Raw genomic sequence first — 72,089 nt, 5'->3', positions numbered from 1 at the left:
TTTGAATCGAGTCGAGCTCAAAGATACTCAAACTTTACTCGGCTCTTTTACACCCCTAGTTCTGGGAGGGTTTAAATACCAGATTTTAGTTTCTTTGTTCATTTACCATGTGAAAAGGTCCTTTTTTTTAATATAAAAAAATACATATAAACTTATTTATATTAAGGTTTATATCATTTGGCTCACAACCAAGATATAGATTTATACGCTCACATAACATCAAATATATATCCAAACTTCAAACTACGAAATATTAAGCTATAAACAATGCCTTATAGCTTATTAGATAGTTTGAAACCCAATCCAAGAACATCATATAGATAGAAATTTATGAATTACTAGGTAGTTTAAGACCAACTGAGTAGGACAATAAATAATGTGAAATATAATAAATATGTGAATATTAAAATTATATATTTCTTTTTTGGTATTTGCAAGCCTTTTCCATTTTCTGCCAATATTTGAATTCTAATTTATCTATATCATTTACAAAATTATCTATATACTTCAATTCCCCCGCCCCCCTCGGATTGATATATTGAGATCAAGGCGAGGCTTCTTGGAAGCTGGCATGGGAACAACGGTATTGCACCTAGGACATCTAGGGTTATGTTTCATTACCATCACATACGATAAGCATCCGGGGCAGCCGGCTGCAACCGGCGATGCGAACAACCTCTCTTGTTCACCGACACCGTACTGTGAATCTTTGATCGAAGATGATGATGAAGAACAAGGAGGAGACAAGGATGACTTCCACAACGACGACGAAGACGGTCGCTTTTTGATTGGATTCTTCTCTGCCCTTTCGAGCGCGAATTTTATTTTGTCGAGTGTACACACACTTTGATAATCGGTAGGGGATGGTGGGACTAGTTTCAGTTCTAAGTTGGTCTCGTCGAGAAGGTTTAACAAAGGTTTAGAGGGCGACGGTGGGATGTTCAAATCTTGAAGCTTTGACACTGTTTGATTGTTTTGGTGTTTGGTTCCATCCGATGATTGTGAAGAATTTGATGAATTGCATCTTTGCAAGTACACCTTGCCTGACTGCAGCCATTAGAAGTTAATTACTGGATCATACTTTATATAGCAAAAAAATTAAGGAAATCGTTTCATTACTTGTGAGATAGATACCTTCAAGTCTAGGCGCTTTTCCCATCCATCAGGGACTTGAAGGTCAAGGTCAAGTTCTTCTGATTGATCAGTTTCCATATCGATCAAGGCGGAGCCACCGCCTCCGCCTCCGACTCTGAGAAAGTCTATGGTGATCAAAGCCGTTGATTTTGCTCCACCCGATTCGTTTCTCGCCGTTCGATCATCCTTGTGCCCGCTTAAAACTCTATGTAAAGAGCTAACATCGGCAGCCATAGCCAAAGAGGGCTTCTTGAGGAGGAAATGAGTGGTTTTCTTTTGTTCTTCCCTTGTTTATATAACAATGACTATAGAGATGTACGAGTCATTTATAAGTGTTGAATATTATAGTTGCTTTTTAAATATAAAAAAAATTAATAAAATGAAAGTAGTATTAATGTTGAATTAATTAAACTTCAAATAAATTAACTCAATGCTTGAATTTGTTATGATTAGTTGTTTCATTTATTGTTTTGCATTTTTTTTTATGTTAGGAGGGAGAGTGAGAAACTCAATAAAAATGGGGAAGGCTTGCAAATAAATGGACACTTTAATTGCTTCGAAATACAAGTAGACTACTATTAGAGGTAGATTTCTACACGTGTGAGTCGGTTCAGCCTAGAGTAGGATAGTGATTATGATTTTATATTGAATTTAATTTAGTGTATGATAACATATTTTGTTTACTCTGTATATATTAAATGGATGCCATCAATATCATTATAAAGGAAGAGTGTTTAATAAATTATTCGTAAATTGTTTTTTGTTTATTAAGTTAAAAAATGTTCATTAATAAAATTTTAATGTTTATTTAATAAACGAACGAAAACAAATATATTTTTATTCGGTTCGTTTATATTCACAAAGAAACTCGTTTATTGACTCGTTTATGGATTAGTTTATTCAATTTTTTCCTTTTATTTTTTATATTTAAAAGAAGTTCATTTATTTTTTATAAGGTAAAATTTGAAGTTCAAACTGTGAAATCGTAAGTAATTTAAGGACTAGTGATGTAATTTTATCATTTTCTTTAGCTTGAAATGAAAGGGTGAAAAATATAACGTTGGTTGTCGCACATTAAATAAACGTTAAACGAATATGTTGACGAACAGTTTCAGAACTACCAAGGGACCCAAAAAAAACCAGCAAATTCTTTTACATTTAATTTATGTATAAAATTTAAATATTTATTGGATAATTATGAAATTGCCCTCTAATTTTAGAAAATTTATAATTTGTCCCCTCAAGTTCAAATCCTGGCTCTGTCCCTGTTGGCGAAAGATAAATAAATATATTCATAATCATTTAATGAATATGTTTGTGAACGTTAAACGAACATATTAACGAACGTTAAACAAATAAATAAGAACACTTTAAAAAATAAATGAACGAAATTTGTTTTGAGTTTTTTTTGAATTAATCACTGGTATCTGATCTATTAATTAACTAATCCAGATCGAGTACTGCAGAAGCGAGGGCGACCCTCCCAACCCCATTTGTTCTATTCGCAAATATCAGGATTCGAACCCTTGACCTTGCTTAAAGGACATAGTACCTCATCTCACTAGACCATGTTGGTCTTATTAATTACGTAACTATAACAACATTATCAGATGTGTTGATTAACTAAAAGGTCAAAAATGAATTATGTATTAAATGTGCTATATTAGTTTTTTATGTTTTAGTTTTTATCATACCATCTTACAAAAAGAAAATATACTTCCAACAAACTGAAAGGAAAACCATGCATTAATCTTAGAGATGGGCATGGGTCGGGTTGGATTTTCAGTCCACCCGACCCGACTCAAAAATTATAAATACTCCAACCGATGCAAATTTGACTCGGAAAAGATACACTTTCGACCCTATATGAACTTAACTTGGTTTTTTGAGATAAAATCCAAATTCGATCCGACCCGAAATAATATATTTATTAGAAAATATTATTATTATTCAATAAAAATAGAGATTTAATTGAAAGAAAATAATATATAGAGGTAAAATTATAACTTTTTAGGTGGGGTATTTTTACCCTAAACTCGAACCCGACCCGAACATAACCTTTAAGAAAACCCGACCCGACTCGAACTCGATTTTTTTTAAATCAGACCCGATATGATCAAATAAGAACCCGTCAGGTTCGAGCCTTATTCCCATCCCTAATTAATATGCTCTTATTAGTAATTTTTTGTTGCAATTTCTACTCATTTATTTTAATGATTCGGTGAGTTAATACGAAATTCAATGCTCGTGTAGTTGCTTTGGTAGATCATTAAATTTTTAACTTCAACGCGTTTTATTTATTTGTGAAATAAATGTAAGTTTGAAAAATAAAAATCATTTACAAATTTAGCGAGGAGAAAATTCCCAAAGCATAAAGTTGGTCATCGATTGATGTATTTCGCTTCTTGAAGAGATAAAAGTAAGACCGTTTATGTCACTCCTACTTCTGCCTTAAATTTCATAAATTTTACTAATGGGTTAAGGTTAGCAATAAAACGCCATTATTGTGTTAGATATTAATTTTCTAAAATTCAATTTATGAGTTTTTTTTGTTGGGTTAACTAATTAAAATGTCACTAACCTTTAAGCACTTTCTCGTTTATATCAGTAATATTTTAATTTTGTCAATTTTTGCATTAACGTTTACGTTTAAAAGTAATTATGCCACTCTGTCGTTAATGGTTTGACGTGACAAAGACATGTCAACAACATGTCGAGACGTCGCTGACGTGGATGCCTCATCTAAATGATGTCATTTTGACGTTTATGTTTTAGTGCTCAAAAGACCCAAAATGACATCGTTTTGCTTGAATCCTAATTTTCCTAGGGATTAAACTCAAATTTTCCCATTAATTTTTTCTCTTCTTCCTCCTCATCTTATCTGCATCGCCTTTTTCATGGTTTTTCTTGGCAACCAAACAAATGGTTACCAGAAATTCAAAACATTGAAGGCACACTTTACTGAAAAACAAGAATGTAAGAAAGTAGGAAAATAATACTTTTTCTTCTCAGATTTATGATGAACGAGAATAACAGCACCGAAAGCACCAAGGCTAATCTTCTCCATGATCTCGTAATGATCCATCCGAGACTCCATTGCTTTTTACCTCTTTACTCGATCTCTTCTTCTTTCAAAGCAACATTACGAACAAAAATAGCAACTGAGAAGGGGGGACGAAAATCAATTCACTTTCATCTTAAAAAAACAATTTCTGCTGATCTCAAAACCATTGCCGAATACTTAGCTTCAATTCCAATGCTGCGAATACGTTTCAATAACCAACCGAACAATGTTAATAATCATTTTTCAAAGCCATCGAAATCTTCGTCTGCGTTCCTCTCCTCTTTCATTGCGGTTGATCTTAACATTTTTCTCTTTCACTTCACTCAGTTGCAGGAAAGAATATTTTTTTTTTATTTTTTTGAAAAAAAGTAGTTACGAATTTGTAGAGAGAAATTGAGGTGGTTAAAATATACATCAGGTCCTTCCGTTTGATTGCAAAGAAAACCATGGAAAAGGAGGTGCAGATGAAGAAGAGGATGAAAAAGAGAAAATAGTAATAGGAAAATTTAAGTTTAGTCCCTAAGAAAATTAGGGTTATAATAAAACTATGTCATTTTGGATCTTTTGAGTACTAAAACAGAAACATTAAAACGACATCGTTTAGATGAGTCATCCACGTCAGCATCGTCACGACATGTCGTTGTCATGCCATTGTCCCGTTAAACCATTAACGGCAAAATGACATAATTGCACTTAAACTAATTTTAAAAATTAGTGCTAAAACTAGTAAAATTGCAACGTTGGTTGTATAAACGAGTTCAGTGCTTAAAAGTTAGTGGTATTTAAAGTAGTTAACTAGGGAATATAAAGGTGGTTTATCTAAACAAAAAGATATTACTTTTAGGTATAGTACATAAATAGTCCATTGACTATAGAATATTGTTTTATTAAGTCTTCTGACTATTAAAAACTATAAATGGTCCTCCGACTATAGGAAGTTTCTTTGTTGAGTCCCTTGACTATTAAAAGTTACAAATTGATCACCTAACTATTCATTATGACCGTTAAATTTTTTAACGGAAAAGGACGAGTCTAGAACATAATGAATAGTCGAGTGAGCATTTTTTTAACTTTTAATTATTCAAGGACTCAATAAAGCAATTCCCTATGATTGAGGGATTATTTTATAATTTTTAATGGTCAAGGGACTCAATAAAATAATATCATAAAGTTGGGGACTATTTGTATACTTTACTCTTATTTTTACTAGTTTTTTAATAATCTAAGTTGATTACAAAATAATATATGTTTTAAATAATCTCAACAATTTAACAATGAACGCTCAATTATCTTGTTGTAGTCGTTGGTGCTCGAACTCGTGACCTCTAAGAACAATATCGATTCTTTTAATCACTGAAGTAAGTTAGTTCGTACCTTATTTTTATTAGTTCGGTGTGATTATAAGACATGAACGATATGTTTGAGAGTACGGATAGTGAGCACTAATCCCAATACACTCACCATATTGAGCAGTTATATTCCGAGGTCCTTCTTGAATCAGACCAAAAAATTGATAGTGAATAAGACTTTTCAAATGCCCTGAAAAATAATGTTCTTAATTGCGTCATGCAGTTTTCTGTGTAACTATATATTGAACCTAAGCTACAGTCATCTAATGTTTCACCAGAAATTCTGAGTCTCATTCACTCTCAAATTTATTACAAAATGAATTCCACAAGTTAACTCCATTTCTGAAATTAATGCCAATATATCTCTATATTTATATAATGAAAATTCGTAGATATCTTGATCACTTTTAATCCTTTGTCACTTCCCATGCATTTTAATTACCAGTCGATTGGTGTGTAAAATTTTGTCAAAAATAATCCATAAGTGTTGAGTGTAGATACGCAATTGTAAGGCATATTAGATTTTTTTTAAACAAGACTAAAATTAAATTTAAATAAATAGTATTAGACGAAGGAGATAATCATAAACTTTAAATATGGATTATAAAAATAAACTTTCTCAAAAAAACTTGGGTACTATTTATTCACACACCTATTATTTCATTTATATTTTGATCACTCTTTCTTTTTTTCAAATTCATACATAATATTATATTTTGTTTTGTTTCCTCCATTGTTAAAAAATTAACTGTAAGAACACAAAAGTTTCGAGTTTTTCCCTTGAAAAAGGATTAAACGCCTAACCACTAGGCTCACCATGTTAATTGTGTTATTTTCACTAGAAATTATATTTAATATAAGAATAAAATCGAAGAAAATTTTAAATGCAGGGAACGCATCAAGAGGTCTTACTGGTTAAAGAAATTGTTACTCTCTCTTGAGGTTCTGAGTTCGTATGTGTGACCTCAGTAATTTTTGTAAGGTGTGCATGCGTTAATTTCAAATGTGGGGAACCCATCAAGAGGTCCTAGTAATTAAAGAGATTCTTACTTTCCCCTAAGGTATCGAGTGTGTTGCCTCAGTGGTTTCTACAGGGAGTGTGTACGTTAATTTCAAATTGGGAAACCTATCAAGAGGTCCTACTTGCTAAAGTGATAGTTACTTCACCTTGAGGTATCGGGTTTGAGTGTACGTGTGGCCTCAATGATTTCTAAGGGTGTGTGCGCGTTAATTTCAAATGTGGGAAACCCATCAAGAGGTCTTAGTGATTTAAGAGATTGTTACTTTCTCTTGAGGTCCTGGGTTCGTGCGTATGTGCGTGTTGTAATGTCCTAATCCAGTACGACCCGAAGATCAACAGATTATGATGTCACACGGGCCACTGGAGCAGTTAACCAAAATTTTTCTTTTAAAACATCGTATTCATTTGCATAAAATCCGTAGTTTGTCATACATAAATAATACTTGTTTTGCAAATTCTGGAGCCCCCAAAATAACTAAAATTTTAAACTTACAAATGTTTAAACAAAAATCTTGACTTGATATACATGAGTTTCATTTACAATACATGCCACTAGTACAAAAGCTGAGACATACTCAAAAGCTGGCGGCTGGTGCTAGATGATCTAGGCAAAGGCTCCTCCAAAAGCTCATTCTCCAAGCCTCCTCCAAAAGCTCATTCTCCAAGCCTATGCATGGAAGCAAAATTTCGAACGCTGAGCTCACAAGCTCAGTGCCACAATAATAACCAAACTATACTACATGATTCTTTAATGATCATACTTAAAACTTACTTAAATATACTTAATTCATGCTTGCTAGCATACACTTATGCTAACTAAAGAATACGTACAAAGGTAGGCATCATGGTGTGACCGAGGGACTACATCTCAAAGCCCACGCACCCCTCTATCATACCTAGGGTGGAAAATCCAGAATTCTGCATCAGATTGCATCACCCGCTAATTGGACGTACTAACTTGCTCTGTCGAGCCTTGGGACATCTACGTACAGTTAGCAAAGACGTGCCTAGTACACCATCTTAGGGTTAACTATGTCCTAACATACAAATGTTCCCTTGTTTCTATAGTGATTCGAGTATCCATATTGTTTCTCGAACTTCATACAAGGCAAGTCTTATGATTTCCTATGTTATAGGGTTTCTAAGTGAAATTTAACTTATTAATATTGTTTTCACTTGATGTTTTATTAAAGGATTAATGAGTGGCTTGTGTCTCTCAATCATGTTCTAAATTTCCCCAGAATTTCTTATCTTTGAAAGGAGGTAATATCGATATTGACATATCAATTTCGATACTGACTTAGGAGTATTGATACCCCTACTTGAGTATCGATACCAATGGCTTAAAATCGACCTTGAGAAAAAGGGTAATATCGATACTCCTATGGGGAGTATCGATACCCAACCCTTGGTATCTATACTCCCATGAGTATGGGTACCAAAATGGTATTATGGAATTTGAGTATCGAGACCCCTTATTCGAGTATCGAAATCGGGCCTATGATATTGGTACTTTATGAATGAGTATCGATACTTCTACCTAAAAACTTATATTTTTATGCCTTGCATATGAACAATATCAATACCGACCCATACAATATCGACACTGGAACCGGAAAATACCTTGTTTGAGCACTTTGAACCTTTCTAAACCATCCTAAATGTCCTAAGAGGTCCCCAAACACTATTAATATTTATTTAAACTTATTAAAGTCATAAATAATCTCATCATTTAACATAAAAACACATAAATGTGAGATTTACCATGTACATGCTCTTAATCCTTCAAAAGCTAATGTAAGCTACATAAATGCATGATAAGGCTTACAAATGGTATAAGAAGGTTATAAGGGTGTTACCTTGATGATTTAGTTATTGAAAACTCCCCAAAATCACCCAAGGGTCAACTTCTCTTTTCTCATTTCCTTGGAGCCTTCTCTAATCTCTTTCACTAATGCATAAGAAAAATATGTTATTTCTCATTTATGAGACTATTGAGAGTCGAAAAACATTTCTTAAAATTCATCCTACCCCAAACACAAGCTAGAGTCTTTAAATTTTATAAACCCCACTAAAACCCATTTTTAGTTTAAAGCTTAAAACTTAACATATGGGGCTTAATATGAAGTTCTTGAAATAGAGAATGAATGCCTTACCATAGATAAACTCAACTAAAAGTTGAATCCCTTAAATCTTTGTTTGAAGGATAAAAAAATAAAGAGAGAAATGGAAGAGATGAGGAAGAGTGTTTGGTGAGTGAAAATAAGGGTGGTTATGTTGATATCTTAGGTAATAAGGGGGTTTTTTGTTTCTGATTTAAAAAGGGGGAAATTACACTTTAGGTTCCCATCCTTTTCCTTCTTAATAAACTTACCCCTAAAAGTCTAGCACTTGGTCCCAACCAAGCCCAAAACTTACTTAATTTGGCCCAAACTATTTAATAAATCTTTTGGGTTCTATTTAGGAAATCTCAGGTCAACTTGAACCACTAACTCGGGAATTAGGGTATTACACGTGTGACCTCAATGATTTCTAAAAGAGAAAATCGCCTCAGTGACCAAAAAAAAGTTATAATATACGATTTTAACCAACTTTTTTTGGATTTGCCAAAATGACCAACAAAATCGCAACGCGAAATAAAAATCGCAACGCGATCCCCAGAATCGCAAATCAGTTTCCAAAATCGCAACGCGATTCTTGAAAATCGCGATGCGATAGTACAAATTCGCATTGCGATTTTCAATAATCGCAACGCGAATATGAAAATCGCAACGCGAACACATAAATCGCAACGCGTATCCGTAAATCGCAACGTGTATCCGTAAATCGCAACGCGTATGGGTAAATCGCAATGCCTATCCGTATATCGCAACGCGTATCCGTAAATCGCAACGATAATACATAAAATCGCAACGCGTATCCGTAAATCGCAACGCGATATTTAAAGCGCCATTATAATCGCTACGCGTATTTTATTTTCAAATTACAAAAAGAATATTAAGACAAAATCCCGTAATCGCAACTCATAACCTAAAACCTAAAATCACAACTCAGTCCCATCTCCATCTCTCACTCTCTACGGCGAAGAAATCCGTCCCCATCTCCGAAGATTTCCGTCCCCATCTCCGGCGAAATCCCTCACAACCATTCACGGTCAGAAATCCCTCACAATATTCAGAAATGGAAAATCAACCTCCGAGGGTTAGTTTTTTTAATTATTTTATTTTGAAATGTTTGCATTATTGTAGGTTTTTCATATTGAAACTGATGATAAGTTTACTGGTCATTTCAATAATAGATTAACCATTTCACTTAGATTTCATTTCGCGTTACGATTCTGTCGTTGCGATTTTCATTTCGCGTTGCTATTCTCTCGTTGCGATTTTCAAGTTAGTATTTGTCTTTGTCTTGTTCTGTCTTTTGGTTGAAGTAATGCAATCCATTCAAGTTTCAATTTGCAGAAGAGTCGCAACGAGATAAATGAAAATCGCAACGAGAGAATGACTGTCGCAACGAGAGAATCGCAACGCGAAATGAAAATCGCAACGAGAGAATCGCAACGCGAAACCAAAATCGCATTGCGATTGTCATCTCGCGTTGCGATTCTCTCGTTGCGATTTTCATTTCAACCAAAAGACAAAACAGTGTTGCAAATTTTAGTTTCAAGAATAAACTACTACTTTTTATGTTTATTGTTTTTGGTATATCTTCACAGTGTAGTTTTTGGTATATCTAACTTGGTATGTTTATTGTTTTTGTAGAAATTTTTTCGGCTCAATTGACCTTGAGAAATAAAGTCAGCCTGGCCACTACAATTGCAAAGAAGCTTTCACCTGCTCAAAGACAATTGTTTGAGGAAACCTGCTTCGGGCCATGGCTGAGAGTACAGCATCCGGGTGGAGATGCTAATTTGACCCATTTGTGGCTTCAGACCATGACATCAAATCTACCCGACAGTATACAACGTGGTGAGGAAGAGATATGGTTTCATTTTCCACCAGCGTATACTTGCTTTGGGTGGAAGGAGTTCTGCTAATCACTGGTCTACGATTCGGACACGATGATGTAGGCCGGTACACTCGTCATATCGCCCGCCATCATGGTTATCCCGGGTTTTTCCGGATGAGTCAATGGAGAAGCCGAACCTACATGTCGACGACCTGAAGAAATTATTTAATAAGAAAGCTGGTTTCACTCGGATGGAAGACGTCGATGTTGTCCGAGTATGCCTTCTACTACTTGTGTATGCCGGCTTTTTAGGCAGAGAGGCCAGACAACCTATTCATCGGGAGCTAATAATATTGGTAGAGGACCTGAATGCATGGAATCTGTTTCCGTGGGGTTCGTATATATGGAAAGCTACCTGGACTAAGTTGTCGTCTGCCTTTGATGACCGCAAAAGTTTGCGGGGCGATGGGTCCAAATACACTTTGTCAGGCTTTGTTTGGGCCTTTAAGGTAAGAATTTCTATATAATGTTTCTAAAATTATAATAATTATTTAACAATTACTAATTTTGTTATTATATTGTTTGTAGATTTGGATATTCGAGGCTTTCCCCAGCATGCGTACATATGCAATAAAAACGTCAAATGATATTCCCAGGGCTATTTCCTGGAAGAGGAAAACTCTGTGGATTGGGAAGACTTAATACCATATGCCACAATAAATAATGTAAGTTAACACAAATACTTTCATATAATATATAAACAAGTTATTAATAGTAGACGTTTAACTTTGTTTGAGTTTTATATTTTAGGAGGCCAACATTCCATTACAAAGACTGTCACCCACGGAGGAAGAGCTTGCCACTGATTGGTGGCAAGCTAGTCAGAGTTTTTTGATGGCACGGATGATGAGCAGCATCCACTTCCTCCAATCGAGAGCCATCACCTCACCTAGAGCCATCACCCGATCGTGACGACTATACACTCTAGAACGAGAGCCATCACCTATCCCGTCACATCATCGAGCCTCTTCTCCACCATCACCTCATGATAGGCGACGGCAAAGATGCCACGACTCCTATCTCCCTGTTCTCCACCTCCACCTCAACGGGATGAGTCAAGGGAGTTACGTGATGAGGTCAATGCTTGCGTGAGGAGATCGGTACTCTACGCGATAACGATGGTGCATGGCGTGTGGAGGTGTCAACTTACGTGGTGAGGTTGCCGCTCTACGTGAGATGATAGTATCGTTGCAGAATGAGGTTCATACTCTACGCAACGAGGTAAGTTTAAGATTTTCCATATTAACTTAATGATAAATTTACTCGTAATTTCACTTAGATTAGCCATTTCACTTAGATTGCTTAGTAAATTTATTCGGTTGCTGCCAATTCTGCTAAAATGTGTATTCTTTAACACTGTGAAATAGTATTGTCTTTGTTTTGTCTTTTGGTTAAAGTAAATTGTTCGGTTGCTGCCAATTCTGCTAAACTGTGTATTCTTTAACACTGTGAAATATATTGTCTTTGTTTTGTCTTTTGGTTGAAAGTAAATTTGTTCGGTTGCTGCCAATTCTGCTAAACTGTGTATTCTTTAACACTGTGAAATATATTTGTCTTTGTTTTGTCTTTTGGTTGAAAGTAAATTTGTTCGGTTGCTGCCAATTCTGCTAACTGTGTATTCTTTAACACTGTGAAATAGTATTTGTCTTTGTTTTGTCTTTGGTTGAAAGTAAATTTATCCATTCAAGTTTCAATTTGCAGAAGAAGAAATAGTTTACTTTCGCAACACGAAACTTAAAATCGCAACGCGAAACCAAAATCGCAACGCGAAATGAAAATCGCAACGACAGAATCGCAACGCGAAACCAAAATCGCAACGACAAGATCGCAACGCGAAACCAAAATCGCATTGCGATTTTCATTTCGCGTTGCGATTCTTTCGTTGCGATTTTCATTTCGCATTGCGATTCTGTCGTTGCGATTTTCATTTCGCGTTGCGATTTTGGTTTCGCGTTGCGATTTTAAGTTTCGTGTGCGAAAGTAAACTATTTCTTCTTCTGCAAATTGAAACTTGAATGATAAATTTACTTCAACAATAGACAAAACAAATACTAACTTCAGGGTATTAGTTTGAAACATATTTTTCTTTGTTATCTGATGCATTTTGTGAACTATGATAGAATAATGACTTGGGGAATACAATGCAAGTTTGAAACATATTGTCTTTGTTTTCATGTTTAAATATCATGTTGTTTATTTACTGATTTTTGTATTTAATTATTTAGCGGCCCGATAGAGTGGATGCTTTACGTCGGGTTATGCTTGCACGACGGAGTTCACGCATCAGACAGCGTGCACGTGCTATTAAGTCTCCGTACACCCCAATAGTGCGAAGACACCGCAAGAAGAAGCCCGACTCGCCTGTCATCCCTCAAGAGTCCACTCCTATCGTTGAAGAGGCCCCCCATATCATTCCTCGAGAGTCCCCTCCCACCGTTCAAGAGGCCACTGTCATCATTGAAGAGGTCCCTCCCACCATTCAAGAGCCCGATTCACATGGCGTCATATGTAGGCTTCTTGAGAAACCCTCTGTCGTGCCGGACATGATGGATTCAAGTTGGCTCTCGTATGAGTTACCGGCCAGTACCATACCGGTATCTGAAGAGGAGAGGGAACAACTACCGGACACAATTTTGGATAACACCTTTGGGCTAAGACCGCAGTTGATTTTTATCTACATGAGCGGAGCAAGGGGTGTTTCACTGACATATGCAAGCTCACCGATGATATCTTTTTGTTGCTTGAACGGCCTTGGTGGGGCGTATTATTAGGGGTCGAAGACAATGGCTATTTCGATGGGGGGGTAAGTCTTATATTTTCTATATTTCAATTTGATTAATTTTTTTTTAAATTTATGTAAGTCTATATATGTCTTTTTTTGTAAAACAGCATATCGATGCGTGGGTGACACGTCTTCTAATAATAAGAAAACTTAAGAAAAATAAAATATACGATATACAATAATGCCGACGTCTTTTCACGCCGTTCACTTGAAGAATGCACGAGATGAATCATTTGATTTGGGCAATGGACAAGCTAAACTTTATCCTGCATGGTGGGAGGTCGATAAGGTTAGTATTTATTTTAGATTGAGTTTAAAGGTTTTATGAAATAAGTGCGCAAATGAATGAATTATTACTTATGATTGCAGGTGTTTATCCCTGTTTTGGAACGTAAACATTGGATTCTCGTCGAGCTTCAGCTCCCATCCCTTAAGACAATAGTGTATGACAGCATGATAAATTACATATCATTGGCTGATTTAAGAGATGTTATTAAGGGATGGAGCTCTCATTTGGCTAAATTCTTGGATGCGATCAATTATTGGACTCGTTCTGGAAACAAGAAGCCAAAGAAGCTCAATATTACAGTTATTAGAGACGAGACCGCGCCACAACAAACGAGCGGAGCCAGAGGAGATTGTGGTCCTCTCGTATGCTTGGCGTTGGAGCGTTTGACGACGGGAAGCATCAAGTATCTACCTCCCACCGATAGAGATAAAGCTGCAGTAGGCTTGTGGTTTCGGCATTATATGGCTAAATCGATATATACGAGACGCTGCTACCTGCATCCGCGTTATAAAAATGTCCATAAACAATTGGTAAGTTTATATACTTTTGGTTTGAAAATGTTTGGTTAAGTAACTAGAATTCAATAATTTGTAGAAAGTGTTGTCTGAACAAATGTTTGGTTTCTGCAGGTTAATCTCAGAAGTGAACTGCGTGAAAATGATGTCGAGCTGCAAAAGTTGATTCAATAGTTTAATTGATTGTTTTTGATTGTTTAATTGATTTGTAAAAGTTGATTCAATAGTAGATGATCGGAAATAAGAATTATTGCTTATTTTTGATTGTTTAATTGATTTGTAAAAGATGATTTGTAAAAGTTGATTTGTGTAATTGATGCGAACATAATTCTTATTGTGCTTGTTTAATTGATTGAAATGTAATGGTTGATTTTGTTGATTTCAATCTGCATTATGTTGAAGGCAAAAATGACTATCGCAATGCGAAATGAAAATCGCAACGAGAGAATCGCAATGCGAAATGAAAATCGCAATGCGGAAATGAAAATCGCAATGCGTTTATAATTCGCATTGCGATTATCTCGTCCCGATTTCATTTCGCATTGCGATTTTCATTTCGCATTGCGATTCTTCGTTGCGATTTTCATTTCGCATTGCGATTTTCATTCGCATGCGATTTTTTCGCATTGCGATTTTCATTTCGCATGCGATTTTCATTTCGCATTGCGATTCTCTCGTTGCGATTTTCATTTCGCATTGCGATTTCATTTCGCATTGCGATTCTCTCGTTGCGATTTCATTTCGCATTGCGATTTCATTTCGCATTGCGATTCTTTCGTTGCGATTTTCATTTCGCATTGCGATTTCCATTTCGCATTGCGATTTCCATTTCGCATTGCGATTTCATTTCGCATTGCGATTTTCATTTCGCATTGCGATTCTCTCGTTGCGATTTTCATTTCGCATTGCGATTTTCATTTCGCATTGCGATTCTCGTTGCGATTTTCATTTCCGCATTGCGATTTTCATGTTGGGATTTTCATTTCGCGTTGCGATTGTATTTTCCGTGTTGCGATAGTCAAATGCTGCCTAATAGTGATAACAACTGAATAACAGAGTTGGTTAAGTCAAAATGGTTGGCCTGAGTCATTAATTCAACTGAAAATGTTAAAAGTTCACACATAAAATCCACATAATACAACGTTTGCATTTAAAAATCACACCTAAGTTAACAGTCTCAAAAGGTGAAGCCAATCGTGATTGGGATTTTAAAGATGATGCCTTTGCTTGACACCATATGAGCTTTGGATTTTGATGAGGATCCATATTTTGGTAGAGGAAAAGATGATTTGATGGCACTGGTGATCCACATGTCAACCTTGTATGACCACTTTCCTTGCACGACTACATGTCGATCTCTTCTTCTCTTCACCCTTAGACGGTATACGATCGTGACTTTTTGGTCGGCCAGGTAGCCTTCTGTCCATGGCTGGTGCAAAAACTGTTTGTAAGTCATCTGGTATGTCCCACTCAGAAGGATGTGGAATAGGGTAGACAATCTCGGCATAAGTCTGTCGATAAACTTCTGTAGTGTAGCAATCCATAGCGTATGCGCTTGAATCATCTTGGTTTAAATGAAGAGCAACTTTTATAACATGGCCACACGGATAACTATGTTTGCCATTTCATACATACACGTCTTTGCATTTAGATCGACTAGCCCATTTAAGTTATTATCCAGTACTTGAAACAAAGTGTTTGAACATGGTTCAACTCTCCATGACGTTGACTTCACAACACGTTTCGTTATCTTTTTTTTCAGTCCATGGTGTAAACACGATGTTCCAATGTTCCTGTAAATTAAATAAAACAATACTTAGTAAAATATAATATGATAAGTTACGAATTCAAAGAAATAATACCTGCATGGTTTCTTTCTTGTAGTACCACTGTTGAATAGAGGCTCGAAAAAAATCCATTAACATAGTAATGGGTAATTTCCGGGAATGACGACTTAGAGCGTGATTGATTCTGCACTATTAGACGTCATGAAACCATATCTTGCTCCAAGTTGATGTACTCTTGACCATCTTTCAAACCCGACATCTTCTAGTGTTTGAGCACACTGAGGCAAAACACGTCTTAAACAATTTATATGCTTATTGAAATCCACTTCCCGATAAGCTTTACAGCCTTCCAGTATGTCCATTGTGCTTTTTTATACCAGCAGACCTTGATTTTAGATTTCTATACAAATGAACACCACAAAGTCCATGAAAAGCATCTGGGAAACACCTTCTAACAGCGTTGTCAATTGAGGTTTGCCCTATTCGGATATGATTGTCAGATTGCTAATAGGACCTATGCAATCCTAAGATGCCCCATAACCATGTCCATGAATCAGAGGTTTAGATTTGCAACCCCGTAAGCTATTGGCAATCCCCATTGTTAGCATCCATGGCTACTGCTAATAAGTTACTCCAAGGTATCGACCTTTCAAATGTGCTCCGTCAACTATAATAACTGGGCGCATGCAAGTAATAAACGAACGAACTACAAAATAATATACACAAGAAATAATCATTTAAATGTGAAATGCATGTAACTAACAAAAATGAGTCAACAAAATTATATTGATTTACTAACCGTAGCACCAATGGCGATAAACAGCAACTCAAAGCGTCCATCTCTATCTGTTTTGATATGTTACCGACCCAGGATTTTTTCAGCTTTAAATTGTGACAATAAGCCGGCAGTTGGGCAAACGATGCTTCTGGCGACCCCCTCAACAATTCCAAGGCATAACATTTGGCTCTCCAAGCTTGAGAATATGATATACTAATCTTGAACCAGCATTCATGTCAGTCATAATTTCATGTCCCGATATACCTGCCATTCAAAAAACATTAACTCAGCCAGAAAACCACCCACACCTTTTTGTTTGCTGTCTATGGTGAGGAAAAAACGAGGGTTCTTGAACATGTATGTTTATCAATAAAAGTCCTAACTTGAAACATTTTGCAATCTTTTATTCTCTTTGCAATCATACGCCACGTACAGTTTTGTCAATCATACCTTGTTTCGAAACGATCTTTGCTTGATTTGTAACTTTTAGTTGATAGCCATCTTCCACACATTTTGTATACAAAGCTATCTTCAAGTCTTCCTTTGTATCAAACAATCATCTTTCTTGACACGAATACTTGTGTGTAACAATCAACTGCTTTCTTTGCCAACTCTTCTTCGGTAACTGAAGTAATTCTGGCATATTCCAGTTATACTCCCGTGGCATTTTCTTTCTTCGGGGACTTTTCTTCTTCTTTTTCTTCTTCAGGATTATATGAATTACAGAATGGATGTTCACATGTTCATTCACAGTCGTAACTTCCTCCTCATTATCATCAACAACATCTTCCTCGGCAACGGTGTGTTTCATCATCAAAATTCGGGTATTGACCAATATTAAAATCATTACACACATGGTCTGTTTCTTCTTCTGAAACATCATCAAAATCCGTGTATGACCAATATCAAAGTCCGGATATTGACCAAGACCAAATTTCGAATACTGACTAGTACTCACAATTTTTTCTGTTGGCTCATCATCGTCTAACTGGTCAATACGAAAACCGGAATTTGGTGCTGAAAGTTGATTGGGATTTGGATTAGAGAAAGGTTGTGGGTTTTGAGAAAACTTAGTGTTACTACCCGCTACTGACCCAACAATACTACTTCTAGGTTCAACAACATACAATGTAACATCATCTTGTGAAACAATGTAGCAATGAATCGTTCAACATCTTCATTGTCGGTTAACAAATAAACTTTACCATTTCTCTGATAAGATAGCCTAAATCCACTTAGGGGCTCTAAATTCAATTTATTTGAAACACGTAGCATTAGAGTTTCATAAGTTAACTTTTGTAAAGACAATTTTAGTTGAAGATTCATGGGTAAAGGCATATATTTGTAAAACACCATGAACATTATCCCAGACCCTCCAAAACACAAATCTATCCAAACATGATCAGATGATTTCATGGTTGTAAATTAATTTACTAAACAGACGAGCTGCGAAACTAAAACCTGTTGCCGGATTGGGAAGGATGTTGGATATAGGAACGGATGTCGCCGGAGAGGAGTGATAGATGGAGATGGAATGAGTTGCGATTTAGGGATTTAGTTTATGATTTCGTGTTATATACCCAAAATTTCAGTGTTGTGATTTACAGATTCTCGTTGCGATTTACGGATTATCGTTGCGATTTACAGATTCTCGTTGCGATTTACGGATTATCGTTGCGATACGGATACGTTGCGATTTACGGATTATCGTTGCGATTTACGGATACGCGTTGCGATTTACGGATACGCATTGCGATTTACGGATACGCGTTGCGATTACGGATACACGTTGCGATTTACGGATACCGCTTGCGATTTTAAGTATTATCGTTTGCGATTTACGGATACGCGTTGCGATATACGGATACGCATTGCGATTTACCCATACGCGTTGCGATTACGGATACACGTTGCGATTTACGGATACGCGTTGCGATTATGTGTTCGCGTTGCGATTTTCATATTCGCGTTGCGATTATTGAAAATCGCAATGCGAATTTGTACTATCGCATCGCGATTTTCAAGAATCGCGTTGCGATTTTGGAAACTGATTTGCGATTCTGGGGATCGCGTTGCGATTTTTATTTCGCGTTGCGATTTTGTTGGTCATTTTGGCAAATCCAAAAAAAGTTGGTTAAAATCGTATATTATAACTTTTTTTTGGTCACTGAGGCGATTTTCTCATTCTAAAAATTGTGTGTGCATTATCAATGGTTAAGAAACATTTTAAACAAATATTACCCTTATAATCACCTAGAATATTAAAAAAATCAATATTAAAAAAACTCAAATGTAAGGATAATGATAATTAATCCCTAGCCTTTTGAAAAGAGATGAGACACCAAGCCATTGAGTTGGGCATATTAATTGCGTTAGTTTCATCATAAAAAAGTATTTATTTTATACTAAATTAAAATCAAAAAATAAAAAAGGGTAAACTATGCCGATAGTCCCCTATATTTTCAGTTTGATCGATTTTGGTCATTAAAAAAAATTAAGGGAAAATTATCACTAACGCCATCGGTCTGTCCGATATCAGTCTTTAACATTATCGGTCCGTCCGATTTCAGTCCCTAACGTTATCAGTCCGTTCGATTTTAGTCCCTCAACTATGCTAGTGACTTCAACAAAATTGACTTAAAATAAAATGGATCATTTCCCCTTTTTTTTAAAAAAAATATATCAAAGGAACTTAAATCGAACGGAGATAACGTAAGAGACAATTTCCTCTTAATTATTTTCGGTGACCAAAGTCGATCAGACATATAATAAAAGTAACTATCGATATAGTTTACCCTTTGATTAGATTTGAGATTCAAACCTATGATATTTAAAAAATATATCCAAATGATTTACCACCGAGATATGCCAAGAAATTATTTATGTTCCATCAAAACTATTATTTAACATATATAAATGTTAAATTAAGGACAATAATTTTCTTACTTCATTTGGAAATAAGAAAATAACTAAAATGTCGCAGAGCAAAATCCCATAGCCCATAAAACTCTGGCCCATATCTATTTCAATACTTGAACAAATATTATTGGGTTTTTTTTCCCTTAGTCCATACAGAAAAATTAATTGGTCCAATGGATTAGTTCAGAATTTATTTTGCAATTTGTGGTAAATATTATATTGTAAGACAAACTTGTCATACCGGCGTAATGAGTTTGTCGAAATAATATTTTTTATTCAAGTTCATCACATCGATGTGACAATGATTAATTATTAATGAGCATAAAATACTCAATAAAGTCTCGAAGAAACATAAGACTTTGACATAATGTTGATAATGGTTAAAGGCCTAATTAGAAATGTTGAGCTCTAAGTCTAACAATGCTATTACTACTGATTGTAGCCTAAAGTGATGATTGAGGAGCCATGTAAGGCCCGATGTGATGTATACTTTGAATTATAGCTATCACGAATGACATTTGTTCAGTTCGTTGTCATGTGTGGTGATTAATGAGTCATAGATTTGATATGGACCATGTCTTGTGATTGATGAATCATATTAGACTCAATAATTGTATTACAGTCACATGTAACGATCCATGAGTTATAGATTTGATACATATGATTATATGTAGCGATGAATAAGTTATACATGTGATGATTGAGGTGTAGAATTGTTCGGATATCCAAGTAGGCATGCAATATCATTCGTAATATTTGACGAAGTGTGATATCAAGTACGAATGATATCTCTAGTACGTGATGTAACATGATTAATTCAAAAGTTTGGTTATCGCTTAATTCCTTTCGAAATCGATTAATTAACCGAATTAATTGAAAATTTTAAATATTTAATATATTATTTATATATTAATAGCTTTAGGAGTGTTTAAATTTCGATTTTAAGCGAATTAATCGATCGAACTAACCGACCGAATTAACCTAATTAGCCAAAAATATTAAATATTTAATATATAAGATATATAATTTAAAATTTTGTTTAACCAACCGATTAACCGAACTTTGTTCGGTTTGGTTAATTATTTTAGAAAAAATTTCGATTCAATTAACAGTTAAAGCAAAAAAAAAAAAATTGATTAATGAAATTTTGATAGTTCGGTTCGGTCGATTAAACCAAACCGACCTATTGAAACACCCACCTCTCTCGGTTAGACAGGGCTCGTGATTTCATATTAAAAAATAAAATTAAAAAATTAAAAAAAATAGAATTTATAAAATTTAGACCGATAGAAATAGATTATTAATACAATTTAATTTATTTCTCGAAGATCAACCTTTTTATATAGAAAGAATATTAGGTCATTTTATTAAGTATTTATAATTATCCATCGTAAATTGTAAATAGAACTTATAGTATTTACACTTTAATTACATGATACTTTAATATTATAATACATATACATAATTGATCATTTAATTTTATGTCATATTTTATGATAACATTACATATGTAATCACAAGTGCTAACGGAGGTCGGCCCGGCCCGGCCCACTTGCCATCCTCGCTCCCAAGGAGTCGTAGGACTAGGCAATCAGCCGGGTCCGTGGCAAGGAAGCAAAGGTAAAGATCCCAGCGGGGAAAAAGTTGGAGTTATGGCAACAGGAGGGACTTAGAATGAACCCCAAAACTCCAAAGACAAAAACAAAGTCAGAAGAAACAGTCCGATGTCGAGGAAGATAAAAACAGAAAACCCCAATTAGGCGTCGAGTAAAATTCCACTAGAAAAATAGAATGTTTCAATTTGATTCGATGGTAAAATAATTATTCCATTTGTAAGTTGTAAATTCGAGATCTAAAAAAATTTAAATAAAAAATGATTATAAATAAGATTTGAATAATTAAAATTTTAAGTAATTTTTGGATTGATTTTTAAGTTCGAGTCGAGTATCTCAACTCTGTGTGATATATATGAAAATATGAAAAGATACATATATACGTATAATTATAAAAAAACTGTTTAAATTAATATCCATTAATACCATAATGTTATAAATATTTACAATTAAATTTAAATAAAAACTTAAACAAATAAATTCAAGACTCAGCTCCAAAAAGTTTAAATAAACTTTGAATTATAAAATAATATTCGTCAATTCGAATAACTCAAAATATTTTTAATCGATTTAACTCACCTAGATCAATACTCACTTCTAACACCCATTAAGATCCCATGCGACGGCCGAGATTTGATTGAGTCAAAGATTTGATTATCAACCCGAATATCTGAGTGAAAAGTTTAAATTTTGGGTGTTTATATGGTCATAGTAGCTTGCGGGATCCAAATATTGAGTACATAGAGTTTTAAAGGGAGTGCAAGGACTAAAAGGGTAGCCTTTTTGGTTCTCTTACTCATTTCCTTTGATTTTGGCTTCACAATTCAAGCTTTGGGAAAAGAAAAAGTGTTGAGATTTTCGGAAGCTCGAATCGACAACCGAAACGGTTTGTAAAGAGGAGTCGGAACGGTTTTGTGTTTAGAGAGTAATGAGATTGAAAGATAGAGAATTGCACAGCGATTATAGGTGTTCAACTTTCTCAACCAAAGTCTACGTCCACTACCTTAGCTCCTCACCAAGGATTTTCCAACAAATTCACTAATTTGTTCATTCTTTGAGGATAAAGAGTAACCTTACAAACTCCCTAGTTTTTCCGGGCTAAACTAGAACATTTCCCTAGCTTTTACACGGGATATGCTAGAACATTTCCCCTTTACAAAAGGATAAGAAATGTAAACAAGAAAACCTCTCTAAGGTAGGTGTTTACAAGAATTAAGCTCACAAGAATAAAATATTTACAAGAGAAAGATGAAATAAGAATGAAAAACTCTCTTGTGTTTGATTGCTTGGATGGTTATTCTCTTGCTTCTTCAAGTGTCCTTAGGTTGTATTTATAGCTTAGAATGTATTTGAAGTCGTATATAGCCGTTAGGGATGTTTTGGAGCCGTTTGGAGATGAGAAACAATTAATAAAACAGCTTGGAGCATAGGGGAATCGGTACCCCCTCATGGGGAATCAGTTCCCTAAGTACAATCTATTTTCGATCGTTAGACAGGGGGGAATCGGTACCCCCTGGGGGGGAATCGGTACCCGTTGCAGGGGGAATCTGTACCCCCTAGACAATCTGATTTTTCTTGAAACCCTTTAAAAAGAAAATATTTTTGCTCGAAAAACTTTGTAAAATTGTTTTTAAAATAGTTTAAGTATAAAACACAATTTACACTTTAGTAAGGATTAAAATGAACTTTGAAAGACTTTGAGTAATATTTTGATATTCGAATAATTATATCGAATATACTTAGAAAATCATTTGCAAAATCTTAAAATTCATTTGTTATATTGAAACATCAAAATGTTTTCAACAATTTCCCCCTTTTTGATATAATAAAACATTTGAGTAATTTTACGATTTTGAATTCAAGTTTGAAAATTACTCCCCTACTTTACGCTTCTCCACTTTAAAACACTTTAACACTTCTCCCATTTTTTGTTAAATCAAAAAGACTCTAATCTTTGAAGTTCAAAATAACTTTGGAGAGTAAGTAGTAAATTTGACATTTAAAAAAAAATCATTTGAAAAATCAAAGCTCCCCCTCAATAAATGCATTCCAAATAAAATTTTGCTTTTAGGATCTTGACACTTAAACAAAATTGAATTTCAACAAAGAATAACAAACATTTTAGTAGCATATGAAATTCAATATATTCAAGACTAAAATACTTTATGCAATACCAATTGTTGAATTTAAAATCATATGCATAAAGTTTTCTAAAATGTTATGCATTTGAAAATTTGATATCAATTGTTAGAGAGATATCATTTTCATTTAAACCACATGCATAAACATTTAATTTTAGGTCAAAAATTTTAAAATTTATAAAATCAAAAAAAAATTTAAAATTTATAAAATCAAAACATTTGAAAAGTTGATATCAATTGTTAGAGAGATATCATTTGCATTAAAACCAATTTTGACCAAAATTCCTTATGATGAACTAAAAATTAAAAAAACATTAAACTTTAAAATGTTCATCATAAAACCTTTTTAACATACATGAGATTAAAACAATAATGTATAATTATTTAAAAACAAAAATCATGCATGCTTAAAATCAAATGAGCAACCAAATAACTAAAATTAAAAACATTAAGCTTAGAGGTTACCCATTCCTTTTCATGTGTGGCTAGAGCATCTTGAATATCATCATTTTCATCACAATTGCTTCCACACACCTACAAGAGACATTTAAGTAGATTTTGGTATCCAAATTACTTTGGATTCTTGGACGTTAGTTTTAATGCCCCTTGTTCCTTTCGGAACCCATACTTGCCCAATTTTAAAACGTTTTCCTTTCTTCAAAGGACAAGTATGTTCTAAATGACCATGATAATGACAATGTGAGCATTTTGCCATTTTTAAACATAATAGATTGTTTTTAGAAATTAATTCTTTTTCTTTTGTTAAGCTTTCAAGCTTAACTTCTAACTCAAAATTTTTCTTTTCTAAATCATTTATTTTGATTTTTGAAATTTCTAAATCATTTTTCAAAATTTTATTTTGATTTTCAAAATCAACTCTAGCTTTCAAAATCGAGTTATTTTCAATTTTGAGTTTTGAAATTAATTTCGTATATTTGGAATTCATGGTCTCAAATCCCAAATACAACGTATTATAAGAATCTTGTAACTCATCAAAAGTAAATGAATTAAATTCATTTGAGTTAGAAGATACCTCGGGCTCTTCAAGAGCCATTAGAGACACCACCTTTGTTGGTTCTTCTTTTTTGTTTCCATGGATTTCATCGAGCTTATTACAAAGCTCATTGGCACTTGAACATGAAGAAACTCCTTCATAGATTTCAGGACCAAAGCACACACACCATGTGCATGGCCTTGACATTAAGTTGAGCTTTCTTCCGTTCTTTGTCACTCCGCTTCTTCTCCTTCTTCTTTGGAGAAGAGTAGCCGTTCTCGATTATCTCCCATGCATCAAGATCATTGGATTGAATGAATACATTCATTAATTTCTTCCAATGACGATAGTTGTCTCCATTGAAGTATGAAGGCTTGTTCGTTGGTAGGGAGTCTTCCATGTGGAACGAGCCGGAGGTGGAAGCCATCTTCTCGGTTGTGTCAGGAATTGGTAGAGCTTCCTCTAGGATCGTCTCAAGGTGGTTAAACCTTCTTAACGAATTAGGCTCTGATACCAATTGTTGGGATTTTCGAAAGCTCGAATCGACAACCGGAACAATTTTCAAAGAGGAGTCGGATCGATTTTGTGTTTAGGGAGTAAGGAGATTGAAAGATAGAGAATTACACAGCGATTTATAGTGGTTCGACTTTCTCAACCAAAGTCTACGTCCACTACCTTAGTTCCTCACCAAGGATTTTCCAACAAATTCACTAATTTGTTCATTCGTTTGAGAATAAAGAGTAACCTTACAAACTCCCTAGTTTTTACGGGCTAAACTAGAACCTTTCCCTAACTTTTACACGGGAAGCTAGAACATTTCCCCTTTACAAAAAGATAAGAAATGTAAATAAGAAAACCTCTCTAAGGTAGGTGTTTACAAGAATTAAGCTCACAAGAACAAAATATTTACAAGAAAAAGATGAAATAAGAATGAAAAACTCTTCTCTTGTGTTTGATTTCTTGGATGGTTGTTCTCTTTCTTCTTCAAGTGTCCTTAGGTTGTATTTATAGCTTGGAATGTGTTTGAAGTCGTATATAGCTATTAGGGATGTTTTGGAGCCGTTTGGAGATGAGAAACAATTAATAAAATAGCTTGGAGCGTGGGGGGAATCGGTACCCCCTCATGGGGAATCGGTTCCCTAAGTGCAATCTGTTTTCGACCGTTAGACAGGGGGCATCGGTACCCCTGGGGGGGAATCTGTTCCCCTGGGGGGAAAGCTGTACCCCCTGGACAATCTTTTTCTTGAAACCCTTTAAAAAGAAAATATTTTTGGCTCGATTAAGGCTCGAAATACTTTGTAAAATTGTTTTAAAATAGTTTAAGTATAAAACATAATTTTACACTTTAGTAAGGATTAAAATGAACTTTGAAAGACTTGGAGTAATATTTTGATATTCGAATAATTATATCGAATATACTTAGAAAATCATTTGCAAAATCTTAAAATTCATTTGTTATATTGAAACATCAAAATGTTTTCAACACAAAGTTAGTGGAGAAAGGGCAAGAGGTGTTGGTTGTTAAATTTCCTTTGGTGTTGATCATATTTGAAAAGAATATAGGATTTGGTTTTAATGGAAGAATGTGCAAGGAAGAATTAGGGTATGAGTATGAATAAGGTGTAGAGATGGAGGATTATTTGTCTTTCCATAAGTGTTGGTATGATTCATTTGTTCCCTTTAGCCTAATATTTCTAACTTTTAGAAAAGGAAACTGAATATCAATCCCAAAACAAAGGCAAGAGTAAGCTTGGAGAGTAAAGAAAAATGGGAGTTTTCATCATCATCTTTTTGTAAGGTAATGTACCATTGTTCTTTATGTTCCATAGGATATAAATGATTTATGAGATGGGTGTAACATCTCTACCCCGTATACGTTCCTGTATACAAGCTAGAGATATCACATCAATCATATAAAATGTATAATGTTCAAAATCGGTAATAATTTTTTTAATACTATTTATCATATTTAATATCACTATATTAAATAAGTATCAACTTTTGTATTACAAAACCCTATTTAAAACATAAATTAAAGCAGTTAAAATATTTATATTATACATGCCACTACATATACAAAATATTATAATAGATGCCCTTACTAATTTAGATGGTAGCTTGATTTTTCTAGGTAATGCCGAAGTACCCCCTATTCCGTAATCTTTTCCTTTCCTTTCCCTACGTGTGAACCAATCACACTCTAAGTATTTACTTAGTGAGGCGTAAAAGATATTATATAAAACTAAACCATACTCAAATTATTGTATACAATCAACTATAAAGAATAAATAAAATAAGTATTTAAACACATAGTATAACTATTCAAGAATAATTTGCATGTAAACATATAAAAGCAAATTAAGTAGTTGATTCATATATCTTGTACTTTCTATATTTAAATCATTATGACTTGTATTAGCTTATATTTATTTTTATTATATATATATATATATATATATATATTTTAAATATAGTCAAATGCATTTTAATCGAGAATATAAGGTACGTGAGTATCGTCGCGTGTGCGAGCTATATGCACTTAAAAGTGTCTCGTAGATATATTTGCACTCGAAAGTGCCTCGTAGAATTGCACTCGAAAGTGCCTCGTAGGGTTGCCATGGGTGCCATATAAACTTGTATATCATATAGTCACTCCACTTCATGGCATTCCATTTGTACCTCACACTCTCGAATATACACATTAGGCTTTATTAAAATTATAACATTCACATGTAAATTCATTTGAACATATAGCTAAAATAAAATATTAGAAGAACATGTCTCATGAAATTCATATTTAAAAGCATCTAAACTCGGTATAATGAAATTATAAAAATATAATTTCTAAGTACGTTTAAAAAAAATGTTTCTTTTAAATAATTGAGGTCGACTCATCGTAAGTCTTCCTCATCGTATAAATATATAAAATAAGTTAGACACACTCAACTTATACCTCACTAGTAAACCTTAGCGTCGATATTGCTTTCACTATGATCCTTTGCTTTCTCTCTTTGCCCGGTTTGATTTTGATTACGATCACAATCTATCCGAAAATAATTTATCCGGCGATAAATTTTCAAAGCATAAGTTAGTATTTAACTAATATATTAAATACATATTCGCATAAATTCCGAAACAAAACTAATACATGTTCGATAATAATTCCTTTAACCTTAGATTGGTAAACTTTTCACAGCTTAATGCATAGATCTCACAAGTCACAACTAGCCATCTCGTTGTTTTCAGGTCACTATTACACCATCGAAGTCACCGAAAATGCTTTGCAAGTCAAACCTAGAACATTGTTAGTCTGCACATACTTTCCCTAATGCAACCTTGAATATTTTGAACAATTAAAGCAATTCAACAACATCTGTGGACAAGTTTAAAACATAAAAAAAAATGCATCTAGGTTCCTAGCGTTGAATATGCTCAGTTTCACAATTCATGAGCTAAAGTTTGTGTCAAGCAGCTGGTCCATGAGCTGCCACACACTGAGATGCATCTTAGCCTTTTCCTTGTTCATAAATACACATCACAAATAACGTTTCCTAAAGGCTCATGAATGGAAAATAACCCTTATTTTCCGAAACTTCCAAATTAATCCCCTAATTGCCTCCAATTTGATTTCAAGCTTAAATCATCATCCATTCTAAATCAATCAAATATCAAGATAAACCAAATTCAACATTTCTCCCCAACTCCCCGTAATAGCCGAAAATTTCAACTACAACCCCATGATAATTTCCAATCAATTTCCATGTTTGTTTACACTTCCATAATACTTATAGGATCAAAATTCAAGCTTATTTCAACCAAATATAACTTCCCCTTCATCCACCATAAATACCCACTTCACCATTTAAGCATGAAACAATGAAATACCTATACCAATTTGTAGAGAATTAAGTGAACATTTTCTTATTTCATACTTTAGTCTAAATTCTCACTAAAATGGACCAAAAAATGAAAAACAAAAGCTTGCTTACCTTGGCTATGGAGTTTCATCCAGTTGCTGGAGAAGAGAAGAGATTCTTGAGTTTTCTTCTAAAATATCTCATAATTTGTCTTAAAACAAATTTAAAAATGAATTAAAAATTCATTTTAGCCAAAAGAAAAAGTCAAATTTACCCTTAATGAATCTTAATTTTTTTACCACTATGCCACCCTTTTATCTCCATTTTAATAACCTTAAATAAATATAAAAATCTCATTTATTAATTTCCACCTTTACCCTTCTAATTTCCCATAAATTCAATTTAGTCACTAAATTTTACTATTCCACTTTAACATGAAAATTCCTCCAAATTCCACTAATTCACATCAAATTATACTAATTAAAAATATAAATATAATTTTTCTAACCTCAAACTTCCTTCCTTCAATTTTTGTATTCGATCCGATTATTCGAATATTTTATCGATCTTTATCGCTTAATAAACTTTTATACCAACTTCAAATCAAAATTCTGAAACCCACTAAAATTTTATTCTTAGGCCGAACTACTAATTTACAATCCAAATATTTAACCTTCAAAAATTACATTTTTACTCCCTGAACTTTTATAAATCACATTCTAGTCACTAGTCCAAAATTTGCGATATTACAATGGGTGTAATTGGTAGTTAACGTAGAAATCTGGTTTTAGGTTGGAAACCTTATTTATGTTTGGAAAATAGGTTTTAGGTTGAAAATCTAATTTATGTTTGGAAAACAGGTTTTAGGTTGAAAATCTGATTTTAGGTTGATAACCTGATTTTGATTTTAAAAAAACACTAATTATTGAGATTAGAAACTAGATTCTAGAAAGGATTAGAGTGACTTGTACAAGAGCCCTTAAGGATTAGAGTGACTCGTACGGGAGCACCTAATCATATGAACTTTGATGAGAATGACAACAAAATTACGAGAAATGTTTTATTTGATATTGATTGGTTATTTCATTACTTTCTAAATTTATATTTCAGATGATCGAAATGAATAATTATACATTACTGGGCATTAGTAGCTCATTCTTTGGTTATTCTCAGCTCAGGTGACTAGGTGCAGACTTTAACTTGGAGCGCCATCATCGGAGAATCCCAGCCTTGCTGCTCAGAGTATAGTTCTAGATTCTTTTGTTGGGGTATGAATCCATGTACATTTGGTTGCTCCATGTTTGTTTAAAAATTTTAGTGTTATTTATTACTCTTGAAGTCTATTCCCTATTCAATAAATCATGAATAGAGTCCGTTGAGGTATTGTTATCATGACATCTCAATCCCGGACGGATTGAGTGTTACATCCCATTTTGAAGGAAGAGACAGACCCAACACAAATAGAACACTAAAATTTTATTTTAGAAAAGAATGACCACAATAATTTAAAATTATTTATGAGTCATTTTGATTTAGTTAAAAATATATATATTCATATTTAATTTAAATATGTTTTAGATTAAATCTGAATTTCCATTTTATTATTTAAATAACTAATAATAAAGTACTAGAAGACACTTTTTTATTAATGTTATTATATTTAAATTTTAAAATAAAATTTTCATAATTAAATTTATATAAAGATACATTTTGTTATTTACTTTGAATTAGAAACGATCGTTTTCGAATCTAATTCAGATACCCTATTCAGAGATTGAGCTTGTTAGGTTCAACAGGTAATCTTACCTTTTAATAAGGTCTACTGTTAGAGATGAATAGAGGAATATTAGAGGTTTAACTGTATTCTCTAAAAAATTTAAATTTTAAATTCTTACATAATTTTAAGGTTTTTTTTTTGTATTTTTTATCGATGATCTAATTTCATATTCTCTACATTCTTAATATATTTTCTTAAATTTATATCATTTAACATAAAAATATCTATCTATCTTTATCTACAACAATCTCTTTTGTTTATATTAATTTTATTTGACACATTCATTTAATGTGCATATGCAAGTTTATCATTTTAATAAATAATAAAATAATTTTATTTTTAACACATGCTAAAACAATCCAGCCGAGCACCTATTAATTTATCATGGTGTACTTGCCATATTTTTAGATCATTAAATTTACAAAATTTCCAATCCAATCCAATCCTCTAAAAGTAGGTTGAATAGGCAATACATCCTATTATATTTACATACCAAAATAGAGAGTAGACGCAACACAAAACTGGACATGCATGCCATAATTGGACACTACACATTCAAGCATCATTGAATCTTTATATCTGGAACAAATTAAATAGAGTTTATGCGTCCATAGAAATGGTAAGAGATGTCAACTGTTGGTTAACTATGGTAGAGTTCTTCACATATTTAAACATTTCATTGTTATTTCGAAATTGATATTTAAAAATCGTATCGGTTCTATATTTTTATCACGTCGATAGAAGAATATTTAAATTGAATTACTCTTACGATCCTTGCTTGTCTATATATATAGACACACAGGTGTGCAGGTATAAAAAGAGTCTTAGCTGTGATTGGAGAATCTGATATGTGAGTGGTGGAAACAGAAGGAAGTTAGTTGTTATGGGGAAAGGAAGAGCTCCTTGTTGTGATAAGGACAAAGTGAAGAGAGGTCCATGGAGTCCCCAAGAGGACTTGAAGCTTATCACTTTCATTCAGAAATATGGCCATGAAAACTGGAGAGCTCTCCCTAAGCATGCTGGTCAGTCTCCTTCTTCTTTTCTCTCTAATGGCTTCATGCATGGAATCAAACAACATTTCTTCTGCTCACTTCTTTTGGTAACCAAGTTTATAAACGACCATTTTGTTCAATTCTCTCAATTTGCGGACTAATCTGCAAATATTTTGCTGTTTGTCTGCAAATCTGAAACGTTTTCTGCAATGAAGTAATCATTCAAATCTGCCATGAATTACTTTATTGAATCCATCAATGTTAGTTGAATGAAATGTTTGAACTCTTTCTCCTTGTTTGTGTTTGGTAAGAAACTATGAAATTTCCTTGTTTTGCAATGCTTCTACCTAAAATGTTGTGGCAGCTTAACAATTGTGGGTCAACATCAGATTGTCACAAGGCCACTTGTGGCTATTCTTTTTTTTCTTTTCATTTTCATTAAACATTCAAGAATTATTGAATCCAGAGATGAGCCAAATAGGGATGGATCGAGGGATGTTGGGGTGTGATCGTACCTTCTAGAAATTTCAAATCACTGTATAGTTTAAATATTGATGATCTAATTTAGCTTACCTTAAAATTTTGTAATTTTACACTTTTTTTTTCAATTATCATTTTCTACATTCGTACCCCTGACATAAAATTATGTATTTGTAGTTAGGTAGTTCATGAAATCACCCTTAGTAGGTGAAAATTTGTGACATCTTAACACAATGATGCTGCTGTTTTGATTTCACTTTCTGATATAAGCATCCCGACGCGCCAAAACTGTCTTATTTTTTATCCATCATTAGTTGAAATCTGAAGGCAAAAACATTGAATTGTCATATTTGTTTCCGTCACTCTCTCGACAGATGAACAAGACAGCTTTAGATAGTTTGACATTTTTGTTTTGGACTATGTTGTAGGGCTACTGAGGTGTGGAAAGAGCTGCCGTTTAAGATGGATTAATTACCTGAGACCCAATGTCAAAAGAGGGAACTTCAGCAAAGAGGAAGAAGAAACTATAATAAGGTTACATGAGACTTTCGGAAATAAGTGAGTTTCAAACTAGAAACAGGCTTTAATCTTGGTTGGTTGTTGGCGTATTGATATCATATGTTACGATTATATTAATTTCACAGGTGGTCCAAAATCGCTTCACATTTACCAGGAAGAACAGACAATGAGATAAAGAATGTCTGGAACACTCATTTGAAAAAGAGATTGGCTTCAAAGGCCTCCTCGTCATGCTCTTCTGTTACATTTGTGTCGTCGTCGTGTGGTGAAATAAGCATCGAGGCATTCGAGGAGCTAAAAGCTTTGTCAAGTTCTTCAATCTCTTCCAGTAACTCCAACGTCACCGATACCAGTCGAGTCGATGCTTTAAATCCAGAAAATCACGGTCGTTCACCGTTCGATGTCATAGGAGTTTATGGTGCAAACAACGCATCAGAGGAGGTGAACAAGCCGGATATCTATGATACCGCCGTCGATATCCCGTTGGAGTTGGATTTGGACTTTTGGAACAAGTTGGATAGCTTAGGATCATTCCAGCCCGATGAGATTCAATCAAATCAAGCTGAAAACAACAAGTGGTTGCAGTACTTGGGAATCGAACTTGGCCTGGAAGTAACCAGGGATGAAAACCAGAACAATTTGTCAAACAATGCAGCTGAGCCACTAGTTCCTGAGATGTATGACATGCTGTTAGAGTATGCCCATTGACACATTTTATTTATCGTATTTATCAAATAATATATTACTATTATTTTCTTTTATTGTATTTCTATGCATTAAATAAGCTAAAAGATAATAATGTCCTTATAATAGTATGATTATTATTAAAAGATCCTTAGTCATGTATTATTATGGGCATGAACAATAATAATATGCTTAAGATTAACATGTTATTGATTGATGACAAAGAATTGTCATTGACACAAAGATATTACAATTAATACATGAATATATTGTCAAAGAATAGTATATTGGATTGACCCGCTATAAGCATATGTCTTGGATTATGTGATGGTCACGATATTGCTTATAGTGACAACTATATGTATAATCCTTAGACTTGAGATCATTACAATCTCAACATACATTGTTGTATGTTTTGATATAGTTAAACATGTTCCATAATTGGTTGCACTATAAAGACTGACATTGAATATATCACGATATATGTAGCGAGGTGTGAATGATAGAGATAGGATTTGTCATTCCTACATAATAGGAAACATATCACAAACCACTTGATTGAGTGAGACTAGAAATGCATGGCCATGCTCGAATAAGTTGATATGAGATGTCACAAATTATTCGTTTATTATAGTCTACTCTAGATATCAAGGAATAATAGATGGACACAAGTGTGATTATTCCAAGACTTGTTCATATTCTAGATATAAAGGACAAAAGGATATAATACATTGAAATACTTAGTCACGAACATGTTATGTCAAATCATGACTTCCTATAACTTAGGTAACAATGACATATTACTTAGGCCTGTAAATGAACTGAACGTTCAGCGAACCGTTCATGAACCGTGCGGCGGGAAGTTCGTTTATGTGTGTTTATTTATTAAATGAACGAACATGAACAAGATTTTGTGTTCGTTTAATTAAATGAACGAACATGAACATATGTCTCGTTCGTTCATTTACGTTCGTGAACGTTCGGTTATGTCCGTTCGGTTATATTTGGTTATGTTCGTTTATGTTCGTTCGGTTATGTTCGCTTATGTTCATTCATTTATGTTTAACTCAATCTTCTTAAATCAATTTTGGTGACCAATTTGTACGTATCTTAAAAATATTAATTAATCTGATATTCTGATGACCAATTCCATAATTAACCCAATTTTATTTGGAGATTAAATCCAATATGTTAACCCGTGAGGCACCTCACACCTATATTCATTTCCCCCTTTTTTCCCAAACCCTAGTGTTCACTAGAGAGTGGAGACGATCGTTGAAAGCTTCAAAACAAGTTATATTATAGTGCAATCTGAAGTTTTACAGATATGCTTTCATCTCTTTATCTGTTTTATTTGACTTAATAGTTTATATGTAAAGTTATTGTTGGTATCTTCACATCTAAAACTCAAGAAAACATTATACTTCTTTCTAGAAATAGATGGGAAGATAAAGGTAACAATCGGAAGTATATGAACATCAATAAAGAGAAAAATATATAGAATTTGCCAGAAAACAAAACAAAGGTTTCTATGTAATTTATGCAAAAGAGTGTAATAGCGGAAGTAATGAGTTTTCCATGAAGAACTCATTAATAAGTAGAAAATACACTTTGACAATGAACTTTTGTTTTCATAGTTCTTGTGTGACATTTAGTTGTGGAGTAGACTTTAGGTACGTTAAAATTTTGAATGGTGGTTTAGCAATAATATCAGTTACGATATTGTTGAAAACATTTTGATATTTCGATATAACAAATTAAGTTAAAATGAATTTTAAGATTTTTCAAAATGATTTTCTAAGTATATTCGATATAATTATTCGAATATCAAAACATTACTCAAAATATTTCAAAAATCATTTTTAATCCTTACTTAAGTGTAAAATTAAGTTTTAATCTTAAAACAATTTCAAAATAATCTTTCAAAGTATTTCGAACCATTTCAAAGCCAAAAATTCTAGATTGCTCAGAGGGAACCGATTCCCCCCCAAGGGGGTACCGATTCCCCCCTGAAGGGTTTGGCTCCGAGATTTTCAGAATGCTCGGAGGGAACCGATTCCCCCATAGGGGGTACCGATTCCCCCTGTTCAACGGTTGAAATATTTGAATTTTACACTTAGGGAACCGATTCCCCATAGGGGTACCGATTCCCCCCACGCTCCAAACTATTTTATTAATTGTTTTCACACTAAAACGGCTATATGATCTTCACTAATCATCCCCAACGTTCAGAAGAGATTCAAGGTGTATTTAAACAAGTTCTGAATCCCTTGATCAACAAGAAAATATAGAGAAACAAGAGAGAAAGCATAAACACCAAGTTTGTGCAAATCAAGCCAATTTTCCTTTCAATATTCATTTTGCTTTCAAGAACACCATTTTGTGCTCATTTGTAATTATCTTTGAGTGTTCTTTTCTTGTTCTAGAATTGTGCAAACATCTTACCTTGTGAGGTTTTCTTGTAAGTTTGCAAATTTGTAATCTTCTCTTTGGGAAAAAGAGTGTTCTCAAGAGTTGGGGTATACTCTTGAGGGATTTTGTAAGGTTATCTCTTTGGCCTCAAAAGAAAGAACAAATTAGTGAATTTGTTGGAAAATCCTTAGTGTGGATAGCTAAGGTAGTGGACGTAGACTTTGTTTGAGAAAGTCGAACCACTGTAAATCGATGTGCAATTACTTTCAATTTTTCTGCAAAAGCTTCCACGAAATTTTTAATTGCCAATTCACCCCCCTCTTGGCCGATTCCGTCGATCGATTAACTCAACAATTGGTATCAGAGCCTAACTCATTTGAAGGTTTAATCACCTCTTGAGTCGATTCGGGAAGAGTTATATCGATTATTAAAGTCATCAATGGCCTCCTCTTCAAACTTCGACTCCGGTCTCGATTCGATGCCCGTCAACAAGCCTCCTTTCTTCAATGGAGCTAACTATGCCTATTGGAAGAATAGAATGATGTACTTCATTCAAGCAAGTGACATGGGAGCATGGAATGCTGTAGAAGAATGATACATCAAACCTCTCACTCATCCAAGGTTGTGGAGTGAAGGAGAGACAAGAATGTTCCAGCTCAACTCCAAAGCCCATCCATATTATTTTTTGTGCTCTTGGACCAGATGAATACGGAAGAGTTTCATCGTGTACAACCGCCAAAGAAATATGGGACAAACTTCAAGTCACACATGAAGGTACAGATGAGGTAAAGAAATCAAAAATTAGTATTCTAACGCATAGCTATGAAAATTTCAGGGTGAAACCAAATGAAGACATCAAAGCTATGACAGATAGATTTTCAACGATTGTCAATGGTCTCAAATCATATGGAGAGATCATTTCAAATGAAAAGCTTGTGAGGAAGTTAGTCTACTCCCTCCCAAAATCATGGCAATCAAAGAAGACAACAATCATCGAGTCTAAGGACCTATCGTCCTTAACTCTTGAAGAACTTATCGGTTCACTCCTCACTCATGAGATGATGCTTGAAGATGAGGTGGACCTTGATAAAGTTGAAGAGACACCAAAGGAAAAGGAGAAGAAGAAAAATATTGGAGTTGCTCTCAAATCCACAAAAGATGAGAGTGATTCTAATAATGATGATGATGACGAGGAAATGGCATTGTTTGCCAAACGGTTCAGAAAAATGATGAGACCTTACCAAGGAAGAAAATTCAAACGAAATGAAGGCCTCAAAAATGAACCAAAAGAGAATGACCCAATCATTTGCTATGAATGCAAAAAGCCGGGGCATGTCAAATATGATTGCCCATAATTGAAGAAAAATGGTCAATCAAAGAATAAGCACAAGGCTCATGTGGCTACATGGAGCGATGAAGAAAGTTCCGATGAAGAGGAACAAGAAGTAGCAAACTTGTGCTTGATGGCATTCGGGGAAGATTCTAAGGTAACCTCTAACTCATCCAATTTTGATGATTTATCTTAAGATGAGTTATTTGAGGAGTACAATGGGTTGGCTTCGGATTATGAGAAATTGTTTTTAAAATATAAAAATGATGTTTTAAAATTGAAAAATGAAAACAAACTCATATCCAAAACCAACAACGATCTTGAAAGTAAAATCAAAGATTTACAAATCAAACTAGAAGAGTTTGAAAAGAAAAATTTAGATTTGCAAAATTTACTTTCAAAGATCAATGATGATCATCAAAACAAAATTGATGATCTTAAAACTTCTTTTGATAAAGTTGGAACAAAACATCTTGAAAAAGGTGGAAATTCAAAATCCAACTTTGTTAGAAAAAGTTTTAGAAACTACAATCATAGAGGTCCCCAAAGAACCTCTAATTGAAAAATCATTAGAAGTATGTGGGTTCCTAAAGAACTCATTACTACTAAAGATAAAAATATCCTACACAAATGGATACCTAAGGGGACTAGGATTTTGGAAACTAATGAATATGGACCCAAAAGAATTTGGGTACCAAAAATCAAAAATTAATCTATGTTTGTAGGGAAAGGAGCATTGCTATAAGGCACGGGAAACAAATTCAAATTCATGGTACCTTGATAGTGGATGCTCAAGACATATGACCGGAGACAAAAGCCGGTTCATTGAGCTTAACGCCAAAAATGGAGGAGAATTGACTTTTGGAGACAATTCAAAAGGTCACATTGAAGGTATTGGTACAATAGGTAATACCTCTTCCATACAAATTAAGAATGTTTTATATGTGAATGGATTAAAGCATAATCTATTGAGTATTAGTCAATTATGCGATAAAGGATTCAATGTCTTATTTGAAATTAATGGTTGTAAAGTCATTGACATTGCATCTAATCGGATTATACTTGTTGGTCATAGAATAGGAAACATTTACATGGTGTATTTAGATTCTATTGATATGACTAATTTATGCCTAGTTGCTAAGGATGAGCATGATAGTTGGTTATGGCATAGGAGACTAGGTCATGCTAGTATGAGTGTTTTGCAACGGTTAATTCAATGAGACTTATTAAGAGGGTTGCCTAAGCTTAAATTTGATAATGATAAAATCTGTGATGCATGTGCTAAAGGAAAACAAAAGCGAGTTTCTTTTAAATCTATTAATGATGTATCAACTAGTAGAGTATTACAATTGATCCATTTAGATCTTTTTGGGCCAACTAGAACTACTAGCTTGGGAGGAAAACAATATGCATTTGTCTTGGTAGATGACTATTCTAGATACACTTGGGTTCTATTCTTAAGTACTAAAGATGAAGCATTAGAAAATTTCATCACATTTTCGAAAATAATCCAAAATGAAAAAGGTTACTCTATCACCAGTGTTAGAAGTGATCATAGAACTGAATTTGAAAATCTTGGATTTATTGAGTTTTGTAATTCTAATGGTATTAGCCATAATTTTTCAGCACCTAGAACCCCTCAACAAAATGGAGTTGTTGAGAGGAAAAATCGAACTTTAGAAGAAATGGCTAGAACCATGCTTTGTGAAAATAATTTGCCAAAATATTTTTGGGCGGAAGCCACAAATATCGCTTGTTATGTTGTAAATCGAGTAATGATTAGGCCAATTTTAAAGAAAACACCATATGAAATTCTCAAAAATAAAAAGCCTAACATTAGCTATTTTCATCCTTTTGGATGTAAATATTTTGTTTTAAACAACGGTAAAGAAAATCTTGGCAAATTTGATGCTAAAAGTGATGAAGGAATTTTTCTGGGTTATTCCTTAAATTCTAAAGCTTATCGTGTATTTAATAGAAGAACTTTAGTTGTAGAAGAGTCTATACATGTTGTTTTCGATGATAATCGCCTTCCGAGGAAGGATTCTTCTGTTAATGATGATGTAGGTATTGTACAAGCAAATGACGTTAGACATGACGTTGGAGAATCATCATCAAAGGAAGAAACAAAAGATGAGGAAACTCATGATCCCCTCGAGAATCCAACCAGTGAAGAAAGGGAAGTATCTTTTCCAAGAGAGTACAACTATGTCAAGGATGGTGAAATTATAGGTGATCCATCAAAAGGGGTAACTACTCGATCTTCTCTTAGAAATATCTGTAATTATGTTGCATTTATTTCTTTCATAGAGCCTAAGAACATCAAAGAAGCATTAAAAGATGAACATTGGATTATGGCTATGCAAGAAGAATTAAATCAATTTGAGAGAAGTAAAGTATGGACATTAGTTGAAAGGCCTAGTAATAAATCTACTGTAGGTACTAGATGGGTTTTTAGAAATAAACTTGATGAAAGTGGTAATATAGTGAGGAACAAGGCTATACTCAAGAAGAGGGCATAGACTATGATGAAACATACGCTCCCGTAGCTAGGATGGAAGCAATTAGAATGTTATTAGCATTTGCATGTTTCAATGAATTTAAATTATATCAAATGGATGTTAAAAGTGCATTTTTAAATGGTTTTATAAAAGAAGAAGTGTACGTGGAACAACCTCCAGGTTTTGAAGATTCAAATTTTCTGGATCATGTTTTAAAATTGACAAAAGCTCTTTATGGTTTAAAACAAGCTCCTAGAGCTTGGTATGAAAGATTGTCAAATTTTTTAATTGAAAAAGGTTTTTTAAAAGGAAAGGTTGACACTACATTGTTTTTAAAGAGAAAAGGTAAAGATTTATTAGTAGTTCAAATTTACGTTGATGATATAATATTTGGTTCTACTAATGATGTTCTTTGCCAAGAATTTTATAAGCTAATGCAAAGTGAGTTTGAGATGAGTATGATGGGGGAGCTCTCATTTTTCTTGGGACTCCAAATCAAGCAAAGAAAAGATGGCATCTTCATTAATCAAGCTAAGTACGTCAAAGATATGCTCAAGAAGTTTGGACTGGAAAATGGGAAACCTCATAACACTCCAATGAGCTCTTCAACAAAGCTTGACTTAGATGAAGGAGGTAAATGTGTAGATGTTAAATTATATAGGTCAATGATTGGCTCTTTGCTTTATCTAACCGCAAGTAGATCGGATATTATGTTTAGTGTTTGCTTGTGTGCTAGGTTTCAATCATGTCCTAAAGAATCACATTTACTAGCTGTTAAGAGAATCTTTAGATACCTTAAGGACACTCCTAGTTTAGGACTTTGGTATCCTAGAGACTCTAGCTTTAGCTTGCATGCCTTTTCTGATGCGGATTATGGAGGATGCAAATTAGATAAGAAAAGCACCTCCGGTACTTGCCAATTCCTTGGAAATATGTTGATTTCTTGGTTTTCAAAGAAACAAAATTGTGTGGCATTATCTACCACTGAAGCGGAATACATTTCAGCCGGTAGTTGTTGTGCACAAGTTTTATGGATGAAACAACAACTTTTTGATTATGAAATTGAAGTAGGTACCATTCCTATCAAGTGTGACAATACTAGTGCTATTTGTCTCACTAAAAATCCCATCCAACACTCTAGAACTAAGCACATTGAAATAAGACATCACTTCATTAGAGACCATGTCACTAAGGAAGATGTAGTTCTAGAATATGTTGATACTTTGCATCAATTAGCGGATATCTTTACAAAACCCTTAGACAAGGAAAGGTTTTGGACACTTAGAAGAGAATTGGGTTTAACTAACCTATCTTCACTTAGTGTTTAAAATAATTTAGCACTTTTAATAAATACTGAAAAATGCTTATAATAATAATTTTTGATTGCATTCTTGCTATTAGTTAGGGGGAGTTTATGATTCTTAGTGAAAATTAATTTTATGTTCAAATAATGTTTAAAGATTAATTTAATTGTTTGAACATAATTATTTTTCAATATATGAGTTGCCTATACCACTAGAAAAGATTTATTTAGCATTTTATGTGCTTAAAAGTCGGATTTTAGCATTTTGGTGCAGAGGGAATCGATCCCCCCATGAGGGAACTGATTCCCCCTTTAAAGGGGAATCGATTCCCCCCACAGGGGAATCGATACCCCCCTGGGGTTCTGTTAAATCGGGTAGAACACCCCCAAAAACCCCAAAACCCTCCTTTTCTTCTTCTTCCGCCGTTCTTCACCTCTAAATCTCTCAAATCTCCATTTTTGCCTCAAATCAACGATATTAATCGGAATTTGCTTCAAATATCATCTTCTAAATCTGTTGGAATCATTAAAATCGTGCAAACAACATCAAAATCCCCTCAATCTTCATCTTTCAAGGTAAATTTTTCTAAACTCTCTATTACATTGATTTTGAAACTAAGATTAGTTTTAATTAGTTATAGGTTAAAATAGTGATTGGGCATTGATTGTTTAGTGATTAAAAACTAGATGTTACAACTAATTTCATCAAAAACACAAGAATTTTCCAAAAAAAAAAAATTTAAATTTTCGAAATAAAAAAAAATGTTAATTTTCAAATTATTGTGTTTTGATTAAATTATGTTGTTGTTATTAAAACTATACATATATTGTTTCTCAAAACCATATTTTTCAAAAGTTTTTCAAAAACTTTTCCCATTAGGATTGATTTAGAGAACCTTGAAATATTGAGGACTCAATTGAGTTTTGGGATTAATTGAATTGCATACATTTGTTTTTAAAATTGCAGGTTATCAATTCTATTCTGATTTCCTAAACCATGTCTAATCCTAAACGTGCTAGGTCTTCATCTAGTCGTTCTAGTCGTCAACCAAATCCTCCTCCTATTCCTCAAAATCCTATTCCAAATCTTGATCCTAACTTGACTATCCAAAATTCTTGTTTCAATCAACCGGGTCCTAAAGATTATCGTTATTGGTTTTACCAATATTTTGACTCGTATAAGATTAGGGAAGAACGTATCCCATCTCTTCAAACTATGGTTGATATTAACTTTAAATATCTCCCTATCTTGCACGAATGGAAATTTGATAAACTTTTCGAACTTGAACCCATTGTCTATCATCAACTTGTTCGTATCTTCTACTGTAATGCCGTTTGTATCAAAAATCGTGACAAAACCAAAACCATAGGAGTACGTTTCTACCTCCTAGGTCAATATTTCCATCTTGATCCGGATTACATAGCCAATGCCTTAGGCTTGGATAATGAAGGTTTATCAAACGAAAAACAAGTTTTAGGCTCACGATATAAACGGAATGATAGTGCAAGTGTTCTAGATCTTCATGAGCGTTTTCTTCATCTCATGATCACTTGGTGGTTTCGACCATCCGGGGGTCGTTATTCTACTCTTAGAGCTTTAGACCTTTGGTGGTTGCATTGTTTTGAACACAACATAAAAATAAACCTTTCCGAGATTATCTTTGCTGAGATCGTTGAAACCGTTAACCTAGTGCCAAATAAGAAACTCTGTTCTTCACTAGTTTACGGTTGTATCCTTAGTAATCTCTTTTCTAAAGCCGAGCTTCGAGTTGGTCTAGATGCCGCTTTTCCTCTTAAGAAACAAATCAATCTTCTTTCTTTAACAAGAGCGGGATGGGTCAAAAATAAAGAAACCGTGAATGGGTTCGATCTTCTGCAACTACTCCGGGAGCTAGTTCTTCACAAGCTCCACCCGAAGCTGACGAAGATCCAGAGTTTGACCAATTAATGAGGGATATCGATGAAGCTGAAGATGAGCCTGAGCAACCCGAGGAGCACGCACAACAATCGACTCAAATGCCTCCATATTTTCAATATTTTATGGAGACATTTGATTACCGATATGCGACCATGGATTCGCGCTTTACTTCTATAGAGTCCCATCTATCCACAATGGGAGCTCAACAATTAGAAATTCTTCAGGAAATGCGTGCAAATAATGAAGCAACCAATGCACGTATTAATGACCTCACTAACGAAATATCCGCTATGCGAGCTCGATTTCCTCCTCCTGATCTGGATATGTTATTAAATGTTTTACTTTGAACTCCAAACTTATTGTTTTAACATTTTGAATATTTTGGAATGTTTGATTTTGTGGATTGTTGGATTTTGGATTTATGGATGGTGTGAACTTATATGTTTGGTGTGTTTTATTCATTATTGCATCATTTACATCATTATTAGCAATATGACCAATTTTGCCATATCACATTATTTATGAATATTGATTACGGAACTAATGGCTAACATTTCTCTTAATTGTGATCTTAGCAGCTTATGCATACATATACCTAATCAATTGGCTTAATATCTTTCACGTTCATTTGAATCTTTTTGATTTAACAAAAAGGGGGAGAAGTGTGTTTTAAGTGTGTGTTTTAAAAAATGATAAATGGGAGAAGTGTTAAAGTAAGGGGGAGTAATTTCAAAACTTGATTTCAAAATCTTAAAAATTACTAAAATGTTTTGTTATATCAAAAAGGGGGAGATTGTTGAAAACATTTTGATATTTCGATATAACAAATTAAGTTAAAATGAATTTTAAGATTTTCCAAAATGATTTTCTAAGTATATTCGATATAATTATTCAAATATCAAAACATTACTCAAAATATTTCAAAAATCATTTTTAATCCTTACTTAAGTGTAAAATTAAGTTTTAATCTTAAAACAATTTCAAAATAATCTTTCAAAGTATTTCGAACCATTTCAAAGCTAAAAATTCCAGATTGCTCAGAGGGAACCGATTCCCCCCCAAGGGGGTACCGATTCCCCCCTGAAGGGTTTGGCTCCGAGATTTCCAGAATGCTCGGAGGGAACCGATTCCCCCATAGGGGGTACCGATTCCCCCCTGTTCAACGGTCGAAATATTTGAATTTTACACTTAGGGAACGATTCCCCATAGGGGGTACCGATTCCCCCCACGCTCCAAACTGTTGTATTAATTGTTTTCACACTAAAACGACTATATGATCTTCACTAATCATCCCCAACGTTCAGAAGAGATTCAAGGTGTATTTAAACAAGTTCTGAAGCCCTTAATCAACAAGAAAATATAGAGAAACAAGAGAGAAAGCATCAAACACCAAGTTTGTGCAAATCAAGCCAATTTTCCTTTCAATATTCATTTTGCTTTCAAGAACACCATTTGTGCTCATTTGTAATTATCTTTGAGTGTTCTTTTCTTGTTCTAGAATTGTGCAAACATCTTACCTTGTGAGGTTTTCTTGTAAATTTGCAAATTTGTAATATTCTCTTTGGGAAAAAGAGTGTTCTCAAGAGTTGGGGTATACTCTTGAGGGATTTTGTAAGGTTATCTCTTTGGCCTCAAAAGAAAGAACAAATTAGTGAATTTGTTGGAAAATCCTTAGTGTGGATAGTTAAGGTAGTGGACGTAGACTTTGTTTGAGAAAGTCGAACCACTGTAAATCGTTGTGCAATTACTTTCAATTTTTCTGCAAAAGCTTCCACGAAATTTTTAATTGCCAATTCACCCCCCTCTTGGCCGATTCCGTCGATTGATTAACTCAACAGATATGTAGCATCGAAGGGATTTCGGATCTATGTTATTGCCTTGTAGTCCAATTTATACCGTTCGAAATCTTAATGCTGTTAAATTTTATACTCTGCCAACGGAAATGACCATTATTAAAAAACCTTACTAAAGTCTGACATTGATGTCACAAAACTTTTAGCCGGCGAATTTATTAGAATAACGTAGTGGAAAAATGATTGTTCATATGTAATCATGGACCACTAAGATAAATGTTATATCGTTAAATTAAAGTTGTGTGAATCATTTAATATCTTTAAAAAATCGATCGAAATATTTGATATCTTCAAACATTTCATCACTGCTAATCAGCTCTTACGCTATTTATCATTGTAGATTTAGTTGATTTGCATTGTCAACTATTTTTCATGAAAGAACAATGGAAGGTAGGGTCTCCAACGTTTATGTTCGTTTATGCTCGTGTTCGTTTATGTTCGTGTTCGTTTATATTCGTTTATTTATTAAATGAACGAACATGAACAAGTTATATTCCTTAATAAACGAACATGAACAAAAAAAAAATTGTTCGTTTATGTTCGTGTTCGTTTATGTTCATTTTTTTATTAAATGAACGAACATGAACATACATCCGGTCGTGTGTGTTCGGTTCGTTTATAGGCCTAATATTACTAGATATCACTCATTGTTTGTAATATCAGAATAGTTCTAATTATTACTACTAACATTACAAGAACCTACAGGGTTGCATTCAATGGTTGAAAAATAGAGCAACTTATAAATGTATCACATATGTACAATTTGATTGTACATGAATAAAATGTGTATTTAATATATATATATATATATAATATGTGAGTAATTTTAATTACACATGAATACCTAATTTAATAATGTAATTAAAGTAATTATATTCCTAATTAAATTCGGAAATTTTAAAAGTCTTAATAGCTAGGGCGACACATATATAAGAGATATATTGGTCTTTGCATTCGTTTTAATGTTTTTTGGAAAAATATCGAAATTCCTAAAAAGGTTTTGCTCTTAACTGCTATTCAACTGGGTGAACTAAGTAGAGTTCAAGGCGAATTTTTGTGGAGGTTAGGATTCGAACTGCTCGTGACTTTCATTAGCCGCTACTGTATTTGTTGATTTTCAAGGAACCCAATGTAAGTAATCACATCTCTTCCTCCCGATTTCGAATTTAAAGTACTTGGATTGCTGGTGAGTCTGTCACATTTTGTTTCTGCCGCGTTATGTGTGCGCTGTCGGTCCCAACCCATGCAACCAAAGCCAAAACACATGATATGGGGCACATGTCGTTGTCGCATTATGGCACCCATTCATAGCACAGTTGTGCTATCCGAATCAAATACAAAACAGTAGTAGTTCATAAGGGGCTTTCCTAGTAGTTTTGACTATGCTTTCGTTATGAATTTAGTTGGTTTTCATCACTTGGTCACTTTAATTAGGCCTTTTTAGATGTATGGTGGATAAAATAAATATTCATCTGATCATTTGTTTTTTCAAAAATCTCTCAATTTCGAACAAATGAACATTAAGGGGAAGATAGGGCTTCATTGGAGTTTTATTACTGCTGTTCTGAAAGCATTAGACCTTCCTCACAGATTTATTGACTGGATTGAAGCCTGCTTCTCTGGAGTAAGATTCTCAATATCTTTCAATGGAAGCTTGATTGGATTCTTTAAGGGAGCAAGAGGCATAAGGCAAGGAGACCCTCTCTCACCAATTCTCTTTGTTTTATCTATGAATGTCCTTTCCAGACTCCACTCAACTTGGCTGCCATTAGAGGACTGTTTAATTACCATCCTAAATGCAAGCAAATAGGGCTTACCCACTTATCATTTGCTGACGATTTGTTGATATTTTGTAAGGGTAATGTGGAGTCTGTTGCAGGAGTTATCTCTGTCCTTGATCAATTCTACGAAATGTCATGTTTGAATCTTAATGCTGCCAAATGTGTTTTCTTTACTGCTGGTACTTCTACTAGAACTGTCGAGACAATCAAACACTTTACTGGTTTCAATCTTGGAAGTTTGCATGTTCGCTACCTAGGAGTTCCACTAATTACTAGGAAACTCTCTGAGAAAGATTATGATAATCTTATTGAAAACATTAAGTCACGACTTAATCTATGGTCTGGTAAATTTCTGAGTTTTGCTGGTAGACTGGAGCTAATTAGAGTCGTCCTGTTCAGCATTGCAAACTACTGGTGCAGACAGCTTCTTCTTCCTCAATTTGTTATCAACAAGATCGAGCAACTCTGCTCTCGATTCTTCTGGAAAGGAACCGATAAGGCTGCTACAGGCGCACGAGTCAGTTGGGAGAAAATATGCCAACTCAAATCTGAGGGAGGTCTTAGACTGAAGAACTTAAAATCCTGGAATCGAGCTTGCATGATAAAACTCATAAAGAATATCCTTGCAGGAGAGGGGTCGCTATGGGTTGCTTGGATCAAAACATACGTGTTAAAGGAGAAAAACTTTTGGCACATTGAAGGGGGTCCTAATTACAGCTGGAGTTTCAACAGAATCCTTAAACTTCGATCAGAAGCTTTACCAGCAATCACGAATAGAACCATCCCCATAAGAGATATTTGGCAGGAAATTAGGATGAATGCGAATAAAGTTTCATGGCATACCTTGATCTGGTTCCCACTCCATATTCCTAAACTCAGCATAATTGCATGGATGGCAATTCTAGATCAACTTCCAACTCGTGATCGACTTCAACGAATGGGGATTATCACTACTGGGGACTGTGTCCTTTGTAATGTTGCACTGGAAACTCGGTCTCATTTGTTCTTTGAATGTCCCACGGCTTCTAATTTATGTGTGAGATCATTTTACAACACAATGGGTTAAAGAAATCAATTTCTTATTGGGAGGACATGATTGTTTGGGCATGCAATTCTTGGAAAGGCAAGTCTCTTATTTCCACTATTTTAAAACTTGCATGGTGTGCTAAAATCTATGTTTTGTGGGAGGAGCGTAATCGAAGAATCTTTTAAGGAAGATCAAGATCTACTGATGATCTTTTTATTTGCATCAAAGAATTTGTAGGTATTAAACTGAGGGGGAAAAAGATCAACATGTTTGATAGTGTTAAACTTTCCTATATAATTCTTGGGCAATACCAGAAGAGGCGTTCGCATAAGGCATGGGCACGGCTTATTCATCCAGAGCTAACGCAGAAGAAGTCTTCAGTTAAGGCTTGGGCACGGCTTATTCATCCGGAGCTAACGCAGAAGAAGTCTTCAGTTAAGGCGTGGGCACGGCTTATCCATCCCGAGCTACTGCAAAAGAATCTCTACTTAAGGCGTGGGAACTTATTCACCCACATCTTTCGCAGAAGAAATATTCAGTTATGGCGTGGGCACGCCATCTATCGGCTCAGTTTGAGTTTTTATCGGATCCAGTTTTTTGGTATTCGTTTTTTGGATTGGTTTTCGGTATATTATTGGATCGGATTGTAGCTATACACTTTTATTTGATTTGTAGCAGACTCTCTGCTTCTTTGGGTAATAAAATTCAATTTATCCAAAAAAAACATTAAGGGGCAGATAATGTTATTCAACCGATCATTCTTTTTTTTTCCTTTGATTTTTTCTTTTGAAAATTATAGGGGGTGTGATCGCATCCCACAACACCCCTCAATCCATCCCTGGATCTAAGGGCAACATCAACTTTATTCTTCTCCACTTTCACTTTTTTTTAGCCTTCTGTTGATCATCATTTCATGAATAAGTAACGAATCAATAAATCCATCAAATGTTAGTATCTCCAAGTTCTTTGCTTCCTCTATGATAACCACTTTAGGTTGTCAAGACTTTGGTAAGTTTATTAGCAAACTTTCTCAGTCTTTTCATTTGGATGAGCCTTCTCATATTGTAAACTAATGATGATTGTAAAATAATCTTTACATATTGTATATAAGATAAGTTTTATGTTTAACAATCAATTACTTTTCTAAAATAATATATACAATTCTTAAGTTTGTTCTTATTTTCAAGTTTTTATCTTGACTGGAAATTTATATATATAAAAACATATATTAAATAGATAAAAAAAATCCCAATTATACAGAAGCATAACCTCATCAGAAGATATTTCCATTTCGTCGTGGACTTTAGGGGTAAATTGGCTCTTTACCTATAAAAGTTTGAAAAACACAAATCAAAATGTCTTAGGTTAAGCCGAATTTCACTACACAAAGATTGATTTTCTGCCTTTCACATTTATAGAATGACCAAGACTTTGAAAATCGATGTGTTTGGTATGAGTTCTGAAATGTATGCGAATTGAAAATAATTTTTTTTTATTGCCCTCCGTTCTAAGGTTTCACTATGACTAATCTAAACTGACTCGGATCGTACACATGGTTTTGGAGGGTGAGTCTCACAGCGGGAATTTTTGTGTATACACAAAGACTCGAACTTGAGACCTTATTTAAGCGATATCAAGCTACTTACCACTTAAACTAACCCGTTGATTGAATCGATAATAATTTTATGGTCAAAAGGATTATACCCTTTTTTCCTCTTGCCAATATAAATTTATTAGTTTTGTTGAGGTAGTAATGTCTAAGATTGAATAGCTAATCCTTTAGGTTAAGATCAATAGAATTCAGGGATGTGATTTATTTATATTAGTGTAAAATTAAATATTATCGCATATTTTATTAAATTTTTGCAGTATTAATATTTCAACAAGGAGATTTTTTATTATACATATTGCGTAAAATATGTTTTATATAACCTTTTTTTGATGTTATATGTCCTACTTAAGATTTAGGGGTTATATTTTAGGGTTTAATATTTTAGATTTAGGTATCAGATTTATACTTTGACTTCAGGTTTAAAGTTTTATAATTTTTGATTTAGGATTAGAATAGATATGTTATATACAGTCATCCTTTTTAACAATCTAATCTTTGAATTTCATATTTCATTCGCGTAAATTGTGCATGTCAAAATTTGTATAAATTTAAAATATCTAACTGTTGTTTCAAGCACAGATCAAGTGACATCGATAGTAAAAGAATGGTTGTTATTACTTGAGGTTCTGGATTCGAGCGCCATTAATGTCAGGGGCGTAAAAGTTGAGGAACATAATTCAACATGCATGAAAGAAAAGGAGTTAATGCAAATCATGCAGAGCAGGAAAGATTCATGATATACCCCATATTTGTAAAGGACTGCTTAAAAGAAAACATAAGACTTTGTTGCCTACATTGATGATCCAGGTACTGCTAGGGACCCAAAGTATCGAAGTCAAATAATCCAGAGGCCATATCCCAGCCACAAATGACTTAAATCATCATGAATTCAAGGTCTCAATCTCCCTAAGCAAATTCAGGGCAAACAAAAATCTTTTCAGAGCCTAATTAAAATTCCTGTTGGTTTATTGATTGAAACCCAAACTGCTACATGTGGAAATTTTGGCAGTGGCATTAAGTGATGGCTAATTTCTGACCAAGAGCTTCAAAGCTGGTGATATCATTATCAACCACATTGGCTCATCTTTCAGATTTCATCCAATAATAAATATCAGTTGACTTTGCTAAATTTTATGAAATATTTGTTTTTTAAATCTTATGTCCTAACAAAAAAGTTTATGTCCTGAAAGATTATCTTTCAATGACAACACTCGAATCATCTCAAACTAACATAATAAGGAACATTCCTACCATTGGGCTTCGGAAACCAACATTGCCTCCTTAGACAGTTTAACCCGATATAAAGATCGTTGCTTGATCAAGAAGAAAATCTCAGACACTATGAATTTATTGAGCGACTCTAATGATAAAATGGAGTATTATTCTCTATAAGTACTTAAGTTCGAGTAGTTATGTTTGCAGGATATGTGTTATTAATATCTAAAAAATTATGAGTATATATTATCTCATAATCACTCCAGATTATTTAAAAATATCGGCAAATCGATTTATCGTCCTCAAGATATAATCTCTTTTATTTCAAGAACTTCATCTTCGATATCCTGTTCATGAATACGAGTCTTTTGAATCAAGGTGAATTTGGGCTTTGATTTACATTTTCGTCTTTGGGTCTTTACCTCATCAAATTAAACTGGTTTTAATTGGTTTATGACTTGATTTAGAAATATTGCCAAAAATTAGGGATATTAATTCTTAAACAAACCTGTTAAAGCTCATGTGTGAAACAAAAAATGGAAAGAAAAATAGATGATTTAGAAATATTGTCTAATTTTTTTAATATAATAAAGAGACCTAATTATAACGGTCACTATCTAATTACAGGCCACTTACCATTAATATTTAACGAAAGTGTTGATTTAACAGTTAATAAAATTAATATAATTACACATTTGATCCTTAATACATTCTTTTAATTTTATCATAATTTTAATTTAATTTATAAATTTAATCTCTAATTAAATATCACTACTAGATTAGATGATATTTTATAGATTTTAATTATATAATTATGCTCAGGTGGGGGTCGAACCAGCAACCTAAAGCTCCCTTAGGCACACCAAAACCGCTAGGCTAGGTCCCTCAATTAGTAATTGATTATGATATATAATTTGTTATAACTAATGACAGTTGGGAAAAAAAAAAAAGAAACTAGCATGATTTTAAAGGAATTCAAACTTTTTTTTTTTTGAAGAAGGAATTCAAACTTGAGATTTAAAGAGAGAGTGCAAACACCTTAATCATTAAACTAGGCCATATATTCGATTAAAATTTACAATAATATATGTATATATATGTAAAATCCTAATTTTGTCCATACAATTCAAATCGAGTTGAAAGTGTGACCGAGCACAATTTTGAAGATGTTCATGCATTGTATCGAATTAATTCAAGTGGTGCGGGTAGGCCTGTAAACGAATCGAACGCACATGAACGGAGGTATGTTTATGTTCGTTCATTTAATAAATAAACAAACATAAACGAACACGAACATAGACGAACATAAATTTTTTTGTTCATGTTCGTTCATTAAGGAATATAGCTTGTTCATGTTCGTTCATTTAATAAATAAACAAACATAAACGAACACGAACATAGACGAACACGAACATAAACGTTGGAGACCCTACATTCCATTGTTCTTTCATGAAAAATAGCCGACAATGCAAATCAACCAAATCTACAGTGATAAATAGCGTAAGAGCTTATTAGCAGTGATGAAATGTTTGAAGATATCAGATATTTTGATCGATCTTTTAAAGATATTAAATGATTCACACGACTTTAATTTAACGCTATAACATTTATCTTAGTAGTCCATGATTACATATGAATAATCATTTTACACTACGTTATTCTAATAAATTCACCGACTAAAAGTTTTGTGACATCAATGTCAAACTTTAGTGAGATTTGTTAATAATGGTCCTTTCCGTTGGCAGAGTATAAAATTTAACAGCATGAAGATATCGAACGGTAAAATTGAACTACAAGGCAATAACATAGATCCGAAATCCCTCCGATTCTACATATCGTTGCTGATATTATTGCTAAACCACCATTCAAAATTTTAACGTACCTAAAGTCTACTCCACAATTAAATGTCACACAAGAACTATGAAAACAAAAGTTCATTGTCAAAGTGTTTTCTACTTATTAATGGGTTCTTCCTAGAAAACTCATTACTTCCGCTATTACACTATTTTTTCAGAAATTGCATAGAAACCTTTGTTTTGTTTTCTGACAAATTCTATATATTTTTCTCTTTACTGATGCTCATATACTTCCGATTGTTACCTTTATCTTCCCATCTATTTCTAAAAAGAAGTATGATGTTTTCTTGAGTTTTAGATGTGAAGATACCCGCAATAACTTTACATATCAACTATTAAGCCAAATAAAATAGAGAAAGAGATGAAATCAGATTGCACTATAATATAACTTGTTTTGAAGCTTTCACCAATCGTCTCCACTCTCCAGTGAACACTGGAGTTTGCTGAAAAAAGGGGAGAAATGAATATAGGTGTGAGGTGCCTTATGAGTTAACATATTGGATTTTATCTCCAAATAAAACTGGGTTAATTATGGAGTTGGTCATCAGAATATCAGATTAACTAATAATTTTAAGATACTTACAAATTGGTAACCAAAATTGATTTAAGAAGATTGGGTTAAACATAAATGAACGAACGTAAACGAACATAACCGAACAAACATAACCGAACGTTCACGAACGTAAATGAACGAACGAGACCTATGTTCGTGTTCATTCATTTAATTAAACGAACACAAAATCTTGTTTATGTTCATTCATTTAATAAATAAACGCACATAAACGAACTTCCCGACGCACGGTTCATGAAAGGTTCGCTGAACGTTCAGATTATTTACATGCCTAGGTGCGGCTGGCGTGAGTGAAAATTAGTTCACAAAATTTTTGCATTCCATTCATGGGAGCGTTAAAGAAATTTGGTCGTGAACGATGGATTTAAGCCTTTAATTTATTAGGTTTAATTGGGTACATATTCACCAAGGATATAAAGGGCCAAATTGGCCCATCAGGGCAACTGGATAAATAATTTAGCCCATTATGGCACACAAACATTTAATTCGTGATCTACGGTAAATTGAACAGTGCTCATGGAACTCGTCACGCTGGATTAATTTTTTAATGGACCCTGTCAGGTGGGCCCCACACCCGTATTAAAAAAATTCTTGAGGGACTCATCACACAGGCGTGACGAGTCCTTATAAAAAATTATTTTTTTATTTTGTAATTTTTTAAAAGAAAATTAAAAAAATAATATTTATTCTCACAGAACTCGTCACGTCAAAGTGAAGAGTTCCAACGGGTATAATTTTCAAATTTTTGACCGTTAGATTAACCGTTGTTAAACATTCGAATTTTTGTTAAAATTTTCAAAGGAACTCGTCACACCGACATGACGAGTTCCAACGGAAAAAAATATGTCTTCCCTTTAAGTTTTGCACATCATCTTCAATCTCTTACTTTATACACTACTTTCATCTTCAATCTCCTACGCAAAAAAAAAACTCATTTCATCTAACCAAAAACATTTCAAACAACGAGCAACAAATTCTTCACAGTTGTCCATTATAATGGCGAAATTCTACAAACTGAAGTTGGTGTTGTGTTTAAGTCAGACATACTGATCAATATGATGTTCCCTGTAAATGTATCGCATCGCCAAATGAAGCAAAAAATTGAGAGAAAATTTGAAGCTTTTGTTTCATGTTTAAGTTATCGGCACCTGATCTCATCAAATCCAATGACTTATGGAAAAATTCAGCTTGATGATTATGACGATGTTGTTGTTATGGTTGGACTTCATCAATCATCAGATAATAATATGGTAGAGATGTACGTCGAAACGGCGAATGCAACTGATATTCCGACGTCATCAGTACCAGCTCGAGGAACAAAAGGAGAAGGACCCTCTCAACCACATGGAAGTTATGGTGATGAGAACCTTGTTGGACGGTTCGGTGAAAGCCTTGCTGAATTTAGCGAGGATGATGAAGACATTGTTCCGTTGGTAGACGATGACGACACATCATTAGTTGATGAGTCCGATATTGTTGAGGCTGCTTCAGAGGGACAAGTTTTGGATGTTGAGGCGGATGTATGGGAGGCAACTGTTTCACAATGTAAAGGATTGCAGAATGCTCCAAATATTTGGGCAAGGACATAAATTGAACCTGAATCCAATTATCAGGATTTGCCTTGGTATCATCATGCAGTTGCAATGCACGACATTAACTACGATGCTAAGCGTAATCCTGAAATATTTGATATACCAGAGTTATGTGCTTTTTGAAGGTCAAGCATATGATTTCAAATCACTGGCTTTCATTCATACAGTACTAAACATGAGAAATTGTGCATGTGAACACATACCCAAACTTGAAATTAACATCTAATTTGAAGATAGAAAATGGACTTTTATTTATGATGTACTCTACTTAATTTTTCAAGCAGTCTCAGGTATTTGATTCATTAACCAAAGAAATAGATCCATTGAAAGAAAAAGTGAAGGACGTGCTGATGGCTTCTGCAGCTGATCCCATCGAGAATGTTACATTCATAGATACTCTACTTCGTCTTGGTCTGTCGAATCATTTCGAGAACGTTATTGAAAACCAACTGGAAAGCATTTTCAACTCCCATGAAAACGATCTAAATGACCTCGACTTAAGCTCTACTTCAATTGTGTTTCGAGTTTTCAGGCAATATGGTTTCAAAATGTCTTGCGGTAAGGATAAAAACTTCAGTTGACAAGTTACATATCAATATGTAATTAATAAATTCAATATGTGAATCAGATGTTTTCGAAAAATTCAAGGACGCTGATGGAAAGCTCAAAGGAACCCTGATTGATGATGTTAGTGCTCATAGATGCTAATGAAACCAATGTATGCTGGAATGTCCAAACCGAGGACACTTCTAGGAAGGATCTTTATGTCCATTCTACAAGCACTTGATTTGTCTCACAACACCTAGTTTTTTTTTCCTCGACAAAATGGATTTTATTAATCAAGACTTAGAAAAGAGACTCGTTAAAAACCTCCTAAACCTAAATAGAGGAGGAAAAGAATACTCTTTAACTGAGGATGTATACAACACCAAAACACGCTAATGGTGTCTCCTTCCCACTTGATCGTCTATGCATAACGCACCCAATGCCTGGTACACTATTAGAGATCACCTATCTCACGACTCACAATCATATTAACTCGGTCTATTATCAAATTATTATTATGTCAATATTATGGTCTAGAATTAACTCCAAAATACAACATCCCTCGATCCATAACGATGATAAATAATTTTTTATTTTAATTATTTAAAATGTTTTTAAATTTTTTATCTAGTTGAATAAATAAAATTGCAATTATGATGATTGTAATAATTTTAAGGGTAAAGTATAGTAATGGTCACTGAACATTTCTGAAGCTTGCATTTAGGTCCCCCAACTTTTAAAACTTGCAATACAGTCCCTCAACATTTATTCCATTTGCAATATGGTCCCCCAACTTAAATCACTATTAGAAAATTAGGGTAAATTATATAAACGGTCATTGAACTTTTTAGGCACTTGAATTTAGGTCCCCAACTTTTAAAACTTGCAAAACAGTCCCCCAATAATTTTATTTTCTTATTAAATATAGATGTATAGAAAATATAAATGATTCAAATTATATTTAAACGTATGAATCATTTATATTTTTGATATATTTTATTTTTCTTGTATAAACTAGTATTTAAAATATGTTTATATTTTAATCAAAATATTTCAATATAAGAATAAAAATATATTATATAAATGTATATTTATATTTAGATGTATAAAAAAATATATTCATATATTAATGTATGAATCATTTATATTTTTTGAATATTTTATTTTTAATAAGAAATTAAAATTATTAATTATATTAGAAATACTCAACTTAAGATTATATATAATCATGAATTATAAATATGAAAAATATAATTATTAAATTTAGTTTAAAATATAAATCTTAAATTTATTCTTTTAAAATATTGTATCAACTAATATTTAAAAAATATTAAATCTATCAAACAATTTATCAAATATAATATTTTTTATTGTAAAAAAATATAATATTTTCCCATCATTTATTGCTTTCAAATTTTTTTGCCAAAGTTCAAATCTCATTATTTCCATTTTCCATTATATTCTTTTTTTTGGCATTGGTCATACTATTAGTATATGTATTATTGTATATCTCTTAACACAAACGATGGTGTTAGCTTAGTGGCTCCACCCTGTATCTTTCATTTGCATGACTCAGGTTTGAGTTTGCCCAAGACCCAAATTTTACTTCTTTGTAACTTAATTTTCTTCTAATTAGGTGGTGACATGTGTCACCAATAACATATATCATGATCATGGGTTAACACATGTCAGATCCTGGTTAAATAATTAATTTATTAAATTTTATTTAATTTAGGACCAAATTGATAGCATATATAAATAATTAGGTGGTGACATGTGTCACCAATGACACGTGTCATGATCATGTGTTAACACATGTCATATCCTAATTAAATGATTAATTTATTAAATTCTATTTAATTTAGGACCAAATTGATTATATAAATAATAAAGACTGAATGTATAATAATGTCAATTCCTTTTAACTGCCACTTCATCATTTGTATCAATTGGTAACGACTAGTGGCTTAGTTGAAACAGTTAAATAATTATGTTGTATGATTGATAAATTTAAAAGATCGATGACAAAGTAAAAAGAGCTAGATAGTTAAGTTGTCAACCTAGTAGTTTACACTTTTATTTATACGTCAAAATAACATTTTATAAATTTAAAATTCGAATTATTTTCAACCTCTTCTATATCCTAACTACTTTTTTTAATTAAAAAATTTCTTCAACAGATAAGAATTATACTATTATATTTATATAAAAATACGTATCACATAAAATAAGATGAAATTAAATAATAATAAATCTGACATAATTGAATTATTTTGGAATTTAAGGTTTAGAATGAAATTGAATTACTTTGGAAATTGGGGTTTAGAATGAAATTGAGGACTGTTTTGCAAGTTTTAAAAGTTGGGGGACCTAAATTCAAGTGTCTGAAAAGTTCAATAACCTTTTATATAATTTATCCTAATTTCTAACGGTGGTTTAAGTTGGGAACCATATTGCAAACGGAATAAATGGTGGGGACTGTATTGCAAGTTTTAAAAGTTGGGGGACCTAAATGCAAGCTTCAGAAATGTTCAGTGACCATTACTATACTTTACCCTAATTTTAAAAGAAAGTCTCATTAGTCGAGCCCTACCATTACATGTAAGGATGGGCATGAAATTTAAACTTTAACAGGTTGTGATTCGATTTTAGAAGATAAAAAAAATTATAAAGAAAATCAGATTTGGGTCTGATTTAGTGGAGTTTTTTAAAATATAATATCAGATTGAGAAAATAATATAAATATTCCTTATATATTTAGAGATAATTGCAATAACACATTTCTCTTTTTTTTTTATTATGTACCTATTTTTCTAATAAAACTATAATTATATATATTATCTCACAGTAGAAAGGTTTTTCACTAACAAACTATAAAATTAATCCTAGAAGATGTGTACTGGCAGTGGCAGGTGGTGGAAGGAGTTGAATATCAAGGAAAGGCTTCCTTTTGGTCCAGATAGGCTGCTTTAGATTTACTTTTGGACAATGGGAATTACCCCCTCCGGGTCCCCAATTTTCCAAGTGAAGGAGGAATATAGCTATATTTGGATCCTTAGTTACTCCGCTTGGATCACTGGATGAGCTTGAGAAATATACAGATGCGCAGTAAAACTGTAATAAATAGATAGATAAATACAGATATTGATATCATATATTATTTAATGAGTACAAGATAAAAAAATTCTACTACCATTTGATTAAATAGTTACTTTGATTCTTATTCATGTTTTTTTGAAATATTTTGACCCCAAATATTTTATTTTTAGGGTAAAATAACTCTTATTTGGATTAAAATCGTTAGTTGACTAATGATGTTCTTCGCTAATGTGACAAGACATATATGTCAAAAATAATAACGTGACACATGCCACATCATCATTCAAGTACAAGTGGCATGTGTTACGTCATCACTTTCGTCATGTACTACATGCAAAATCAACACTCATATTAGGTGGGATGTGTCAGGTCAACACTTTGGACACGTAGGTTTTGTCACGTTAGTGAAGAACATTGATCGTTAGTCAACCAATGATTTTCATCCAATCAGGGGTCATTTTATTCCAAAATGAAACATTGATCATTTAATAATACGTTATGATTTCTTTTACCATTATGCTGTTTAATGGTTAGTTGGTGTGCCAAATATATCTCAACTTGCAGATGGGATCTTAAAGCAATAGAAGACCTTGCGGAGTACATGAAAATTCTTTACGAAGCCATCTATAGCCATGTTAGTGAACAGGCCCAAGATGCTTTTATGTTCTTATGAAGTTGATCCAAACAAAATCAAGAACTGTGTGAAGTCGATCCTTGGACCCGTTCCCATGGATCAATTCTGAAATTTCACCCTAAAACTATTATGTTTTTGTGTTTTCATCATCTATCACACTCGAGTCTAATAAATTGTTCTTGCTTTTCTTATTATAAATCCAATATTTCTTTATATATTTATGATTTGCCTGATTGGCGACAATACGTCCAAATAACGGATTAATACTTTCATTATATTTATAGATTGATGAAAGATATTAGTCTTAAAGGTGGGTTTGTTCAGCTATGATTTACCGTACCGGTAATACGCTCTACTTATGGTATTTACAAATATGGAGACTTTCCAAAAATGAAGAATATCATAAGCGATGAGACTTCTTTTTATGTCACATCAACATTTAACTACATAGAAACGTATCACATCAACATAAAATATTAATAGCTAGTTGACTAGTAATTAAAAATCCAAATATATATATATATATATAATACTTTTTGAAGGTCAACATATTATTTCAAGTCACTGGTTTTCATTCGTACAGTACTAAACATGAGAAATTGTGCATGGGAACACATACCCAAACCTGAAATTGACATCTAATTTGAAGATAGAAAATGAACACGGGCAAGTGTGTACTCTTTTCCACCTACCCAAACACCTGTCTGCGACCACTGCACATCTTCCCACTCAATATTCTCTACCAATACCTGTTTCATCATCATAACCATTTCATTCCTATTGGCTCTATATAGCAACCCCTCGACAAGTAGAAGCAGCATGCATTATCAAGATAGTAAATCATGAAATGTAATACCTCCACATGCTCGAGTGGAAGGGGAATTCCAATCGATCGCATCACTTTCTGGGGAAGGGGCTTCTTGCATCGAGACCATCTGAAAACATCTACGAGGACGTTATCGGATTCGTTCTTTTCACCATTTGAGGAATGCAAGTTCTGAGTTTGAGATTTCTCTGCATCTGCTTCATGTGCTTGAGAACCCGGTGCGGCTTTCACCATTTTCTCTCCGGTAAAACATAGCTCATACCTTCATAAAGTAATTTAAAATATTTACGAGTAAAAAAAGAAAAGAAAAGGCCGATAGTTTGCACATCAACTCAACTGCCGGATAGAATCCGAGCTTGAGAGCGGGACTATCAGATATTTTAAGACCAGGACAGGTACTTGAGATGATACCAGATTCTTGTCATGCTTCTTGTTAATGTTATACACAAGTTGGGTCAAGAAATTAAGCTAACAGTAATTAGAAAATGTAATTAATAAATCAAAAAGGAAAGAGGAAGAAAGGCTAAAATAAGTAATACAACCATGGAGCTTGTTGAAGAAACAATTAGAGCAATATATAAATAACAATACCTGCTGGAATGTGTCTCCAAGTACAGAACTTCACCTTTCTTCAAACGGGCTGATGTATAAAGGGGTTTCTTCAGACCTTTGTCAGCAACTATACTGATACTATACTTGATCCTGTGGAAATGGCAACATTTGTGACAGAATAAAATTCGGGTTCGGCATGATAAGAAATTAAACAGAAAGACAATCATGATAATTTCATACTCGAAACACAATAAAACTTCAGATTCTGCACCAAGGATATATACCAAAAATAAGATGCCGAATAAAAAATATCAAGACGTGAAATCAAAAATAGGTCTTGAAGGTACCAAGGCTCATTGCAGAGATTGTACTGTATTGTAACTTCTCGTACATATCTTTGCTGTCGTAAAGCATTCTGAGAATTAAAAGCATCACATGAGCTTAGTTCTATTATATGAACAGAAATACAACACGTTAATTGGCAATAGTGGTAATAAAAGAAAAGATTTCAAGAACATGAAGTTCTGCATTCCCCAACTATTTTATACATCATTACTCTTTATGAACTGCCAGAAAAATAAGCAGATATAATGTAAACCAATACCAGAAACTTAAGAAGAAGAGGCAGCATATCCAACTTATGCAGCAAACGCTTCTGTCACTGCCTATGCTTGTATCTTACTGGTTTTCGCAACACCATGCATTACTCTCGACTAGAAAAGGCATGCGCAAATACACAATGCATGTAGTTCAAATTGTATGATATACTAAATGGTCATATTTCAAGTAGTTGTAAACTTATTTCCCAATTGTGACCATGGTGCCAAAATATACGAGATACAAAAGGTCTAGCAAAGCAAACGCATTGACATGTCACACAAAGCGATACGAGCTACAAATTAAAACAACAGCCCCTTTAGAAAACACAAGACAAAACTAAAAGTTTTACTTCAAGAAATTAGATGAAAAAAAAGGAGGCAGGAAATACAGAAGCTGCTGCCCTAGTAGTAATTGTCCTTTCTACAGCAACTGGAGCAAGGGTGGGCTCCACTGTCGATGAGTGCGTGAGGCATGGCTCCAAATCAATGGTTCCACCTCCTTTCTGAATTAAAAAAAATGTCAAGAAGACACGGTATGTAAGAAAGGAAAGACATTATCCTTTATAGAATTTACCTATAAGCTTTTCACGCACTTGTTAAAACTTGTGGAATAAAGGGGTAAAAAGATCAGAAATTTGTAACCTTAACAATGCAGCATCGCTCAACACGATAACTACAACTGATTCCAGCTCCCCAAGCACGGGAACGAACATTGTTCCTTAGTTTAGAGGTGTAGCCTAACAAATTATTGATGCTATAATGTCAGAGTGATGCATAGAAACAGATTTCCAGTGGATGATAGAAATAAATAGAGTAACTGCGATAATATCAAGACCATGCCTTTTCCAGTAGAGCTAAGCAAACAAAGACACTGATGTAACCAAAAAAAATCAAACCATGACACCAATTCAGCTCGAGTAGACTTTGGTCTACCTCGTGATTCTGGGTTGAGCAACTAGAAAAAACAAATATTCCATAATAAACCTTATTATTTTTATCAGTTTTAAATGCTTACCTATCTTAAAATGTTTCCATATTAAAGCCCAACCTAAGTAGATGCACAAAGTAGAGCTCATATAGTGCTTAATTTAATATAGATATAAGCATATGTTTCTGGAATTAGTAGATAAATAAGATACAGCCGAAATTGAACTTACAATCCTGTGGGGGCAGCACACGGATAGTAGTACGTAGCTCTTGGATAGCTGGTGGAGGTGGAGAAGCAGTTGGACGGCAGTAACCAGTATGCATAAGAACTATAACAAAACACCCCAACAACACATCAACTCAAAATTTTGTGAAGCAGCTAACAGTTCTATGATTTACAAGTCCAAGGAAGGGCTAAGCCTACAGAATTCATGTTTCCATTACAACATACCAGCAACAAGATCAGAGTCATCTGTGTATATCAGTCCCCCAAAGCTGGCCACCTCTGACCTGCCCATAATGCACTTATAGAACTTAGAGAGAGGGACAGAGAGAGAAGGATAGTGACTTGGTCAACTTTATCCAATTTCAAGACATAAACCCGTCAAGATCTTCTAATTATAAAGACATCAAATATAATTTCTTTGAAAAAAAGCAAATAAAATGTAAAAGAATGCAATCAAAACAACGCGAAAAATCATGCTTTAGACAACCTGTCAGATTTTGCAAATTGCACAAGAAAGAGAACAAAAGCCTCAAAAGAAAGAGAAGACATCTTTTGGGTCCTACCTGACGATTTGTAGCAGTAACATGCTCAGAAGGTATTCGAATTTCAAGGGTAGGTCCATTTAGGGAGCTTTCACCATTTTTATCAGCTTGAGAGGCTACATATTCTTTCCACAGCTTAAGTATCTCTTGCATGCATTCGCCAACTTTATAAACGACAGAAGACACTTCAGGTTTACCTGAATCACAAAAACATAAGTAGACTGCAAATAAAGAATATAACCCCAGTGAAATGTTTAAAACCTTTCTGTTCAGTCAATAATCACAAACAACCCACTCCAAAAATGCATTGAACAAGTCACATATAATAGGTGTGAAAAGGAAGAATAAACAATCATCAGAAACTATTCATCACCAACAAGACCTACTTAGATAACCATGGTATAAACAAGACGATCTTATAACCATTAACCAGTGTAATACTGTTCCCACCACTTACGAAGCTCTAACACATTGGAGATTTTATCGTCTCTAACTCACCTACAATTCCTTCTAAGCATCCTTGACTCCTAAATATAATAATAAACTTTAGTATTTAAAACTTGATGACTATAGAAATAATCGTCTATATTGATGTCACCGATTTAATTATCCCTAGTTTTGTCCCTTCTAAGTTGAGGATTGACTGAATTAATGTAGAATAGCCTAATATACATCCTAATGCTGCCTTCAAATCAAATGTAGAGAAAATCTACAATAAGACGTAGTCAAGCCTAAACTAACACTATAAATGACACTTCAGACACACAAAACGTAAATGTCCAAATGTTAAGCACAGGCCAAGAGAAGCTCTGCAACCATATTATTTCTTTCAGGTCAGTCTTCACTTCACCAGATCATATCGTCCCCTTCAATCAAATATGAAGACAAAATTGCATCTAAAACTTTCAAATCCAGAAGGCATTAGACCACATCTTACCTTGAGATCTGCAAGAGGAAAAAAAAGATAAAAACTATAGTTAGAAAGCAAAAATAACAATATAATTATATACCAGAGTCATAGTTCATGATAATGAAGATGTAGCGAACAAAGCTTCAACCAACAGGATTTTTAAACTGATTTAAGAAGAACTTGTGCAACAGTTTATTTATATGAATTTTATTTTGTGTAAAGACCGAAGGATTGGAAATGCCCTCAGAACAGAAATCCCTATATAGTTAAGCATTAATTACATGGCACAGAAACTGAGAAAATAAGATGCCTTGGAATTAATATCAGCGACGTTACTTTAATAATGAGATAAACAGTATCACAAATACTGCTAAAGACTTCCGCAACATCATTGAAAATAACCGATGCAAATAGGCAAACCCAATTAATTTGCAAGCAATGGTAAACCCAATGTCAATCGGAAGGTTGGAACAAGGACTATAGCAAGAGAAAGTGAATGATATTGATACAACAGATTAGAGAGAAAGCGAAGAAGAAGAGAGAGGAGATTTATTTCATGAAGAAAATTTCTAGGGCTAGACTGCTGTATATTTCACTTCCCATCCCGCAGCCATCTTTCCATCCATTATGTAGAGATTCCAACCACTTCAAGCTTCAGTAAATTCTTACCATATAAATCCTTTAATCCATAAATAACTTCAGAAAGCATAACATTACCATCCATTTAAACTCTAGAATGTCCCATCTCAAATCTAAATTAATTTGTTACATTAGCGATGAGAAATAAGTTATTCAAAGAACTCAGTGACCTGGTCCTCAAGAGCACATAGATAAGAGTAACTGTCATCCAAGTACCATTTCAGAAGTGTATCAGAAGTTCAATATCCTGAAAACAGCTCAAGTGACCTCTTGAGCCATATTGCTAAAAAAATTCTTAAACCAGAATTGCCCAGTAAGATGAAAATTGCAAGTCTGTGAAATATTTATCTTAAAGCTAATATATTTCCTGTCAATTCACTTAAATATATATATAAAAAAGCCACTGGAATTAAATAACAAGTAAAAATGAACTAACAAGGAACTTCACTAGGAGTTTATATGTCAAGTCTTAATTACAAAGACTAGAATGCATGGAGATTTTAAAGAGTATGATTCCATATAACATATGGAACAATGCCACGTTAAGGTAAATATACTAGAAATTACGATAGACACTAAGAAGAAAAATAGGAAGACAAACCCTTCATTGTCTTGAGGTCGAGGCCTAAAACAAGGCTCACGGTTTGCCACCTGAGGGCTTCCTCTTGGACGAAGCATCCTTTTACGCTGCTGGACTCCAGAACTGAAACCTTCTTTTTCCCTTTCAGTAGCCCCTTCACCATCTGCACACCCATCATCAGACTCTTTGTCAGAGCACCTGCTGCGCTTCTCAGGTCTGTCTCCTTCTGTTTCACCATCCCTTTCTCTTCTCCTATCTCTAGATTCTCTATCAACAATTTTCCAGCTCTCCATTTCTTTTTGCTTTTTCTCAGATGCCTGATTTTCTTGCTCTTGTGTTCTAACAGAACCATCTCCCAAATCCTTGTCGTTGTTTGATCCTTCTTTATCTGCTGCTCCATTCAGTGGTTCTCTCTTAATCAGATCCTTTTCCCTCTCTTTTGGCCTTTCTTTTTCCTTCAAATCCTTCCTTTCTCTTTCCCATCTCTCTGCTTCTCTATCCTCCCTTGCAGATTCTTTGACCTCACCACTGCTATTACCTAAATGCATGATGTTCCTACGATCACTTCTGTCTTTATCTCTATCTGCCCAATCCCGGTGTTTTCCATCTTTTCTTTTTCTATCCTTGTCCTTAAATCTATCATCACCTTTTGAATCAAACTTGTTCTCACCAACAGCCTCATGACCTTCTGCATTCTCTCTTTCTTCGGTAGTAGAACCTTCCTTTACCATTTCAATATTTCCTTGTGAATTAGCACGTTGGATGTGCCATTGATCTATGTTTCCACCTGGGGGTTCTGAATATCTTCTTCCTCTTGTGTGATCCCTCGAATCCTTCCAACTTGCATGAATACTTGCCCCACCATAAAGATCCTTTTCCACCTTCAAATCACCCTTCAGACCACTATAATTTTCTCTATCATGTTTCGATTCTTTACTCCCATCCCCCCTACTCTCAAACCTAACATCCTTTTCACCTTTCCCAGATGGATACTCTCTCTTTGCAGAATCAGCAAAAAACTCCCTTGGTTCCACCCTTTGTTCTCGAATCTCGACCCTAACCTCTCGATTTTCCTTGGCATCCCGCACCTCCATCCTACTTTCGGAACCACCCTGGTGAGAATCCATGTGCGAATCATTCAAAGCAACAGACGAAGGCATTCTATACATGGAGTGCTGTAGAGGTGACCTTCTACCCGAATCGCGAAGCTCGGTTCTAGGAATCCTAGGCATTCTAGCATCTTGCCCCATGTCAAAAGGGGTAAGATGATGGGACTCGGAAGGAACCGAAGATGAAGGCATTTTAGGATAAACAGCAGTTTCCTCATGAGGGTATTTAGAAGCAGAAGAAGGCTGACCACCACCTTCTTCATGAGATCGCTTTGGAACACCACTCATCTTTTTCAAATTTCACTAAAAAGATCCCTTTAATGAGAATCACTTAAGACGCAGATGAAATAAAGCAACGATTTTCCCCCTTACCCTGCATAAGAAAAGAAATTAACCCAAACCCAAAAGAAAGTTCAAAGTAAAGAACCCAAATCTGAACAAGATGAGAAAACAATGTTCTAAGAGAAACAATCATAATCTTTAAAAACCTGGCGCCATCTTTCAGCAGAAGAAGAAGTTAAATTATGAAAAATATGGCAGCAAATAATAAGACGAAGAAGAAAAAAAAATATTACCTTCAATATTGGAAGTAAATGGAGAGTTAATTGTTGAAAATCTAGGTTTCCAACTGGCTCAGGGTGTGTTATTTTCTATTTCAGTTTCAATTATATATATATATATAAGGAAAGGAAGATTTGATGAATGATAGAATTGGATCCTCCAAAGCCAAACCCTGGAATCTGTATTACATACTCTGTTAAAAGAAAACCCTGTTTTACACAATGATCAAGCACCATCCACTATTTGGAATAAATAAATAATATTAAAATGGTTAAAATTTGCTTCAAGTCGCTCTACTTTTTGTAGATTTAAAATCTACTCCCTATACATTTAAGTTCAATTGTTAACCCCTTTAAAATATAGGAACTTTGAGTTATATTTTTATCCTATTGAAAAATGATAGGCTTAAGTATGCAAAAGGTGTCCAACCTATGTCTCTTTTTTCAAGTTTAGTATCTAATGTTTATTTCGTTTTAGTTTTGTGTTAATGTTTCATTCTGTTACTCAAACGGGCCATTAAGTTTGGTCGTTACCTATTAAAAATGTCACTTGGCATATTTTTTAATATTAAAAAATACAGCCCTAAACCTAAAACTTTGAAAACCTTCATTTTAATCCCTAAACATACATCGACCACCACTTTTTGTCATCGACGAAGGTCTACCCAACCTCCCCGACTACCATAACCCCTATGAAATAGTGACTATCGACAGTCGATCGGTAGTTTGAATCGCGTGGGATCGCGATTTTCATCCTAGGATTTGCAGGGTATAAAATGTTGATTTGTCATCGATCGGTCACGATTTCATGAGAGTTTTGGTCGCTGAGGGGAGGGGAGGTCGGTGGAGCTTCGTCGACGGTAAAAGGCAACGGTTGCGTAGGTTTAGGGGTTGAAATGAAAGTTTTCAAAGTTTTGGGTTTATTTCAAAATTTGTGTTTTCTTTTTTAAAATATATGTATAATTTTAATTTTTTTTAATTTTAAATAAAAAATTTAAAATTATTAGGTTGTGACATGTGTCATTTAACGGGAAAATTAATGTCATTGACGGACCATACACTTAAATGGGTAACGTTTGTAACGTTAGGCACCAAACTAGAATAAAATAAACATTAAGCGTTAAACTTAAAAAATAGACATAGGTTGGACACATTTTGTATACTTAAGCCAAAAAGGATATTTTAAAGACCAAAGTGAAAAAAAATAATACAATACTAGGCTCTGGTTTTTTTTTTCTTCTCATAAGGTCAGGCAAAAAAATTAATTTTATTTTGCAATGTACGTAAATGTTACAATCGACATGATGAGTTTATCTAAAAAATATTTTTTAATGGTCTCAGGTTAATAAGTCCATGTGAGCCAATAATATAATATATTTCAAGAGATTTGATGTCTACATGACAAGTCTCATGAAAAATAATTTTTTTAAATTCAGTAACTAATTTAAAAGTTATAAAAAAAAAAAATATTAAAACTCGTCATGTCGAGGTGATGAATTACCTTAGAATTTAAAAAATTAATTGTTTATAGTCGTTGGACAACATCTAGCAACAACAGTCAGATTTTAATGGGTAAATTGGAACTCGTCGTCGCAATGCAATGAGTTCCATAGGATTTTTGAAAAATAGACTTTTATAGCCGCTGAGATTTTGGTTATAAATAGGAGTTTGGGATTTATGATTTTTATTGTGTATTTTTAATAAATAATTTTGAAATTTTACGTCTTGATGTTGTTCATATTTCTTCGTTCGAACTCACTCTGAAAAAAGAACAGGGCATATGACAACGAGGAATGACACTTGTAGATCTGCATTAGCGGATTATTATATCTACAACAATTTGTATCCAACCACATATTTTCATGATTTTAAGGTGAACCCGACATTATTTCGGTGTTGATTAAACGTTGGAGGCCCGAAACACATACTTTCCATTTTTTCGAGTGGTGAAGTGACCATTACGTTGGAAGATGTTGCTTACCAACTCGGTGTTCTAGTTAATGATGCAGCACTAGTGAGGCACAACGATTTCAAATAATTCATTATTATTGAGGGAGTTTTAGGAAATATACCACCACCAGAGGTCTTAGACGGGTACCAGAAACGGATAACTTGGTTGGAGTTCGAATTTAATATGATTAACGATTCTACTGAGGAGGAGGTCATATTTGCAGCCCTAACGTATCTTCTCCAATTAATTGAAGGGATATTGTTACCGGATAAATCCAATAATTTGGCGCATATTCAGTATCTTCCGATGTTGAATAATTTTATTGAATGTCGTAACACTAGTCGGAGCTCGGTCATTTTGGCATTTTTATATTGGAAACTTTGTAAGGCTACAATCGTCGAAAGGGGTCAAAAAGTCGGTGTTGTGGGTTGTCTAGTCTTCCTACAATCTTGGGTATGGTTCTGGTTCCCTTTGTTACTCCAATGACAATATCCCCGTTGAGTTTTCTTTGGCTTGAAGGTAATTTTTTAATTTTATTTTTTAGTAAAATTTTAATTTTATATTTTTTAATTTTTTATTTATTATATTATTTAGATGGTGTCATAAAATTACCGAGACTAAGTTGTTCGGTGGAAATAAATATGATATACAAATTAGGATTGATATCGTTGGTCGACATGCGGTAAATATTATTTTAGTAAATTTTTAAATTTATTTTTATCCTTTTTAAAAAAAAATTATTTATTCTAACTTTTATGATTAATGTTTACAGTTTTTTTGGATTTCGTTTTGTGACGATGAGATCTATTGGTTACTACAACAATGATTTTTTGAAGGCTTGAAGTTGTGGTGTGCCGTTACACCTTTGCTTCACTTTGCGATTGTTGAGATGCATGCCGCAGATAGAGTGTTTCGATAGTTTGCGTCCCATCAACCCATTCCTACTCAAATATTTGATATGGACGCACTCTATAAAATTGATATGCGTGAGAAGCATAAAAAAACTTGACCGATAAAGCATGTTATATATATTCAACAATGAAATGAGCGACATTTATATATCCATGTGCATCTCAAAATTATTTTTTTTAAATTAAATTCGACAAAACTCATCATGTTTTATTGTCTCATTGATGTGATGAGTTACAACAATTAACTTTTTTAAAATTCAAAAGTTGTCTGTCACAAACGTTTACTTCATTTTAAATTTCAGATAACTCTTCACCTCCATGTGACAATTTTGATTTTTTTTATTTTTAAATTAATTAATGGATTTTAAAAAATAATACTTTTATTGCGACTCGTTATATCGACGTGATGAGTCTCTGAAATATATTATAATATTTATTCACATGGGGTCTATTGACGGACATTAAATTTTTTTTACTAAACTCATCATGCTGACGTGACGAATTTACCTTGTAATATATATTTTTCGTATATTGCAGAACAAAATCCAAAGTGACCTATTAGACCAATTAATTTTGGCGCCTGGGGTATTGGGCCAAGAAAACCCAAGGCTCTGACTCTTTATTCCTTTGCCAATGGGCTTTCTTAAAATGGTTTTTTAAAACTCGAGAAGCCCATAGGACGTAGTCCCTACTTATTAGAATTACATGAAATTTAGTTAATTATGAATTTTATTTTTTTCGTATTAAATTGAAAATGTATTGAACTCATCAAATGAATCTAGTGGTAAAAAAGAATATTTTTTAGAGATCTTAAGTTCAAACAATTACGTTTGTAGTGTGTGTACGGTGTTAATGGCTAAGAAAATTTGAATATATTCAATCCTTATAACTTGAAATCAATGATAGAATGAAGGAACAGTGAGGGCAATCATGCTCTAAAAATTTTAAATTCTCCTATATTTTAAATTTTTTATCTATTTTTATTGATAATATATTTTCAACTACTCTAAATTTTATAAGTTCGACTCCTAATATAAAATCATGTATTTGTCTCTGTTTGAAGTATTAATGCCGGACTTTAACTTGTTCATCATGTTTAAGGCATAATATAAAAATAAGTACCTAAATTATACCAAAAATTGACTTTTGGCATCTAAAGATTTTATTAATTAATATTCAGGTCTATTGGGATGCAAATTGCCAACTTCTCAGATCAGAAATGGAGGAAAAAACAGAGGATTTACGAATGAATGATTTAAAACTGTGATAATAAAAAGTTTAAGTGGAACGTGATACCAGTCGATCGCGTGGCCTAATGGAAAAGGCGATCGCCTCTGGAGCGGGAGATTGTGGGTTGGAGTCCAATCGCGTGGCTTAATGGATAAGGCGCTCGCCTCCGGGAATTGCCGACGAGAGGAATTTCTGTTTTACTAAGTTTGATTATTACAAGGGAGAATGGAATTCAATTATAAAAAAAGGGAAAACGCAGCGAAATTGAGTAAGCCTTCGGCAACAAGCATTGTATCAAGCTATTATTGAGCAATAAATGTACAATCAGAATGTCATCTTTTGATAATCCTGAAGATGAGGAATTTTGATGTTAACATCAAAACTTTTTAAGCACTGCAGTGCGTTGATGTTTATGAATGAATTTTACTAGCTATGGCGTCGTCTTTTCGACAAAATTGCAGGGGCAGTACTGCTTTTAATACTTGTATGCATCGTATCGGCGAGAAGACTGAAAATGATCAGGGCAGGCTAAAGCATTAGAAGAGATAGCAAGGGAGTACGCAAAGATGTTAACGGAGCTCGCCGCTTATTACCAGATACAATCAGCGGCGGTGGATGTGGAAACAGTATTAGAGAAACAAACCATAGAAAGACTCATAGAGCTCGAGCTAGATGGAAAACCAGCCAGGTTTACAGCCCATTTGCTTCAAATTTTCACGTCAAATCACTCCACCAAACTAGGTCAGGGAGGGTGTGGCTCAGTTTTCAATCCAGATGGACGGCCGATAGCTGTTAAACCACTTAACAGCCGGGGCATAGATAAGAGGATCGAGGAGCAGTTCATGGCTGAAATCTACACTGTAGGAAGAACATATCATCGGAATCTAGTAAGGAACATGAAATTGAGTGGGACAAGTTATAAGAGATAGCAGTCGGGGCTGCTAGAGGGCTTGAGTATTTGCATTGCATCATTTTAGCCTCAAGAAAATAGTCCTTTATGATATTAAACCTGCAAACGTTTTGCTTGATTCCGACTTTTGCCCAAAGATTGCTGATTTCGGACTTGCAAAGTTGTGCAACCGAGACACCACGAATACAACCATGTCGAGAGTCTGAGGGACTCCCGGTTATGCCGCCCCCGAGATTTGGACGCCATTTCCGGTAAGTTACAAATGTGATTTGTATCGATGATATTCGAGATTGTTGGGAGGAGGGGGGAAACCATATACTCATACGTAAGCCATCTAGATTAACTTATTCATATCTTTCTTTAATTTACTATGATATTTTAATATTGACTAAAGAAACCATATACTCATACGTAAGCCATCTAGATGGACTTATATATATATAGATAGACTTATATATATATATATAATCCATTCCTCCTAGAAGACAACAATTTAGGTTAGTATTCAATATTTCAACCTTTGACCAATTGGACTAGGTTGTCGACCGTTTACTTTTCACTTTCTTTTTTTTCGGCTTAGAATTTGAGGTGCGTTATTTTTTGTTCAATTAGTTTGAACCTTCTCCAATAAAAATAATGGATGGTTTTGTCAACTCATGTAGCATGATTTGTTTTTTCTTTAGCGTTTATTTGGTTATAGTACTGTTCTACCCCAACTTTGGAGGTAACTAGATTTTGATAGATGTTTGCAATCATTGAAGATAGATCCTGATTGAGTCCTTGTAATGTCAGTTTGTCAACGAGTTATCATTGTTATATGTATTTTTATGTTAGTGTTGATAGTGTTTATACTTCAATGTCGATAATGGTGTTTGTTTGTATCAATCATTTGTTCGAGTTATTTGGTCGGATTTCAAACATTTTTTCTTGTATAATCATTTATATTCTTAGATAGTTAATTCGTACGTCCAAATGTCTAATTTATATAATTAATTTAGTCTTGTTTTAATGGATTCTTTCTCCAGAACATTTTCTTGATAAAATTACAAGGGAGGCTTAGGTGGTGTTTGTTTTTGCAGAGGTAAAAGGTCTGCAGTCTGCGGACCACATCTGCAGGCATCTGCAGTAGAAGAGGTGGACCAAAAGTTTGCAGTCTGCAAGAAGAAGACTGTTTGTTTTTTAACGTCTGCAGACTGCTAAAATGAACTGAAATATAAATAAACTGATTTTTTAAACTTAAAAGAGTTTTGCAATACTGAGATTTAAATAATTTTAGTTTTACAATACTGAAATTTAAATAATCCATACAACTACAATAATAAATTATTTAAAATAAATCAATCCATATTTTAAAATAAATCAATCCATACTAATAAATTATTTAAAATAAATCAATCCATACAACTACAATAATAAATCAATCCATATTTTAAAATAAATCAATTCATACTAATAAATTATTTAAAATAAATCAATCTATACAACTACAATAATAAATCAATCAATATTTTAAAATAAATCAATCCATACAAATAAATTATTTAAAATAAATCAATCTATACTAATAAATTATTTAAAATAAATCAATCCATATTTTAAAATAAATCAATTCATATTTTAAAATAAATCAATCCATACTAATAAATTATTTAAAATAAATCAAT

General features: G+C 33.7%; 2 protein-coding genes, 2 long non-coding RNA genes and 2 pseudogenes across 4 annotated transcripts; 3 read left to right on the top strand and 3 right to left on the bottom strand.

Annotated features, from left to right (window-relative positions):
* Positions 1-492: 492 nt before the first annotated feature.
* On the bottom strand, positions 493-1,434 carry LOC120153980. Its single transcript, XM_039165840.1, has 2 exons — positions 1,135-1,434; positions 493-1,047 (listed from the first exon to the last, which is right to left on the bottom strand). The coding sequence occupies exons 1-2, from the start codon at positions 1,366-1,368 to the stop codon at positions 508-510; spliced, it is 774 nt and encodes a 257-aa protein (XP_039021771.1). The 5' UTR covers positions 1,369-1,434; the 3' UTR covers positions 493-507.
* Positions 1,435-30,865: 29,431 nt separating this feature from the next.
* LOC120157680 (transcription factor MYB72-like) lies at positions 30,866-32,680 on the top strand. Its single transcript, XM_039168744.1, has 4 exons — positions 30,866-31,050; positions 31,929-32,058; positions 32,145-32,276; positions 32,314-32,680. Exons 1-4 carry the CDS (start codon positions 30,912-30,914, stop codon positions 32,315-32,317), a joined length of 405 nt encoding a protein of 134 aa, XP_039024675.1. The 5' UTR covers positions 30,866-30,911; the 3' UTR covers positions 32,318-32,680.
* On the bottom strand, positions 32,573-45,493 carry LOC120157696. Its single transcript, XR_005519158.1, has 3 exons — positions 45,283-45,493; positions 44,702-44,703; positions 32,573-32,682 (listed from the first exon to the last, which is right to left on the bottom strand). It is a non-coding gene; the product is annotated as an uncharacterized LOC120157696 (long non-coding RNA).
* On the top strand, positions 42,132-57,260 carry LOC120157689. Its single transcript, XR_005519157.1, has 3 exons — positions 42,132-42,143; positions 49,842-49,846; positions 57,133-57,260. It is a non-coding gene; the product is annotated as an uncharacterized LOC120157689 (long non-coding RNA).
* Positions 57,261-58,491: 1,231 nt separating this feature from the next.
* LOC120157669 lies at positions 58,492-65,288 on the bottom strand (annotated as a pseudogene).
* Positions 65,289-70,081: 4,793 nt separating this feature from the next.
* On the top strand, positions 70,082-70,768 carry LOC120152906 (annotated as a pseudogene).
* Positions 70,769-72,089: the final 1,321 nt, after the last annotated feature.

The sequence above is a fragment of the Hibiscus syriacus genome, unplaced genomic scaffold (assembly GCF_006381635.1).
Source record: "Hibiscus syriacus cultivar Baekdansim isolate YM2019G1 unplaced genomic scaffold, ASM638163v2 tig00002840_pilon, whole genome shotgun sequence".
Classification (NCBI taxonomy): Eukaryota; Viridiplantae; Streptophyta; class Magnoliopsida; order Malvales; family Malvaceae; genus Hibiscus; species Hibiscus syriacus.
The sequence above is the reverse complement of the archived record's forward strand: the minus strand, read 5'-3'. Positions and strand labels throughout refer to the sequence as shown.

Excerpts from the sequence above, each read along its gene's own strand:
- LOC120157680 (XM_039168744.1), top strand. The coding sequence starts at position 30,912 with ATGGGGAAAGGAAGAGCTCCTTGTTGTGATAAGGACAAAGTGAAGAGA. Across the intron at positions 31,051-31,928 it reads AGCTCTCCCTAAGCATGCTG|GGCTACTGAGGTGTGGAAAG; the intron begins GTCAGTCTCCTT and ends ACTATGTTGTAG. Across the intron at positions 32,059-32,144 it reads CATGAGACTTTCGGAAATAA|GTGGTCCAAAATCGCTTCAC; the intron begins GTGAGTTTCAAA and ends TTAATTTCACAG.
- LOC120153980 (XM_039165840.1), bottom strand. The coding sequence starts at position 1,368 with ATGGCTGCCGATGTTAGCTCTTTACATAGAGTTTTAAGCGGGCACAAG. Across the intron at positions 1,048-1,134 it reads AAAAGCGCCTAGACTTGAAG|TCAGGCAAGGTGTACTTGCA; the intron begins GTATCTATCTCA and ends TAATGGCTGCAG.